This window comes from Andrographis paniculata, unplaced genomic scaffold (assembly GCF_009805555.1).
Source record: "Andrographis paniculata isolate CXL003 unplaced genomic scaffold, ASM980555v1 Contig74END, whole genome shotgun sequence".
NCBI classification, from domain to species: domain Eukaryota; kingdom Viridiplantae; phylum Streptophyta; class Magnoliopsida; order Lamiales; family Acanthaceae; genus Andrographis; species Andrographis paniculata.
In genome coordinates, this window is record NW_026137611.1 from 1,272,256 (window position 1) to 1,342,417 (window position 70,162).

The 70,162-nt window shown below is 32.3% G+C and overlaps 10 protein-coding genes across 16 annotated transcripts in view; 6 read left to right on the plus strand and 4 right to left on the minus strand.

Moving 5' to 3' along the window:
* Positions 1-1,729: 1,729 nt before the first annotated feature.
* On the minus strand, positions 1,730-6,215 carry LOC127266071 (zinc finger BED domain-containing protein RICESLEEPER 1-like). Of its 3 annotated transcripts, none has more exons than XR_007842076.1 (5): positions 6,012-6,215; positions 3,574-5,563; positions 3,433-3,501; positions 3,183-3,342; positions 1,730-2,052 (listed from the first exon to the last, which is right to left on the minus strand). XR_007842076.1 is itself a non-coding variant. In XM_051296177.1 (4 exons), exons 2-3 carry the CDS (start codon positions 5,525-5,527, stop codon positions 3,446-3,448), a joined length of 2,010 nt encoding a protein of 669 aa, XP_051152134.1. In that variant the 5' UTR covers positions 5,528-5,563; positions 6,012-6,215; the 3' UTR covers positions 2,980-3,342; positions 3,433-3,445. The 3 variants fall into 3 exon arrangements, 1 of the variants encoding a protein (XP_051152134.1); XR_007842075.1 differs by having other exon boundaries at positions 1,730-2,071; XM_051296177.1 differs by lacking the exon at positions 1,730-2,052 and having other exon boundaries at positions 2,980-3,342.
* A 2,125-nt stretch (positions 6,216-8,340) lies between these two features.
* LOC127266192 (uncharacterized) lies at positions 8,341-14,428 on the plus strand. 4 transcript variants are annotated; one of them, XM_051296359.1, is made up of 16 exons: positions 8,341-8,508; positions 8,581-8,719; positions 8,825-8,968; positions 9,353-9,423; positions 9,494-9,623; positions 9,717-9,805; positions 9,898-10,048; positions 10,124-10,317; positions 10,730-10,932; positions 11,034-11,132; positions 11,521-11,636; positions 11,846-11,947; positions 12,376-12,485; positions 12,634-12,721; positions 13,084-13,262; positions 13,742-14,428. In XM_051296359.1, exons 3-16 carry the CDS (start codon positions 8,840-8,842, stop codon positions 13,926-13,928), a joined length of 1,848 nt encoding a protein of 615 aa, XP_051152316.1. In that variant the 5' UTR covers positions 8,341-8,508; positions 8,581-8,719; positions 8,825-8,839; the 3' UTR covers positions 13,929-14,428. The 4 variants fall into 4 exon arrangements, with proteins under 4 accessions (XP_051152316.1, XP_051152315.1, XP_051152314.1 ...); XM_051296358.1 differs by having other exon boundaries at positions 8,581-8,713; XM_051296357.1 differs by having other exon boundaries at positions 8,581-8,692; positions 13,742-14,425.
* Positions 14,429-15,286: 858 nt separating this feature from the next.
* On the plus strand, positions 15,287-17,719 carry LOC127266062 (uncharacterized). The gene is made up of 2 exons (XM_051296154.1): positions 15,287-15,569; positions 16,191-17,719. The coding sequence occupies exon 2, from the start codon at positions 16,193-16,195 to the stop codon at positions 17,252-17,254; it is 1,062 nt and encodes a 353-aa protein (XP_051152111.1). The 5' UTR covers positions 15,287-15,569; positions 16,191-16,192; the 3' UTR covers positions 17,255-17,719.
* Positions 17,720-19,427: 1,708 nt separating this feature from the next.
* On the minus strand, positions 19,428-20,765 carry LOC127266063 (protodermal factor 1). Its single transcript, XM_051296155.1, has 3 exons — positions 20,510-20,765; positions 20,081-20,426; positions 19,428-19,976 (listed from the first exon to the last, which is right to left on the minus strand). The coding sequence occupies exons 1-3, from the start codon at positions 20,679-20,681 to the stop codon at positions 19,640-19,642; spliced, it is 855 nt and encodes a 284-aa protein (XP_051152112.1). The 5' UTR covers positions 20,682-20,765; the 3' UTR covers positions 19,428-19,639.
* Positions 20,766-23,916: 3,151 nt separating this feature from the next.
* LOC127266057 (agamous-like MADS-box protein MADS1) lies at positions 23,917-30,111 on the minus strand. Its single transcript, XM_051296150.1, has 9 exons — positions 30,026-30,111; positions 29,552-29,777; positions 26,483-26,564; positions 26,191-26,252; positions 25,991-26,090; positions 25,845-25,886; positions 25,664-25,705; positions 25,244-25,431; positions 23,917-24,155 (listed from the first exon to the last, which is right to left on the minus strand). The coding sequence occupies exons 2-9, from the start codon at positions 29,773-29,775 to the stop codon at positions 24,152-24,154; spliced, it is 744 nt and encodes a 247-aa protein (XP_051152107.1). The 5' UTR covers positions 29,776-29,777; positions 30,026-30,111; the 3' UTR covers positions 23,917-24,151.
* Positions 30,112-36,474: 6,363 nt separating this feature from the next.
* Positions 36,475-44,303, plus strand: LOC127265905 (aconitate hydratase, cytoplasmic-like). Its single transcript, XM_051295924.1, has 20 exons — positions 36,475-36,776; positions 37,880-37,984; positions 38,233-38,393; positions 38,494-38,586; positions 38,874-39,059; positions 39,211-39,372; positions 39,917-40,061; positions 40,161-40,303; positions 40,400-40,456; positions 40,552-40,631; positions 40,744-40,819; positions 40,984-41,169; positions 41,317-41,384; positions 41,505-41,623; positions 42,346-42,467; positions 42,652-42,750; positions 42,835-43,314; positions 43,425-43,523; positions 43,632-43,874; positions 44,052-44,303. The coding sequence occupies exons 1-20, from the start codon at positions 36,518-36,520 to the stop codon at positions 44,118-44,120; spliced, it is 2,952 nt and encodes a 983-aa protein (XP_051151881.1). The 5' UTR covers positions 36,475-36,517; the 3' UTR covers positions 44,121-44,303.
* Positions 44,304-45,624: 1,321 nt separating this feature from the next.
* LOC127265906 (HVA22-like protein f) lies at positions 45,625-48,682 on the plus strand. Its single transcript, XM_051295925.1, has 5 exons — positions 45,625-45,750; positions 46,515-46,541; positions 46,621-46,743; positions 48,117-48,363; positions 48,456-48,682. Exons 1-5 carry the CDS (start codon positions 45,704-45,706, stop codon positions 48,483-48,485), a joined length of 474 nt encoding a protein of 157 aa, XP_051151882.1. The 5' UTR covers positions 45,625-45,703; the 3' UTR covers positions 48,486-48,682.
* A 1,996-nt stretch (positions 48,683-50,678) lies between these two features.
* LOC127266029 (xyloglucan endotransglucosylase/hydrolase protein 24-like) lies at positions 50,679-54,732 on the plus strand. Its single transcript, XM_051296104.1, has 3 exons — positions 50,679-51,066; positions 51,602-51,795; positions 54,112-54,732. Exons 1-3 carry the CDS (start codon positions 50,803-50,805, stop codon positions 54,503-54,505), a joined length of 852 nt encoding a protein of 283 aa, XP_051152061.1. The 5' UTR covers positions 50,679-50,802; the 3' UTR covers positions 54,506-54,732.
* A 6,552-nt stretch (positions 54,733-61,284) lies between these two features.
* On the plus strand, positions 61,285-63,254 carry LOC127266008 (glycerol-3-phosphate acyltransferase 1). Its single transcript, XM_051296072.1, has 2 exons — positions 61,285-62,147; positions 62,214-63,254. Exons 1-2 carry the CDS (start codon positions 61,368-61,370, stop codon positions 63,105-63,107), a joined length of 1,674 nt encoding a protein of 557 aa, XP_051152029.1. The 5' UTR covers positions 61,285-61,367; the 3' UTR covers positions 63,108-63,254.
* A 4,466-nt stretch (positions 63,255-67,720) lies between these two features.
* Positions 67,721-70,162, minus strand: part of LOC127266138 (putative polyol transporter 1) — a 7,874-nt gene continuing 5,432 nt past the window's right edge. For both annotated transcript variants that reach the window (XM_051296284.1, XM_051296285.1), the window contains exons 4-5: positions 69,172-69,621; positions 67,721-68,479 (exon numbers count right to left, since the gene is read on the minus strand). In XM_051296284.1, the coding sequence (XP_051152241.1) occupies positions 67,878-68,479; positions 69,172-69,621 (1,052 nt within the window). In that variant the 3' untranslated portion in view covers positions 67,721-67,877. The remainder of the gene's footprint in view (positions 68,480-69,171; positions 69,622-70,162) is intronic.

The following is a 70,162-nucleotide window of genomic DNA, read 5'->3' on the forward strand; positions in this document are numbered from 1 at the left end:
TGAATTGCTAAAACCTCAGCATGGTTTGAAGAAGTTATTATCGTCTGTTTAGCAGATCTTCAAGAGATTGCGGTTCCACCACAAGTAAATAAATAGCCAATTTGAGATTTTGCTTTGTGTGGAATCAGACAGTTAACCAACATCAGCATAACAAATTAATTTATTTCGAGATTCACTCGAATAAAATAGACCGAGGTCATGAGTCCTTTGAAGATAATGAAAAATATGTTTGATACCATTCCAATGGCGTTTTGTGGGGGATGCGCTAAACCTGGCCAGTAGATTTACTAAAAAATATATATTTGGCTTGGTATAATTTGTAAGGTACATTAATGCGCCAATTGCGCTGAGATATGGTATCTTGGGGCCAAATATTTCTTCATTTTATTCCCTTGGCCTAAATGGATCTTTACTGGGATCAAGGGATCTGACCGCTATTCATGTACTCAGAAAATGAGATTTATCCATATAAAATTGCTTTAATACCTTTTGAGTATATGCGGATTGATGAATAAATAGTCTATTATTAACATGATCCACTTGTAATCCCAGAAAATATTGTCTTTTCAAAATCTTTGATCTCAAATTCTTTCTTTACATATTAAACTGCAATTTCAATCTCTTCAGGAGTTCCAATTAAATTGAGATCATCAACATATATTGCAATAATGACAAAATTTGATCCATTTTTCTTATAAAGACGCATGGGCATATTGGATCATTAGTATAACTTTCTTTTATTAAACATTCACTAAGACGGTTATACCACATTCGCTCTGATTGTTTAAGTTCATACAATGACTTTTCCAATTTGATGGAATATGATTCCCTTGGATTTATTTTGTATGCTTTCACTCAGGAACTTTCATATAAATATCAATTTCGATTTTGATTATCTGTTGATGAAATCAATAAATTTACCTGAATTGTAAAAACAAACAGAAGAAGACAAGCAACAATCCGATAAAAATGTGAGGAAAAAAAAAAACAAAAAACTTTTGAGTTGATTTAGAAGGAAATCACAAACAAACATAGAAAAAGAGAAAGAAGAAAAATAATAAGATTTTTGTGATTTATCGAAACTTTGTTTTAAAATAAAGAAAATGAGTTACTAAAACACCCATACGTTGGCCCCTTAAATAAGATGGAACTATAACGTGGTTTATATAGAAATAGATTGTTGAGAAGTGATGTATCGAACAAATCTCCTTCGAACACCAACAAATGGCCAATTTCCGAAACGCGGACGATTCACAATTAAAACAATGTTCTAACAACAAATAACAAAGAAGAATACAAAACAACATATGAGATTATGTTTTGTTGACCCAGTTCGATTATCAACGAATCTACATTCGGGGATTCCAATTCATGAGAGATTCTACTAGTCACAACTCCTTCAACCCCAAACTCCTATCATGATTTACCTTGGAAAACACTTCACAAATTTACGTTGTCACAAACGCGTACTAACAACAACCATATAGGAGAGACGTTCAGAGTCTGATCATCCTCTCCGGTTGGAACTCCTTTAACTCCGATCACCGTCAAACTCTCCGGCGGATTTTAGTATCAAACACTCATTCAAACATAGGTGAATCTATATGGATAAATGATAAGAACTTCACTCAATATTCTTTTTTCTAAAATATGCTCTTAAATTCACTCACCACTAATTTTCAACCATATCCAATTGAGTAAATCACTCACCTTTCTTAAAATAAAAAATCCCTCATTAAATTCTCTTTGTACTGAAATGGAAAGAGTGAGTTTCCTTGGTTTGATTTTTCCTCAAATATAACTTTTGTCTTTTGTTAAATCTTTGGTGCAAGAATTAAGGCACCATTTGTACTTAACTACTACATTTGCTCTAAGGCGAAGGCTTCAACAACAACAAATAATAATAATAACTAAAAAATAAAAACCTTCAAAGCCGGCTCCTGATCCATCTGCCACACCTGATTCACCTAGTGTGATTTGCTTTTTTCGGACGAACACCTCCCGATTCACCTGCCACACGTGGTTCGCCTAGTATAATTTGTCTTGTCGAACCTATTATGCAGGGTATTAACTGAAAAATAAGATAGATAGAAACTCATATTATCTAAACTAATAGTTGAACACTTTAGAATTATTGCTTTCATGATAATTATGTGGAGGGTGAAAATCAAATACAATATTGACCAATTGGCAGGATTAATGAATTGATGTGAATCTAAATTAAAGTTAAGTGCACTATGTTAGCTTTAATTATCTTAGGATAAGTAGCCAATATAATTTAAAATTTATTACTTATAGGTTGAATTTAAATCGTAATTTGTAAACCGGAATCTTTAAAACAGGGACCAGCAAAAATAGGTGAGAAAAAATCGAACTGCTGGAGCCCAAACTCGTCAAATAAGAGCCATTTTTCCCGGGTATCTCCGGCGAACTTGTAACTATCCTATTTATTTATTATATATAAAAAATTTATTTTTTCGATAAAAATACACACACACACAAACCATTTCAGAGTTTGTGTATATATATATATATGATAAATTGAATGTAATAATTTATAAAACGAAAAAAAATGACAACTGATAAAAAAAAAAAAAAAAAAAAAAAAAAACAGAGAACTCCACACAAACAGATGCAATAATTTGGCAATTCAATTTCAATATGGCACTTGAACAAATTTTAACATCAGCAGCTTTGAGATGGAAAGTAGTCACTTCAATAATTATTTGAACAAATCCAACTGGATGTGATGTTTTTCAGAAATAAATATCTTTGCATATAACTTTTGCAAGTATTGCCACACTTTATCAAACAAATTAAACATCAACATTAACACTTCAGCACAATTATTCAATTTTATTTTTTAAAAATGTACATTTTTTCATACAAAACATCTTATCATATACTAAGATACTTTTGCAATAAAGATGTATAAAGAGACTTGCAAGTATGAAGAGTAGAAAAACAGAAGGTATATAATGATAGAGCAGAGCAACATATGCTTTCAACCATGAAGTTTCAATACATAACAACATATTTGCAATTCAGAGTTCCGTTCCGTTGTCGCTCGAAAGTTAGCACAAAACAAATATCTGACGCAACAATGGCATGTATTGCTAATGGATTGTATCACCAAGAAAGAAAATGTCAGTAAGTTCATTTACACACACACTCTCTCTAACCTTCATCGCCCAAAACTTGCCGAAAACATATTCTCCAAAGGTATGTATGTATGTCAGATTCATATCGACATGGTCCAGACCAGATTGAAAATGCCGAAATTTCACCAAGATTAAGCAATATATCAAAACCAGGCTCTACAGCTTTGCAAGGAAGAACTTACTGCATATCCAGAATAATAAAATTATAAAAATCATACAATCTCTGCAACATATTCATTCAGACAAAGTTAGTTACAGTGCCATGCCATACCGGGAAATGGAGTTTACGAATTTGTGTCATAACACAAGGCGGGAACCTCAGAATGCTTGGAATCTATTACTGCAGGGCATATAGGAACTTCTGTTAGCAACTCGTCGAAATGGTGTCCATAAATCAATGGAAAAGATGTACCTTCTAATTCGCTGCGCAACCAATCTTGTGAGCACATCAAAGCTTGCACTGTATCTGGCTTCAACGAGCGCCAGCAATCCTCAAGAGTTCTATCTCCGGTGTCGTACAGGGATTCCAGCGCCATTTTAGATATTGGAATCCCGAGTATATTCCGGGCCATCATTGAGAGCACAGGATACCGAGGCTCGTGAACTTTCCACCAGTTGAGTATGTCGAAATCAACACTGCGTGGAAAGAGGGGTTCTTCCAAATACTTGTCTAAGTCTGACTTTGTGTTTTGGCTAATCGAACTTTCATGGAGGAATTTGTCAAATCCGGTAAGTCTATCCTTCACTGCACCTCTACCTTCAGAGGAGAAGCTCTGCCCATGATCAGCTAACGGTGAATATATGGCATGACCATTGTAAAGAACTTTCATACAATTCGAAACAATTTCTATGCACCCGGGGGCACTGTCTCCATAAATCTGAGGGTAGTAATACTCCACCAATTTCATCTTGAATCGTGGATCCAAAATGGCAGCAATTGCCATAATCAAGCCGCACTTTTTCCAGTACTCATCGAACTTTCCTTTCAACTCTAACGCCAAACCCTTTATGAAGTCATCCGACTTTTGACACCACTCAATCAGTTGCAAATGAATATCACATATTTCAGCAAAGTACGAATTTGCAGTGATATGCTTGCGGCCGAGAAAGGCATTAGAAACTTCATAAAAGAACTTCAAGATTCCCGTAATGGCTCTCAGTCTGTCCCACTCTATATTAGAGGGACATATTGTGCACCCAGCAGGGTCATGTTCTTGCAGTTGAGGAAATGCTTCTTTGTGCTCTAAAGCAGCTTCAAGCATCATGTATGTTGAGTTCCATCGAAAGGGATTATCAACCAACAAACATTTCTGCCCGTTGATGCCGGCTAACTGCACTATCTCGCTGAACTTCTCTTGTATCTCTCGAGAGCCTCTCACATACCGGATGGTCTCACGGACTTTATTAATTATCTCGCGGGATGTTTCAAGGACAATTTGGACAAACAATCTGACTGTACTCGCTGCACATCGTACATCAAATAAACTGCCTTCACACATGAGAAACCTGTGCTGGCAGAGCTGTTGGTTCACTCTAACGGTGATTTTGTCATAGGTCGAACAATTATCAACTGTCAATGAGAACAACTTTCGATCAATATCCCAACTCCTAAGACTTGCTATGATTAATTCTGAAAGTGAGTCTTCCGCTTGAGAAGGATCAACAGCCAAAAAGTTTAAAATCTTCTTTTTCAATTCCCAAGAATCATCAATATAGTGTGCTATCAGGCATAAATACTCTGTACCATCACAAGTACCCCACCGATCGGCACTAAGACTGACCTTTCCAGGTAACTTATCCAACCCCTCGTACACTTTTTGCTTCTCCTTTCTATAGATTTCCATACAGTCAGCCTCAATTCCAGTAATCGTCACGAGATCAAACAAAGGTTGAAGGTTCCGAACAAATGACTTGAACCCGATATCCTCAACCATACCTAGCGGATACCTGTGCAATATGATCATTCGTGCAAGATCCAGCTGACTCCTCCTCTGATCAAAATTGTAAATTCCAGCATTCATACTTCCAAATTTTAGCCCCTGATCCGAATTAGTGCTAGCAACTGTGACCAACTCATTCTTTATCGAAGCTTGATTGTAACTGAAACTAGCAACAGAAAGAGTGCTCTGCTTCTTCTTCCCTCTTGTTAACAACTGCGCTACGTCGTGGTTCGATCTCCTCCTACACCTGATCAAGTGATTCCTCAAATGAGATGTCCCACTGGTACTCGACCCACTAAGGATTCTTTTACAGTGCCGACAGACAGCAGAAAACGATTCACCCCTTTTAATTCTGTCGAAATCATTCCACACAACCGATTTTAATCTACTAGAATTCACTATCACCGCTTCTTCCGATATCTCCATCAGCTCATCAACAAATATTATACATACACGCCAAATCTGTCAAAACAGGTTCCAACTATGTAAGGATATGAAGAAAGAACCCAATCAAGTGCAATCTAACATTTCATTAGCAGATAGAAGATGCAAGTTTTGTAAGCAAATACCACATTAGACGAACAACCAGAATTTAAATTTGATGCAAGCCAAACAAACATATAACAAAACCGGAAACCCGAACCCTCCAGCCTGTGAAACCCGAAACATCGACACATCAAGAAACCGACCCGAAATGGTAGGGATTATCGGGGCAAATCGTGACTACTTAAAAAACCCTAACGTGGTATCCGATCTGACCCAATACACTACTCCCGCATTCTCTCCAAACACAAAAGCGTAAAAAATCCGTTCGAACTTCGGGTTTAACCATTTACAGCACTCAAAACACATGAACGACGACACCGCGCCCAATAATCCGGCGTATTCACTAAGCATAAAAGCGACTGACCTATAACGGAGCATGCGTTGGAAATCTCCCAATATCTCAGCAATTTAGGGTTTCTTCAGGAGGAGGACCAGCTGCGATCCATGGAAGAGGCGAAAAAATCATTTTAATTTTACTTTTGATATATATGTCGGGGAAAATAGATTGGATGGTTGTATGTATGTACTCAGGGAAGGAAGGCGCCATTCCAAACGGAGGAACAAATCATTGTGGGCTTTGTGATTTCTCTGCATTGGGCTTTGGCCGCGCCTTAAGCTTATTGGAGTATTTCTTTTGCATCTGTTTTTTGGGCGTGATTTCTTTTTTTTTTTTACCCCTTTTTCATAACAAATACTTGCATTGTCCATGTAAAAATGAAGTCATTTGATTGGACACAAAAATGTAGGCAATATAAATTTGTTCCTTTCTAAGTCCAATAATTAAAAATATATTAGTGAAAATAATTATGATAAAATAAAAATAATTATAAATTAAAATTAAAATAATTAATTAGTATAATTAGAATTAAAAAATATATATATTAAATTTTTTAAAATAAAATTAAAATGTATAATTATTTTTCAAAAATTAAAAGTGACAAAATAAATTGGACGAATGAAAATGAAAATGTGGACATGAAAAGTGGGAATGAGGGAGTATTTAAATAATAGAGATCACTTATTTAATAATTAAAAAATTAAAATATATGTTTAAATATTTGTAATATTATATTAAAAACATATATACAATACGTATATTATTTTATAGAGAATAAAATTTTATATAATACAAATAAATAAAAAATATACTGTATTTATTGTTATAAATTTAATAAAATTAAATTACATTTGTTAAATTTGTTTAAAATAGATAAATTTATTAAAAATATAAACTAGTTTAGACGGACAAAAAAAGAAAAAAAAGTTATATGTGTCTAGACATAAGTACAAAAATGATATATTTTATATTTGATAAAATTTATTAATTCAAAATATACTTAACAAATTTAAATCAATTTAATTAGGTTATGTTAATTATAAATAAATAAATATTTTTTTATTTACCTGTATTATATAAAATTTTATTAAATTAAAAAATAATATCTATATTATATATATTTTATTTAAAATATTTAAATATATATCCTATTTTTTTCATATATATATATTAATTTTTATTTTAGAATAACTAATAATATCACTTATATTTTATTATTAATTAATTAATTATATATTATCATCATAAATACTAGTCTCAATACAATAGTCATATTTACTATTTTTGTCCGTCTCAATACAATAGTCTTGTTTACTATTTTTGTCCGTTTCAAAACAATAGTCTCATTTTCATAAATAACCATCGCTACTTTTTACACTAATTCATTCACAAGTACAACTTTTATCTATACTTTTTATCCCTACCAATATAATATCAATATTTTTTAAATCTCGTATCGAATACAATTCAAACTATAGTTTTGAGACGGAGAGATATATCACAAATCAAATTTATTATTTGAAATGAGATAAAGGAGTATTTAATGTATTATTAGTAAAATTATACTCCATCTCTTCTAGCTGCATTTGACTTCCGAATTTACACGAGTAATATTAAATAAAATAAATTGACAACTAGGCGATGCAATGAGTATATATATTTATTTGAGTAATATGATAAGATATAATGTGGTTAATTATTTTTTATTTTAGAAACATTATATTTTAAATTTTAATATAAATATTTTAAGTTAAAACAAAAATCAAATAATATTTGTGGAATTTTGATTTTCAACTTTATTTTGAATACTACAATTTTAAATTAAATAATTATTTGATGTAAAATAAATTCGTATTAACACGATATTTTAAATAATAAATAGATTTTATTATAATATAATGAATAAAAAATATATATAAAAATATAAAATACCAATATTTCTTAATTTATTTTTAAATGAATAGAGAAAGTACAATATAAATACTCTCAATTCATTCAAAATACAAATTTTCTATTTTAGTAATAATTATATATTAATAACAAAATACTTTTAAATTTTTACTTAAATTATAATAATATCATTACACTACAATTAGTTTATACATAAAATCAAAAGGAAAAAAAATGAGTAAGCACATAATCCAGAGTTTTTTTTTTTTTTTGGTAAGCCAAGTAAGGTCCTATATTTTTGTTCATTTTATATTCTTAAAAATAGATGCTGAACCGTCGGTTTAACAAGAACTGCCGGTTCGAAACCGGTCGGGCGAGCTGAACCGTGGTCGTCGTCTTCCCTTCAATAATTTTTTTTTACAGAATTCAATATTAATTGAAAATTTTCAAATGGTCGCGAATCACAAACCAAACAAACCGCGCTTCCGCACTTCTTCTTTAAATTGTCGTCGTCGCCTACTCGCCTTCGTCCTCGATTCTTCTTGTACTGTTTATTGTTCGTTCTCAGACCGAGGATCTGGGCGGGAGTTGGAGGTCTTCCTCCGGCATAGCTTCTGGCGAAGTCAGCGGGCTGGTAGGCGGGAGAATTTAATTTTAAAACCATATATTTTTATTTTTTTTAATTCTCCCTTTTAATCTGATTCAGCGTGCGGTCGCTTTCCTCTCTCTTCCCATCCCGATTCCATTCGCCATCTTCACCTCTTGGATCGGAAATGGCTTTCTTGTAAAACCCTAGCCTGCATTCGATTCTCTAGTTGGTTTGTTACGCTTCCTCTTGGGTGACAGTACTCCTTTGTTATCGCTTTTATCGATTTCAGTTCGAGTCTATGCATTTGCTTTGTATATCTCTCTAGTATCTTTACATGTTTGTGTTATGTGTTGTGATGCAGTTTCGCTCAAAGAGGATGACTAAGGTTGCTGCAGCTGGTCAATTGCCCATGTCCAGTGCTCTTCATTTTGGCCTTGGGCCAGACGGTGGCGATTCAAAGATTTCTGCCACCAATTTGAAGCGGAAAACACCTTCGGAGCTGCGGGTGAGTTTTCATCCTCAGGTCTTGGGGTTCCGTGTACTTCTATTATGGCGATACTTTCTAGTCATTCTGCAAACACATCTGTTCTTTTATGTGCTTGTGCATAGCTCCAAATGCACCCTTGTATATTTTTAAGCTATAATTTCAATTAATTTTGATGCAAAATTATCAGCATAAACTCTATAATAGTCTAATGTGACCTGATTGCATGATTCAAACTTATGGTGTATGTAGTTCATCCAATAGTTGTTTTCATAAAATACCGCTTACACATGGCCTCGCAGTATTTATGAACTGATACATTTTTATCACAATTTTGATGAAAACAAAGCATCCAACATCTGATGTCACTGGCAAAGCGTTAAAACTTTATTCTTTATTTGACAGGTAGAACTACTGCAACAAAAGAATCTAATGGAGTTTTTACATGAATCTCCACCTGTTTCTGGTTTCATGAGGTATTTTAGAAAAAACTTCTCTCCTTGCACTACAATGGGTTTACTTCACTGAAAATTTCTTGTCTTTCAGAAAGGCGGATGGAATGGTTTCTGAACCCAAAAAGTCTGATTCATCAAAAGAACCTCGATTCACACGAATAGACGAGCATTATCCTGTTACGAAGACCGGTCGGCTGCCTTCTAGAAAGAAAATTCCTAAGGTTGTAAAGCTATCTTTTACATGAATCCTTTATAACATCCATGTCTTGTGCCCCTTCCTATAGATTTTGTGATATGTATTGGACAAATGTTAGGGAGTTGTTCCTAGTAAATGCCCTGACAATCTGGATATCTCTGGCCTTTGCTCGGATTCAAATGCAAAACATCAACTGCAAAATTCCTGGTACTATTTATTTTGTAGTTTGTACATATCTTGGTTCAACTATACCTCCAGTATTTTGATTGTGGCTATTAATTTCCCATGAGTGCTTGAAGCCTGGATGAAACTGTTGCTTCCAAAGGTTGCTACGACACTTCTGACCAAACTAACGACACAAGTGAAAAATGCACTTACAGTACATTCAAGAGTGTTAGAGATTTATCATTGGGTGGTGCAAAGTTGAATGGCTCCACACTCATGGATATGGTATTCTTTTTCTTTAACTTTCACATTGATGAGGTTTGTGTTGAGTTCTAAATGTTTTATTCTTCATTCCTGCAGGGTAAAGCTTTAAAGGGTCTTGTTTCATGTGAACCGCATACTACTTCAGCTCCTAATGCTGACGACGTTACTAAAGCAGGAAATACAGTGCCTCAAAGTTTTTGTCCGGAACTCCAAATACCTGGCCAAAATGTTCCTCTGGACTTGACTCTAAAAACTAACATGAGGTTGCTGTGTTCATCCTCTGTGGATTGGTATGTCTGCTTATCTGATGTTTCTCTTGTTCAAGTGATAGCATTGTCTAGATGGTTTAAGTTGTTAAAGACATAGTAAAGTATAATCTTCTATTCTTCTGAGTGATGGCATTGAAGGTTGGTGGTTTGTAATATGATTATATTATGCTTATCTGGTATTTTGATTGGGCCTTGACTTAACATTGGTTATCCAAGGTTGTATTTACCTTCTTTCCGTAGTCATTTTAGTTGAAAGTTTCCTCTCCTTTTTCTTATTTTGCAACAAGGTGATGCTCTTATAAGTCTCTATTTAATCATTGTGATTTGTGCCACTCATAGTCACAAATATTATAGTGCCTAATTCTATCTCTGGTTAACTGCTGCACTCAGGTTCTTGGATATCATTGTATTTATTATGTTTATGATTTTATAGGCTTCATAGGCGGACAAATTGTGCTACCTCAAATATCTTGGGCCTATCTTCTCTAGTTGGTTGTGCAAATGAAGCTGTGGCCTGCTCATCAGAACCCACCTCCACTACTCAAGTAACAAAGTCTGCGACTTTCCATTCTTGGGTGCATCCTCAATCTAGTTTACCCACTGCAGTTATATCAGCACTGATCTCTGCACCAGGAGGTGTTACTATAATTCTTTTGTTGCATCCTTTTATTTTATTTTATGTAATGTTATTTTTTTACCTCTAGTTTTTCTCCTGCTAATGTTTAGCATCTCTTAAGGGCAAGGGGACTTCCTAAGTAAGCGGCAACAAGCTTGGGAGGATTCATTTAGAAGTCTCTATTACATGCTGCGCAAGAAACATTGTAAAATATTTTATGGTAATGATCTTTTTTCATAAAACTTTGGTGTATAACTGCATGTCATCCCAGTACTGATCTCAGTTTCCATGTTATCATACACAGCTATTGTTCAAAACTTGTACCGTAGATCCCTGTTTTTCAGCATTTAACATATGGTAGTCATAGTTGATTGAGTAGTCATGCATTAGACATTGATACAGCTTCAGTCCAACTGTAAACATTTTTTGTACTATAAGTTTATAATAACTAGAATGATTACAATCTGTTATTGTAGACAATGGTTTGACAGTGCTATCAATTTTTCTTTGTATTTTTCTCTTGCACAATGCTTTAATATTTCTTAGCCTTTGTAATAATCATACAAGGTTGATTTGCTTTATCTGTACTTTTTGTGGAATTTTGGCAGTGTGCACCATGCAATTTGTAGCTATGTTCACTGCATCAAATGGACCACAAAAAATCAGGTGCAATGCGTATATATCTCAGTCAACAAGGAATTTAAGGTCACATCTCAAAGAGCATGTAAGCCTTACTTGTTTTTTAATATGGTAATTTTTGTAGAAACAACTGTGCAATCAGTGACAATGCACAAGTTAATCAATATGTTCATTTCTACGTTAATGTATTTTAGATGTCCTTTTTTGTGAATTTATGTGGTCGATCATTGTACAATACCTTTGTTGTTGGTTGACAAGACAATTTCCTTTCTTGATTTTTAACATTTATCACAGGATATTCCTTTCTCAATGCCTCTTTGCAACTCTAAATTTGAAGATATTACTGCAGAAGACCTTGCTGAGCTTTCAGAAATTGAAAAATGCAATCTTGGCCAGGTTTGAAATTTATCAAATCCTTGCATCTTGAAAGCAGGTTAAGCCCATGGGGCTTATATTTGTTGTAAAGAAAAAAGGTTTTGGATAAGACATTTACAGTTCCATCCTGCAAGAAGGTTTTTCCTTTTTGCTCATCTTTTCATGTATCTTACATTATTGGATGTTGTGGGGTACCCAAAGAAATGATTATATTATTTCATATTTCACAAGATTATGGAGTTCACTGAAAATGTGGAATATCTTGTGTGTTATGTTCTGAGGATGATTCTTTCTTCTTAACTAGCGGAACATTTAGCTGAATTCATTTTCTTTGTTTTTTTAAAAATTATATGGGGCATATTAAGTCATAAGACTCTGGTTCTTTTAAATTGATTGTTTGTTATCATTTCTGCATTTATTTCACTTTATCTTTCAACTAATTGATGCAGGCTCGAGCTTTGGAGTCCTTGTTTGGAATTGACAGCACACCTCAATCTTTATTGATGTTTAGTGGGAACAAAAGTGTACACGCATTGTACGATTTTCTGTTAAATTATAGGTTGGTATCTGTCACTTGTTTCTCAAACTACAAATGTTTTTGCTAATGTTATGAAAGAAGGTTGCGATATGGATATTTACTACCTTCTATATGATATTATCCTTCTGATAATATTCCCTGTTTCATTTGTATTTTCCTTTCCTTCCAGATCCTTTTTTACCTCGTTAACTAGTGATGATGTTCCTGTGCTGTATTCACCGGTCCCTTTTGAAAATGCTGCTCTTACTTCTCCTGAGGTAGGCCCTCGAAAAGTTTATATTTAAACTAATGCACATTGATTGTGTGACAAAAACAAACATGTTAAATTATGTGCTATATAATGCATTAGTTTGAAATGTTAGCTTTGGCTTGCTAAGCTGTAGAGAATCACAAGTTTTGAATTGTGGTGACCGCTGGGGATTTTAGTCATATTACCACTGGTCACCATGTCTTACCTGACCTTTCAGCTTACTGAGTAGAGAGTATTACAATTGAAAATGGTAGACTGAAGCTGTGAATAAAGATAAGAATTTCTGTAGGATATTCACGGCATCACATGATTAATTAGATATGTGCCATGTATACTTCATTATAATTTTTTTATATATATCATTTCCAGGTCAGATGCAAACAGGTTTTGAGAGTTGACAGCATGGCTTCCCAATTGAAGGGCTCAAATACAGATGTCAACTCTGGCATCTGTTATAGTGTTGAAATCAAAGATGCCTATCTTCCACCATGGATAATTTCTGGCATTTGCAATGCTGTGTGTTCTAAAGGGAGTGAGTTTCAAGCCAGGTATCCCAGTTTCCCACACATCACTTATTCTTGATTTCTGCTGATAATACTATCTTTGTACAATTTTTGTAATCCTGTTTCTGTTAACTTGTCTCCAGTCTTGTCATTTCTTGGACTCAGCTGATAATTATTATCTTATATTATTATTTTCTTTCCCATTATATCCCAAGAGTTGTCATGTGCATGTCTTAGAACTGGTCTGGAGAGTTGTTATTTTCATTCTTCCCTACTCATGCAGATGCATAGTAGTTTTGTAAAGCCGTGGTTTCAGTCCTGTGAGAAGTTTGATCCAAGCATGCAGGGGATTAGATTTGATATGTGATGAAAATGTGTTGTAGGAGCAATACCAAACCATGTAGCTAGAGATGCATCTTGTATATAAACTTATATTAGTAATAATAATAATAGTAGTAGCCTTGGAATATTTGTTCACCAGTTAACTAACTGCATATCGCTTCTTTATTTACATTGCATTGCAGCTTTGCAACAGAGCCCACATCAATGGGGTTGAATTTGGGTCTAGATAAGAATGGCTATTGTTTTGACATTTCAAACACAGCAAGTCTTGATTCCCTCCAACAACACCCTGCCTTTCTGAGAGGATTGAAGTATGGAGATAGTTCTTACACAGGCTTTCTATCAGAGATAGGAAGGTCTGGTAGGTAAGTGTTGTTGTCTCCATTCCAGATGAGATGCTTGCTTGGCCTGCCTGGGAGGGGGGAGGGACGATTTTGGCTTTCTTATTAACAACTGTCACTGTCACTGTCACTGTGACGGGTGGTGTGGTGAGATGATGGTATGTAATATAAGTATAATATAATACACGGTGAAATGTTGAATTTGAATCTGAATTTGAATGTTGGGACTTTTATTACTGAACATGAGAAGAAGGTATCCACCACCACACCACACCACACCATTCCACTTGTGTGAAATTTTGCTTCAAATGTGGACTGGGGCCACATCAATGAATTGATGTTGTGTCAAGTTTGGTGGATCCAGAAATTATAGTGTAAAGGATTTTTGCATTAAATGGAGTGGCCTGCCATCTCTGTTCTGAATTGATGTGATGTAATTTTTGCTCATTGGTGGTTGATTTTGGAATTATGGTGAGAAGTGGCTGTCACTTTGTCTCGTTGCTTTGCTGCTTCTATTGATCTCTCTCAGGTGGAGGGAGGTATGTTATGTTTTCTTTCGATCTTAGGGAATTCTTCCCCCTTCATTCTTTTGATTGAATTTTAGAGGTTTTAATTTAATAATCTGCTGGCTGAGTTATGCTGTGATGGTTGGCTATATTGAGTGTTGGGGTGTGGTATTCTATTAATTTTGTTTTTATTTTGGGTTTTCTATGTTGGGCTGCTTGGTGTGGTGTGGATTTAGTTGGGTTTAGGGTTGTCTATTTATGGGCTCTTGATCGAGCCCATCTCGGGATTGGGTTTTGAGATAGATCATTGGTTGGGCCTTGTTCGTTGGACCTTACTGTTGAGCTTGAGGTGATTGACTGATTTTTTAATTGCAAAAGATCCTCACTGGGCCCATTCTGTTTGGGCTAATTTAATTTTTGGCACATTGTATTTGGGCCTCTTAATTTTGTTTTATATCCGGATGAGGCCTTGGAAGGGGAGGGCTATCAACTACTACCAATATAGGCTCTAATTTTAATATGTACACAGCCGGCCATGTAATTTGATATTTTGATTCAATATGGACATATTTTATAGAGTAATTTTTTGTTTATTTATTTATATCAAGAAAAAAATTGATATATTTTGATTATATTATAATTAATATTGATTTTTTTTCCTTTTTTAATTATATAAATATATATTAATTTTAATAATTATTCCTTAATATATCTTTGAATTCATTTGAGTTTAAAATTTAAAATTCAGGAATACTTCTTTATTTTATGGTCATAAAAAAAAAAAAAAAAAAAAAATTTCTCGTGAATACAACGAGTTTGATGTATTTATTTGTATGTTTGTGTTAATTTGAGTGTAGTGGTACGCTGCAGACAAGCTTGATTTAGAAAATAGTGGGATAATAATGCATACTTTACAAACATGGTGATAAGTAATTTTGACCCAGGAAATGATTTGAAAAGAGTACAAAAGGATTTGTAGGAAGAAATACGAGATTGATCATTGATTCGCATTGCTTTCTTTAACTATTTTACCCACAATCTATTTAATCTAACCCAGATCAATATTCTAAACTCAAGGTCCTAATTTGATTCAGGTCCGCGGAAATTCTGATCTAGATCGCTGAGTTCCTCCGGCGTAACCTATAATCTAACTCTGCCTCCAGGTACAAGTAATAATCAGTTCAGTATCTTTGCTTGAATTCATTACCTTTATAGCACCAGTAGATTTGAATTTGATCATCCTCACCGGGCATTATTACCAACGGTGCAAAGTGAATCGATTTTGACCCTTACTTTCATTCCCGCTATTATTCGAGGTTGAGTCTCTCGCCCCTTTGTGAATTGAATTGTTGACGTAGAAATGTCACGAATCTTAAAATGCTGTCTGAATCACGAATTTCTCCTTAAATTAGTGTAACTAAACTTTCTTAGATATGTGGTATCAGTTGGTTCTGTAATTCTGTTTGTTCTGTGTTTTCTTTCTGTATCCCCATGATTTGCTCTTCATTAGTTCAAGAATTAGGTTTTTCTGTTGTTGCCCGTTGGAGGTTTGGTAACTATTTGTTTAAGAGATGAAGAACTGAAATTGAGCTTGGAACTGTATTAGTTGAAGCTTATAAATAGAGAAGAAAATAAAAGTGAATCCTGTATATGTTGGATCCTGGAAGGCTGTCTTTGACAAAGGCTTTGACATTATTTCACGCTATCAATTCTTGGGCGGGTAACAATTGTACGACATTGTGGTTGTTTATTGTGTTTTACAAAATGTGTTTCGTGCTGTCCAGGCATGTCTTGGGGCAGAACCAGTTTAATGAAGCAGTCCAACTCCAGGAGTAAAAGACATGTTCAATTTCGAGCTATCTTGACAACTCTGGTTCTGATAATGATTGTACTGGTGCTATGGTTTGGAAGGAAGGGCAAGAAATACAGTCCGATGTCTGATCTGGCGAACCAAAAATGGAATAGCTTGAACCCTTTGGTTAGCTTTGATCCATTTGTGGAGCACCGGAACGGGACTGATGTGATCTGGCAGATACCGGACTCACCAAAGGCTGTTCTCTTCTTGGCACATGGCTGCAATGGTAGAGCAGCCAATTTTTGGGATAAGTCTCCTAAATGCCTCCATTGTGTTGGTTTGCCTGAGGAAAGGCTCATCGTGCTTCATGCACTAGCTAGGAATTTTGCTGTAGTTGTAGTGTCAAGCAGAAAGACATGCTGGTCACTTGGGGAGGAGAGATGGATTGTTAAAGACATAATCCAGTGGTGGATTACCGAGAGAAAACTAGACAAGCTGCCTGTATTTGCATTGGGTGCCTCATCTGGTGGATACTTTGTCTCCGTCCTCGCTACAGAGCTTCAGTTCCAAGCCATTGTTGTCATGATTGCTGAAGGAGTTTATAGTCACTTGAATATAAGTGGAGATTATCCACCTACACTATTTGTCCACATGCCAAAAGATGAAACCCGGAAACAGAAAATAGAACGGTATCTTGTTGTTATGCGGGAGAGAGGAATCGATGCTGCAGAAATTAGATGCATGGAATTCCCATTGACACCTGAACTATTTGCCAACAGAATCCCAGGTCTTGATCTAACCTTGTCGGTAAAGTTGTTCAATCTTTTCAAGGAAAAGGGCTTTATTGATCAGAATGGTTACATGAGGGATGATGGACGTGCAATTCCATGGAAGACAGCCCTTGAAGAAAAGGGTATTCATCTGCCAGATAAATCGCTGGTGAATCATATTCAAGAGGAAATGAATCTTGCATTTGCTTATCATGAAATGACCAGCTTGCAATCTCAACAAATTTTTGACTGGTTTGAATCTCATATGACCTCAATCCATTGACCAGCTTTTATTTTTGATTCTTCATTCTTCGAAACAAATTTGTCCTTGATGAACTGAAACTGAGAATTTATTAAAGCACAATGGTAACAGCTCAAATTTGCAGTACCGTAATCTTAACAATTCCATTGGCCTGTCTAATATGGCTTGTTAAGAACATAGAAGTTCAGCCAGTTAGGCGATACAAGTTGATGAGTACATCTATACAGCATCAGGCTTGAGGAGCTTCTTGTTTCATTTCTCATTCAACCGAGTTTGGTGAAAGCTCCAAGATTGTGCTTTTATGCTCAGATGGATTTATATTCTTATTGACAACGAGAGAAATTTGATCAAGTACCGACAATTTTCTTAGCAGTTAGCTGTATCCTGTGTAATTTCTCTGGTAGTAAATGTGGTGTGTTGGTGTGCATACATGGTGGCATGTTTTTCTATTATCTCTTGAAATTGAAGATGTATCCAATTTATTGACTTGTGATACTTGTTTTCCTGTTTCATTTTGATGTTCAACTCATTAGAACGATAATTATTTTTTCAACTTGTCTTCTCAATTAGTGTGGTGCAAAAGCTCTTGAGTTATGCTCAGAAACTGCATCTAGGATGCAAGCCTGAATATTAGCTAATTGTACCGAGCACTGCAGACTATTAATCTGTTATGAAATATATAAATCCGTTTCTTCTGTTTGTGATGTGGATCTGTATGGAAGTTTTGAGTACTGCTCCATATTTGTTCTTGGTTCAATTAATGCGTTGAAATTTACTGATGACTACTGGTGAAATGAGCAGAATATTGTCTTGCCATATTCCTACATCTTTAGTCTATAGATTGCATGCCCCTGCAATTTGAAACCTTTCTTTCTACTTTGAGCATGCTGAACCAATCAATGTGATGAGAAGCTAGATTCCAAACTCGTGTGTTGTACAACTCCCCTCCCCCACCCCACCCCTTGGAGTATACTAACTTCTTTGTTCACGCTTCTGATCCAGGATTGAGCACTACATTTAGTATGAGCTTCTAAGATTTTAGAAGCTGGTGACCTTCTGAATGTACTGCACAGATGCTTATCAAAGTTTGACTACAGTGAGTTTATTCAATTTTACATTATGGTGTCACCATGATGAATTGGAGTCCAAGTAAAATTTCAGTTATATATTAGTTTCAATCCTAGGTTGGTGCTTATAACTAACCCTTAAACATTAGGAAATCAGTATGTGTATAATCACATTATCCTTTATTTTGCAGTTATAATTGCCTTGATGGTGTCGATGCGATAATATCTTTTTATTCTTGCTTCTAATATTAGCCAAGTCATCACTGATGCATGAGGGTAACCATTGCTAAGCCTCCTCTTATGACATCTTTCATATATGTGTTCATTTTGTTAAAATAAGCATGCAGGCAAGCAAAAGCTTTGCATTTTGAGCTACAACAAAATCTTCCATTAGTGCATGTGGTTGGTGAAGCAATTAAAAGGATTTTATTTTTTATTTTTTATAGAAGTATTAGCATATTTACTGCCTTATCTAGATCATGGTGTTGGTGTGCTTAGTTGTTGTTGTGTCCACTGCAAAGAATCCAAAGAGGTATAGTGCCATTGAATATTGATGCTGGGGTCTTGAATGTTTGGTAGTTGTAGGTAATAAATGTGTTATTGCACACATTGTATTCTAATTATTTCAAGGGCACATAAAAGAAGTAATATATCTTTTATTTTTAATTCGTCTGATGAAAATTTAATATCCCAACTGGCTGGTAAGTAGGAGCACTTGCTGTCAATTAATATTTGCCACATGACATGTATAGTAAATAGTCTCACTTCTGACCCTAGCTTCCCACTTTATGACTACTTACAATATCCACCCATCATACTGCTGCTGGTTAAGTCCATACTTGAATGCACTGAACAATATGTTACCCTTAGCAATTGCAGTGGTTGCAGTGTGTCTTCTTGCAATGCTGTATTGACTGAAGTTTCTCTTCTTGGACTTAAATTTAAGGGAACTCAAAATGGTTTAGGGAAACAGGTTAATCTAAAATTTTATAATATGTGCCTGTGCACTTTTGGCTATAGTTTGTGTACTGTCCTTTCATTAAACCACTTAATTTTTTTTGTGTTTACCTTGATCTTGATTAGTGAATACAGGAATCAAGAATGTGAGTTGGTGGAAGGGCAGGGAATAGCGCAAACAAATCACAAATATTATTAAAAATGACAGAAACAAAAGGTTGCTGCTATCCTTCTGAATATGTAACATTACAGTGAAATGAACATATAATGTCATCCTGAAAGACCTCACACAAGTTGAAGAAGAAGAGAACTGAAAGCAGGGCAAACTTGATATGAAACATTAGTGATTTTTTTTTTGATAAAGAATACAGGTGGTGATGTTTCAAGCCCTAGGCAGGGCTCTGCCCTCATTAGCCAGCTTGAAGAGCTGTGCCTGAGCTGCTGCAGCATTGTTCGAGCTAAGCGCCGCGACGAACCTGTCGCGAACTTGGCTGGTCGAGTAAGGGAACTTGTTGTACGCCATGGAGTTTAGCAGAGCAGCTGTGCCTTCCCTGTAGAGCTGTCCAAGCCCATCTGCTCTAGAATTCGAAAGCGCCTGTAATAAGTTCATGTTGGCCCCTAACCCCGGGGGTGCATTGTTAGGCACGCCAAGCGCATTGCCGACCGTTCCCCACCAACCAATCAGCCCCCATATCAATGTCGGATGATTTCTCCAGAAGCTGCAAATAACCAGTAAGAAGTAGCAAAGGTTAGCTTTTTAATTTTATTGCATTCATTCTCTAGCCATTGACATTGTTCATCTTGATATGAATCTCCTACTCACATGCAAGTGAAAGGTGGAGTGACAGGAACCGGCGGCGTAGGAATCGTGCCGCCGGGTGGAGTGATCGGAGTTCCGGGATCAACCGGAGTGGTCGGCGGACTTACAACGGTTGGCGGAGTTGGAGTAGGGACCGACGGAGTTGGCGGCACGGTTGGTGTAGTCGGCGGGGAATGGTAATAGCCACCTCCAGGGGAGGAGGGTGTATGGTGGTGATGGCCTCCTCCATGGCCACTTGGGGGGGTCCCACAGTTGGCAGGGGGGCTACCTCCTCCATGCGAGGGCGTCGGAGTCGGTGTCACAGAGCCACCTCCAGAACCAGACGGCGGAGGATTGTAAGAACCACCACCTGCCACAATAAAAACTACATTACACTGTGAGTAACTCTTTTCTTGTGCAATTAATTCAAGAAGTGAAAATGAGTGAGGTGACCTGTGGGGGGTGTTCCGGCATGAGGGTCTGGGGGGTAGTAGTTCTTCTGCTGCTCGAAATCTAGATGTTGTGCAGAAACTACTAGGACAGGAACATACAACAGGCTGTGGTGCAGGAGCAATGCTGCCCACAGCAGGAGCCATAGCTGGTTGCTACTTGTGGTAGTTGTCATCTGAAAACCAAAGCCAGAAATGGAGTTTTTGTTGAGAGATGAGGATGAAGATGAAGATGGTGGATTGAGAGGTTAAGGTTAAGGCTGTTTATATAATAAGAGGAGGAGGGGAGAGAGATGGAGGATGAAATAGTAATTAATAGAAACAGGTGGAGTATTGAGGTTAGTTGTGTGTGCATTTAAATCTCACAATGCATGCTTTTTTTCTTCTATGCTCAGAATTTACACTTTAAAATTTCATGCATTCTCTCTCTCTCTCTCTCTCTCTCTCTCTCTCTAAAAAGATTGTGTACAACACAACAAAACACTGTTTGGTATGTGTTTTGGGATAGAGTAAAATGTGTAATTTTTGTAGTCATTTTTAGCTAACTACTGTCATACCACCTTAATTTGATCAAAATTTTGCATGCCTTTAATGGTATTTGTTATTGCCACGTGGTGTTTGTGCTGGGTCGTTTTGCTGGCACTCTTTTATGTAATGATGATACTTTTTTCAGAGGTGGGCTTTGGATTGGACACAACGACTCTAATGGCAAAGGGTAATGTCGTAATTTTATTGCTGCCATGGTAATTGACTGTCCTTAAATAAAATAAAATAATTTATTCATTTGAATTGGATATGAAATTTATTATATGTAACATTAATAAGATAGATGAGGCCAATATTAATAATTTCAATATGGGATACTGAACATATTGATGTAGACACATCCACCTGTGATTCATTCATTCATTTTACATTTTTACTTCACCATTATGGCTTTAATTTTAGATGCTTGGGTATTATTCTTAAGGGCATAGATATATATATATATATATATGTGCAATTTCACATTTGGGAGACGGAGATTGGTATGCACTCGCAATTACAGAAAATATTTAGAGATCAGGTAATAGACAAAGAATCGATAGGGATATCTTTCTCACAACGTAACTATTTCAAACCCAAAGTAGCTTTTCTTAACAAAGGTTATGTTTAGGGATGCGGCAATTAAGTATTACTCCCACCGTCCCATATAATATAATATGGGTGTATTATTGTAGACACAGAAATTTAGGTAAAGTATAATTAGTAAGTAATTAAGAAGTGTATCAGTAAAAATAATTATTATTTAGTAAAAATAATTATAGATTAAGATTAAGATAAGTAAATAGTTTAATTAAAATTAAGAAAATTATAAAATTTAAAATTTAAAATGCGATTAAAGTGTATAATTATATTTCCAAAAATAGAAAGGACAAGTTACGTGGACGGACGAAAATAGAAAATAGAGACAAATTATATGGGACGGAGGGAGTATTATCTTTTCCCATGGCACTTAAAAGTAAGAATTCATAAAACTTTTTCAAAGTTATATACTCTTTTTGTTTCACATAAAACATCTATTTTTGAAAATTTTATTTACTCTTAATTAAACTATTTAATTATCTTAATCTTAATTTTTATACACCTTTTAATTACTTACCAATTATATTTTACTAAATTTCTGTATAATTTAGCCGGGACTACCGGAGCTCCCCCTCATATATTATAGAGTTATTACTGTAGATACGAGAATTTAGGTAAAGTATAATTAGTAAGTAATTAAGAGGTGTATTAGTAAAAATAATTATGATATAGTAAAAATAATTATAGATTAAGATAACTAAATAGTTTAATTAAGATTAAAAAATTATAAAATTTAAAATATAATTAAAGTGTATAATTATATTTCCAAAAAAGAAAATGACAAATTACGTGGGACGGACGAAAATAGATTATATGGACAAATTATGTGGAACGGAGGGAATGTGTTCTATAATTTTGTTACACAACAATAAGGAGTGATGTTCACACATTTCCTAATTGGATCTGTTTGAAAAACTTCCATTTGCATGCACTATAAGAAATTATCAATTTTGTAACAAAATTTTTTCGTTCCTAAATTCACTTTTTCTGTTACTAATGATATTCGAGACGAAATTAGAGATGAAATTACGTTAGCTACGTGAACTTTAGGAACAGAATTCTGTTACAAATATACTATTTTTTTTTGTAGTGATGTGTGTTTGTTCGAGGGATTGAATTTTGAGTTGAGATTTGAATAGTAAAAATTTTGAATTGTAATAGTTGTATGATGTGATATAAATAGGTGTTTATGTGATAATGTTTTGATTTTTGAATGTAAAATTAATTTTTAGTATAATATAAAAAATAAAAAATAGTTGTTTGATTTAATGTTTTTGGGAAAAAAGAATGGATAAATAGGAAAATTTGGAACAAATCCTTTAAACGAACACACCCAGACTCCCTAAATATTTCTTAGATTAATATTTTTGGTCAAATGATTGAATTTTGATAAAGTTTTTAATATAATTTTGTCTTGCAAAAGTTTTAGGTACAAAGTTAAAAAAATAAAGTTTGAAAAAAAAAAAGATTTTCGATTTGGGTTGGTGTATGTTGATTTGGATTAAAAGTATAAGTAGGGACAATTAGAATGCCACTTCTTGGAGCTGCTACGACGGATATTTTCTAAGATTTAGGAGTTATACACATGCGCGGGACATTTGGGGTAAAATTACGGTTGTTTGTCTATTTTTCATGGACATATTTGTTTCGGCTACAAAACTTTTTATTTTTATCTTTTTTTTTAAAATTACTAATTTTGTCTCCAATATATATATATATATGTGTTCAACTATCATGTATGTTCTGTGGTGGCGGTGGTGAATTTTAAAATAATATTGTGATTCTATTATTACGTAGTATACACACCTTATAAATATGAACATTTTTATTTCACATAGAATACATAACATATGTTGTTTAAGACAAAGATATGTGCCGTTTATATACACAAGTCAAATCAGCACCTTGTGTATATATATTGCCAAATAATTCAATATCGTAATTTCAATTGTATCCAACTTTGTGATAAGTCCTAATCACATAATGATACAATAACACAGTTGATATTCACATGGTCAATGAACAAAAACTAGGAATAGTTGAAACTTATATATATATATGACCAGATTACAAGTGTAAAAACTATATAAAACATGATCAATTTGTCTCAGGTTCCACTCGAAATGTAATAAAACAACACAAATTCTCCTCCCAAACATGAAAAATTATCCCTATATATTTTACTGATTGTTCGATTTTTCTAGAGATCGACGTGGCAGAAAACAATTCGAAATTAACAAACAGAAAGATCAAGTTTTTAGGACAGCAGGAAATCAAACAGCTCTCTATTACAAATATTGTCCATAGGCAGCAGCACAAGTTGAACACATAATTAGTTAGAGCTGCTTTTACAATGAAAATCCAAAGTAAGTGCAGTTACCTTTTACATTGAAAATTGCTCAAAATAACTCCTGAAACTTCACACAAGATTCAATAAAGAAGATACTGTTTTTCATTATATTTTTGCATCTCAGACGTTCGATCCGTCGATGAAGCGCCATTGGTATGGTCTTTGAAGTTGTTAGCTGCAGAAAAAAGAATTGCAATTTAACCCATTTATAATAAACCATATTTTACTTTCGAATGACATTCATTTAAACAAATAAGGTAGTAAATTAGAAGCTACACCTGTATGATAAAAATGTCCAAAACTTCCTTATGTTGAAATAAATAAACAATTCATCAATATTGTGTAAAATTTTGAGAACCCACAAAAAGACCCTTATAATATCATTTACACTTATTCCAGAACTGGTCATCAATATTGTATTGTATTTCTTGAGTTATCATCATCATTTACTCAAAAATTAGACTTAAAAGGGCCTTATTGTTTAGATTCAAAGGCATTGTAAATAGCATGCATGTTCATTACCCCTAGTTAGTTTATGCATATTCTGGTGTGTACTATTATAATAAAGATTAAATTTTGCATGTTATTATTTAGAAAACTAATAGATTTTAGCAATAGAAAAAAATAGGGTATATATAGAGACTGAAAAAATAATATCTATAGAGAGGAGCAGAGAATTAGTTTTAGGGTATCTATAAGTGCTCCAAGGCCAATAGGTGATTGATCAATATATATTCAATCCTACAGCTACAATTAATATAATACACTTCCCTAAAGATGTACAATGAAACTATATACTCCCTCCGACCCATATTTATATATCCATTTGTTTTTTGTACGGAGTTTTTAAAGTACAAATAAAGATAAAAAGACTAAATTACCCTATTAGTATTGTATGATATAAAGATAATGATATTTGTGCAATATATTGTAAATTGGAAAGGTATTTGTAATGTTAAGTAGATGGTACAATTACTTAAAAAAAATAAAAATGGATACTTTATTATAGGATGGACCAAAATGGAAAAATGAATAAATTGTTAAGGAACAGAGGGACTATATATTTGAAAACTACATTTTACTCTCCTACATTTATTCAATTTTTGTTGGAGCTGGAAGATCAATAATTATATATGATGGTTCTTCTTTCTTTCTTTCTTTCTTTTTTTTTTTTTTTTTTTTTTTTTTTTTAATGTGGAGTAATCGAAGACTACGCAAGAATGGATGAGTAAATAAAGAGACATTGATAATATATATTCTTACACTAGTTGGAGAGGAGTGTGGTCATGGCTGCGGGGGTAGTCGTGCTCGTTGGTTTCCATAAGTGTCATCGGGAGGAAATTCCGGACGTCGTTGTAGGACTGCGAAGTAGTCATCGGCTGGTATTGTTCAGACGATCCTGCCGATGGCATCAAGTTCATTTGCTGCTGTGCTCTTTCACTCTCAGCTATCTGCTTCATATCATATGTATGATTAATAAATGCATCTTTATTAGCGGATTCCTACTGATTGGATCAAATCAATATCATGATCGGTCAACATACATATAATAAAAAAATATATATAGCACATGTTTCGGGAATTATAAATATGACACTCTACTGATTTGACTCAATCAATAGATATCCACGTCATTCTACATATGAAGGTTGAAATAGATTTGTTAAGTGGTTTTCGGACAACCTTTGCTCGTAGAAACATGTTAGCGTTGTGTAGCTCCACCTCCTGATCATCAGCCATATTGATCCATCAGATTCATTTGCTTAAGTGCATTGGTTATTATTATTATTAAGAAAATACATATCGAACAAACAAATTAAATTAAATTGCTTGAGCTTATATATATGCATAATTAGTTACGTACCCTCTTTTGCATGAGCTCTATCTCGGCAAACAACAACTCATTCTGGGAAAAAACAAAACAAAAAATTCCAACGTATATATTATTAAAAAATAAGTCAGGAACCTAATTAACAAACTCTCTCCCTTAGGGTTTTTTATTAAAATTACCTTCTTACAACGGATTCTGCTGATTGCTTTCTCTATTTTTCCTTCCATGCTCTTGAGATCCTTCAAAGCCATGCTGCCTACTCCCTCTCCAAGAATTTGCCTGCACCATCATCGCCAATTAATTTTTCTCTCTCTCTCTCTCTCTCTCTCTCTCTCTCTCTATATATATATATATGTATGTATATGTATATATGTAATACCTGTTAGTAGTCTGGATCTCACGTATTTGCCTGCGCAGCTTGTTTGCTTCTTGCTGGTAAAACTGATAAAGTTGATCGTGTAAAGATTTTTACTAAGGATTTTTACAGTAGTATAGTTTTCATCAATTCAATTTCATATAATTAAACTCATGAATTGCCAACATATATGCAAGTCTTATGGTATTTCCTAGCTATTGATTGGACTTGTCATGAGTCAAGCAGCTAGCTGTGTTTTCCAAAGGTGAAATCAAATATATATTCCAAAGATAAATTAATAAAATAAAATAATTACCTGAGTGTTAGCTTCAGATGTGGAGACAGAAGTAGAGGAATCAGCACTTGCTTTCTTGTACCTGTCTATAGTTGCCCTAACACTACACCCACAAGTCAACTTTAGTCCCATCAAATTATATATATGTACACACATTAAGACCACAACTGAGAAACTTATATTCAATTTTCTTACTCTAACTCTGGTTATTTCTTGAATGTAATACTTTTAATTGAAAATATATATTCAAAATATCATACCAATCAATATAGTTTAACTTTAACTAACTAACCATCAATCAATATATTATTATTGCAAAAACTAACTTACAACTAAACATCAACAACATCCCAGTTAAAAAAAATTCAAATCCTCCAAACAAAAAAACCTAACCTAATTCAAAAATTCCAATTTACAACCAAAGCCACACATAGTGTAAAATAAACAATATAAAAAATGCAAACAAATGATTGTGTTCTTTAGTGTTCTAGGAATAGTAAAATTTTGTTGTCAATTATTGGAAAGTGCTAGTCTTTTGGAGAATGAATGTTTATTTGTGAGATTTTGATTTTGAATTTTGGTTTTGAATAGTAAAATTTTGAATTGAAATAGTTGTTTGATGTTATATAAATATGTATTAATGTGATGTTTTGAATGTAAAATTAAATTTTAGAGTTTAGGTGTTTGATTTCATGTTTTTTTTAGAGAAAAAAAATATTATAAATAATAAAATCAAAATCAAAGTTGCACAAGTAAACAAACCCCCGTCATGATTTTTATTATTAAAAAATATGATTATTCAATATCTAAAAAGAACAAAGTAGTTGTCCTAGAGATTTCTTGATCTTGCAAATTAAAAATCAATAACAAGGATATATAGTAATGGTAAATTCAACTTCAAAGTTGATATGTTATTACTTTGTAAAAATGTTAAATATGTGCATTTATGTAAAATTTTAGATTATATTTTGAATGGATTCCATTTGAAGAAGTGAATACCATTCATAGTCTTGTGTTTTAGAACTTTTATATGTATCACTGTATATCCTTAAAAAACTGAAGAAAATAAATTCTATGAATTTCACTTTTCGAAAACATATACAATTAAATATGAAGAATAATTTCTTAAAGAGATTTTTAAGTTTCTACTACTTTTAGACAATGAAGCATAAGCAATTATCAGTATTCACATTTAAATTCTACTGTAATTAGGGTTTCTCTACTTTAATATATATATATGTATATATTTTCACGAAAAACTGTAGACAGATAAAATAAATACATAAATAAATGTAGTGGAATATTGCTTTTCCAGCCTCAAAGCAAATAATCACAGTGAAAACACACACATCCACTTTCAGATAGAGATACACACAGGACAAGCTAAATATGAAACCTTAATTTCGTCGACACACTGATTGGTTGCCTTCTGCCACGCTGGCACAAGATCCCACAACATGATTGGTTTAACTGTCCCTGTTCTGGGTCCGTGCCACGTGTCCCTATCCCACACCCTTTTCACCAAGGGTTAATACCCCAAAACTTACAGCACCCCTCTTTACCCCACCCCTCGATTCTTTCAAAATCCCGATAATGCTCTCCATACTCTCAGCATTTGATTCGTGGGTTATTACAAACCAGTAAAGATTAATTTTTTACTTTATTTTATTATAATCTTTGCAGAATGTGTGTATAAAAATAGAAAGTCTTGTTTGTCTGTGAAGTTGAGTGTATCAGTGAAACAGTTTGCTCAGAGCAGCCATTTTCGTCATTGACATCGCTTTTTTCCTATGCATATTTTCTTATTCAGACTCAGAAAAATGCTACCCTATTGGCTCTACTATTACAGATTGTATTGAAACTATAAATTGATTAATTAGGTAATAAATTAACATTTTCATGGGTAGGGTTTTGGTCGAACTAAGAGAAATTTTCAAAACGGCTATAGAAAATGAGGAACTAAAAACTAAAACTTTTATGATCAAAATAGTGACAAATGAAATTATACAGAAGTAATAGGTAAGCATATATATAATTTATCTGACAAAAATAGCAAAATAATGCATATATGGTTGGCAAGGTCTTCTGGAAAAATAATAATTGTAGTATTAAAATTGCATCCAAACACATTGAAGGCTTTTACTACATTTTGTAGTTTTTTGGGAACCTTTATTGTTTTTATTTCTTCACACCCTTTTTAAGAGAAAAACCAAACTGGAGAAAATAGTGAGCCTAGCTAGTACTTTTAGCTATGATATATTTCCTTGCTTTAGCCCTTTCTCCAATTTGATTTACAAAAGCACTTTTTTTTATTTTTCTTTATTTTATTTTATTTTTTCAGGTTAAAAAGAAAAGAAAAGATAATTTTTTATCTACTGTATGTTAAAGGGTAGTAATATATAAACTTTTAGATTGTAGGAAAAGGTAATTTGGCCAAAAGGGAGTTTGAATAAGAGATATAAATTTGATTTTGAAACCCTAACCTAACCTTACTGGCCTTGATTTTACTACAGTAGATCTACAGAGGGGTAAAAAGGTAATTAGGAGTAATTTGACAAGTTCCTACCCTAAGTTAACCTAATCATGTATTACGAATTTACACTTAGATTTGTTCATGATTTAGCCATGGAGTATGGAGTATTCCTTGAGGTACAATAATCAGTTGTGCTAATGGAAGCATGACAGCTATCAGAAGAGTTTTCTTGAGCTGACAGATGACATGTGAAGAATGGAGAGAGAGAGAGAGAGAGAGAAAGAGAGAGAGGACTGGAAAGGTAAGAAAAACTGTAGATTCCAAGAGAGGAGAACAGATGTTTCATGACCTTCAAATATTTTTTTATTTCTCAACCCTATTGATTCCTTGACAAAATTAACTAGATCTTATATATATATATATATGTATATATACATATATATATTATCACATCAAATTAGGAGTTAAGGTTAAAGCAATCTTATGCAAGGGAATCCATGGAAGTCTTCCTTGATAAAAACCCTCAAAACGAATCACTATTCTATATCCACGACGAGATTTGGTTTTCAAAACAGTAGATTCAAGGAATTTGAGAAACCAAAGCAGATAAATCTGACCTGTTGTTTGCATATTCGTAGAGCCTTCCACGGCTGGAAAACACAATTAGGGCAACCTCGGCATCGCAGAGGACGGAGAGTTCATAGGCTTTCTTAAGGAGACCGTTGCGGCGCTTGCAGAAGGTGACCTGGCGATTTGTGGTGTTCTCGATCCTCTTGATCTCAATCTTCCCCCTTCCATTCCTCCTCATCGACTCCGAGTCTTGATTGTTAGGAAACCCCATGTCTGAAAAACGAACAAACAAACCAAGAACAACCTAAATCGGACGGCTCCGATCGAAAGTTGAGCCAGACAGTTCCCTGATTTAGGGATTCGGTACCAAAAGCAGATAAAAGAGATGGAAGCAGATATTGTAGAAGCCCAAAATAAGCTAAACAAACTTGGAGTAATTTTTATTTTTCAGTTTTTTATTTGTCAAGATTTGGAGTTGAAATAAATTTGTAATTTGGTGACGACGACTAACCTTAACCTACCTGGTAACGAAACTGTGGAAGGATTGGGGATGGGGATGGGGTTGGGGAGAAGATAAAAAGGAAAACAGAAGAAAGAAACAAGAAAATCTCTTAGAGAGAATAGGAGAGAGTATTGCAGAAAATGGTAGTATTGTGCAGTCTTGCTTGACCAGAGGCTCACTGTATTTATACATATATCATAGATGATGATGATGATGATACATCCTTGTACTAAATCCAACAATCAAGAAAATCTTCTACTTATAACAACACATTTATATTTTGCATTCATAATATGATTAATGTTCTTTATTATTTGCAAAACTCCCTCCATCCCAACCCAATGAAAGGTTATTATTTTATATTTTCGTCGTTCTAAATTAAGGTTATCATTTTTTAGTTTACTAATTGTACTACCTACTAACATAATAAATACCCTTTCAACTTACAATATATTACACAAATGATATTACTTTTATATTACACCAAACTAATTGGGATATTTTTGTCTTTTTTATTTCAATCAATATAATACTAATATTAAAAAATTTATGTTAAAAAACAAATGTCACCCTTCCAATGGGATGGAGGAAGTATTTTTAAAAAATAATTCTTAACTGTACAATAATATATTTATACATCTATATATATAGGCAACAACTACAATGTTCAATATTGCATTCAACACTGTGCTGAACAACATACACATAGCTAACAAATAACACACAATAATGTTAGTGACAACACATCATTTATATTAATATAATACAAATACAACATATGAACTAACAACACATACATAGCTAGCAAACAAACACACAGTAATGTTAGTGACAACACATCGTTTATATTCCTATAATTAATACAAACACAATATATGAATTAACAGCACATGATATAGTCTCACAGAACATTTGCGACAGTTCATTTTAGTACATGACGTACACTTGTACAATATACGTGTAATTATAAATAAATAGCACATATCATTATTACAAACAACACATATTGTTTTTAATATAGATTTATGCTGTTTTTGTGTTTTATGGTGCTAATTTGGAAAATTGGTGTATTATTGATTTTTTCAAATAAGAGCAGTAACCTTCCCCATATATATATATATATATATATATAATATAGTATAGGTGAATTGAAGTAAAATGTCCATCGAGTAATTTTCGTTTGCAAACTGATATTTCTTATCACCCATTCCTACTTTTATTCAATTCGTTACATTCATTTCACACCCCATACTTCTTAGAAAGAAAATTAATGGGTTTGTTCACTTGAGTTTATGGATGAACTTTTCTATCATCGTTAAATATAAAAAATTGTATCAGTAATATAAAAATAATATTTTATATTAAAAAATTATTTATTTGAAAGTGAATAATTTATATATATATTATATTATGTTTATGTATATATATTGTATCTTTTAAAATAATATTTATAAAAAATTATGTCACTTATAAATGCAATGTGAACAAATCCAATAATAATAATAATAATAATAATAAGAATAGGGCCGTTTGAATTTAAATACATGTGAGCTAAATATTATATGGACCTCTCTAAAATTTCTATCATACGGTAGGATAGCTCCTTTATGATAATTTTATCTCTCATGTAATGAAAAAGTGTAAGTATTATACTTCGTTTGGCTTTAAAGATCTCATATAAATTAAGAAAAAATTACAAAATATTTTTATTAGTGTCTTATAATAATAATAGAAGGATATTTATACAAAAACATATACAAACATAATGATATTTTTAATATTAAGTACAATGACTCAAAACGTAAATGTGACCGCTAAAGGCGGACGGATGAAGTATTATTTACTCTTGTTGGTATTATATATACCTTTTTTTAACAATTTATATACTCTCTTAAGCTCTGGCTTACATTAGTTATTTGTAAGTGATATACTTCAATATATTTATTTGTGTACTGTAAAAGTAAAAATAAATAACCAATAACATCCGGCTTTTGCGACTACTGCATCGGCCCTCTATAAGTGAATCTATTTTTCAATATCAATCTTATATTCACTCTTTCAATGACATTTTTTAAATTTAAGATATTGTGACAATGCAATTAAATAGATCATTTGTTTGTGTATTTACTAATGATCAATGAAGTAGGGGGTATACATTCATGTTATATTAGGCGTAATGTATTAATACTAATGTCGCTAAAAGTATATACTTTTATTTATGTATAATAGAAGTATTTACCCATAATATATATGTCGTAAATCCTCTAAAATCTAAACCCTAAAGCACTCAACAAATATGTATATAAGATTGCCGTATTTGGGTTGTGCAAAGAGTATTCATTGGATAAACTAGAGAGTCCACAACTGTTATTCTTCGAGTGCGTTCTTGATAAACTCTTGGCCGAGAGAAACTCAAAAATATCGAGGATCTGAACTTATGATCTCACGGTCACGGGTCCACCTCTACACTATAGGTCATTTTTTACGAGACTATATCAACATATGTTGTATACAAACCTAATGTAATTTTACATATACCTCCCCTAATAGTAAAAAAATAAAAATAAAAAAGTAAAAAGTAGAAAATAAAATACACCTTATTAATATAGTACATTCCCTTTAATATGATTGATATAGCTACAAAAGTATGTAAATAAACACGGTTAGATACATATACTATTCTAGATGAACATGTTGTTCGTATAATATAATCACGTATCTTTAAACCTAATGTGGCCGTATCATATTAGTTTAATTTGATCTGAGATTGTTAATATAAGGGAAATTCATCCATGTCGAACAATGGAGTTAATCAAATTGAACATAAGAGTAAAAAACTTATTGAGTTTAACTTCGAAAAAAATCAATTCAAGTTATTATCGTTTTTGACACTCATCGTCACAATACAATTAAATATAGTATTTTTTAAACAATGAAAGCAAATGAAAATAACAAGGGTGTTTATTAAGCTGCGGGTAGTATTAAGCTGCAATCACGAACCACAATATTCATCTTCATAATTTTTTGCATTATTTGTTTAATGTCGAAAACAGAAATATACAATGAAGAAAAATAAATTATCCCAATCAAAAATTGTTGGAAGAAGTTAAAAGTTAAAGTAAATACAAAATAGAGTAAACATAAATGATATAAACATATACAGAAGCGGGCAAGGACAATATATGTGCACACTAGCAAGAAGTAAAGTCATTACTCAAAAATAGACTTTTAAAAAAAAAATTATTACTCCCTCCGTCTCACTTATTTTGTCTCATTTAGCGTAGACAATGTTTTAGGTATTATATAATTAGTAAATAATTAAGAAGTATATTAGTGAAAATAATTATGATTTAATAAAAATAATTATAGGTTAAAATTAAAATGACTAAATAATATAATTATAATAAAAAACTCATAAATTATGAAATTTAAAATATAAATAAAATATATAATTATATTTTCAAAAAAGAAAAAAACAAATCATGTAGGACGGATGAAAATAAAAAAAATAGACAAATTAAGTGAGACGTATAAAATATTTTTTTTATTTTTTTTTTACACTAGTGTGTCTAATGGGGTTAAACCCCAACCTTCAAGGATGTGAGGAAGGTAACTCAATTTGAGCTACAATCTCTTTACATTACACAAAAATAAACTTATATACTTTTTATTCAAATGAAAAAACAAAGGAGAAGACGATTTTTTTTTTTTTTTTTAAAAGAAGTAAAGAGTGAAATATCAAAACATTAGAATTTAGATAAAATGAAAACAATAATATTTGAATTTTATTACGATTCTAAAAACTCATATTTGTTTTCATCTTACATAAATCCAAATGAATTTCCGGCAAGATCCATTGAAGGAGAGTTGGTCGTCAAATGGAGAGGATTAACTTTAGCGCGAGGAAGATAAAATCCGGAGAAACAAATATAAGTAGTAGTGGGAATGACGATAAAATTACATTTTACATATATTAAAGATAGAAATGAAAAAATATATATAGATAAAGAGTAAAGTCTAAAGTGTAAATTTATATATATATATATATAAATTGTTTTATATAGTTAATAAAGTAATACTCTCTAAGTCAGCGCCAGCGGTGCTTATGTCGATCACTTTGCAAATAATAATATTTTAATATAAAAGTAAGATATGAAAAAAAAAAGTTTTATAGAAAATTTATTGAAAAAATTGTAATGTGATAAGTAAAAAAAAATAGTAAAAAAATGATTATTATGTATTAAAATAGACATAATAAAATTGTGAATAAATAAGATTGTTTTCTATAAATGAATTGCGTATAAATTTAACGGACAAAAAATAATCTAACATAATTATACAGAATAGAGAGAGTGGTATTTTATTTTATTTTATTTTATTATGCAAAATTTTATTTTCTAAAATATAGTATACATATTTATTATATTTGCATTAATATTTTTAAAAAATTTAAAAAATATTTCTACAAATATATAATATTAATATTTTAGTTTCACATTGTTAATTATATCATTTATTGTATAAAAATATTACAACCCAAAAAATATACCAAAAAACTTTTATCTAAACATATTTCAAAATCTAATATTATTTTTCAATTTTACAAAAAATGAAATTCAAAACTCTCTAAATAAAATAAATCCCAAAACTCTTGTCTAAACAGCTTAATATTGGTATGATAAAAAATTGTTTGGATTTGAATGAACCTTCTATTGTATGAAATATATGGATTGGTAACCTAATATATATGATGACGAAACTAGCATCTAAATTTCGGGGGATAAAATGTTATAATTTATTTAATATTCAACTAATAAATTTAAATAAATAATTTTGACAGAATTATATATGAATTTAGATAATTTTGGAAGGACAAATTGTATATAAATAAATAAAAATGAATATTTTTAATACTACAAAAATTATAACAAATTTGGCTTGGAAGTTTAGGGTTGACCCCAAACTTCTAGTGTAGTTCCGTCTATATAAAAGCAACAAAACTGTGGTAATCGATTGAGTTAGTTTTCTATACTAGTATAATTAGTACCTACACTTATTGTTCATTAAATATTTTTAGGAGTCAATTAATACATTAAACAATAAGTTCTATCTTATAATGTGCTTAAAACATTCGGACATAAAAATTAAGAAAAATAGTATTCCCTCCGTTCCAAAAAGAAGTATCCATTTGCTTTTTGCACATAGTTTTAGAAATATTAATATTATATTCAGATATAGTATAAATAAAGTAGAAATAACTAAAATAACCTTGTTAGTATATGTGATATAAAGGTAATAATGACATTTGTGTAATATACTGTAAATTGTAAGGGTATTTGTAATACTAGGTAGATAGTACAGTTACTGAAAAACAAGAAATATGACAAATTAAAATGGAAAAATGAATACTTTGTCGTATGATAGATGAAGTATTTATTTTTGTATTTTTTATGAAGGTAGATTTAAAATTTGTATAGTGTTAATAATATTTGTTAATAAATTTGATAAATTTGTTAATAATACATTTACATAAAAAACAATATAATAAAGTAATACTTTTTCAACTAATTTGTCCATTTTAACTAAAACACATCATATCATAATTACTAAGTAATTGTATATTATTAAAAATAATTATAATATAATATAAATTATAGATTAATATAAGATGCTTAAATAATTTAATTAAAAATTTTTTATAAATAATAAATCTTAAAATATGATTAAATGATAAAATTATAATTCATTATTATTAATTACTCAATTAAATCTAAAGTATAAAAAATCAAGATATTTTATTCCGGGAAGTATATTCAATTGAGTACATGGTCGGAACGCGTGGACGCCACACGATTCCTAATACGAATCAGCATATTCCATTTCCATATCAATATTTACCGAGACAAGAAGCAAATGGATGCTTTTGAAAAGTTTGTTATAATTTTTAAAATAATAAAAAAATAAAAAATTCAATATAGTCTAAAATAGTTGAAATCAAAATACGTTAAAAAAAAAAAATAAAAATAGAAATAAAAAATAGTTGAAATCAAAATCCGTTAAAATAAATCGCAGCCTCATTTTTACGACTTCGAATTCCTACCGTCCGATCTTCCAAGTTCTTAATCAACCTTCTAGAACTGTAGCACAATCCATATCAATATTATCTTCTAGAACCTCATTTTTAACGAAGGTTATCTCTATATCATACTTGGAAGATTTTATTTTATTGAATTTTTTTTAAAAATATTATATTAAATGTTTTTTTTAATTTTTTTATGAAGTGAAAATCTGCTGCCGCAGTCCGAAAATCCGAACCTAATATATTTTGTGAAATAAAACAAACTCCATAATATTAAATATTTAATTTTTATTATTTTAAAAATTTAATAGATTGTGAAGATGGAGCTCCCCCACCCGGGGTAGGGTAGGGTAGGGTTTTGGGGTGCGTTTGGATTGGGCTGAAAATTTCATTTCAGACACGCACTGAAATATCTTTATAATTTTGATCGTCATGTGCATATCCACCTACCTTTCTTCCTCGTCTGCGCTGCTGTCCTCGTCAAAATCAATTTTGAGAAATACCCGGGGAGGAGGAACTTTTGCTTCCACTTTCTCTTCTTCTTCCGTGAGTTTCATCCGCCATTCGCGTAATTTCTCGCTGGTTTCTGCTCCTCGGTGGAGATACGGAGTTGACTGGCGATCTCCGGTTAGTCTTAGAGCTCAGATCAGAATAGCATCTCCCGTTCCAGAGCGCAAGATCGCTACCATGGGTAGGATGAGATTCGTTTTTCGTTGATCTTTTGACTTTATTATTTTTTACTGTGTTTTGATTCGTGTGTTTTTCTGTTTTTGAGCCTGGATGCTGTTTTCTGTTTGTGATTCGGTTTTATGGATCATTTTTGTATGATTTTAGAAGTCTAGCTGGAAAGTGTGATTCTGTTCTTAGGTATATTGTAGTAATGCTGTTATGTTAATTGATGGTGAGTGGCATCGTAAAGTGACAGAAGTGTCATTGTGACGATGCGTATTTCTTTTTGTGATTTATTGAGAATCTTGGGATTCTTTTTGAGAATCAATGCCTATTTGCTTATTAATATATTTACTGGTGAATAATTGATAATGCTCTGTGTTAATGGATCAATGTAACATCTACTTGTGTTACAAATTATATTTGCCGTGGGAATTGTTGATAGATATAACGAGGGGTGAGTATTTTTGCTTTGATAGATTGATGACCAAAACGAGAAGACTTTTTGTGTTGAAATGAAATTAATTGCAATATAAGTTACTTTGTTTTTATTTTAATTTTAAACAATTCAAATATTCAATATGACATTAGTCACAATCTTGATAATTATTTTTGAAAATCAAGTGCCACAACTGCTTGGCAAATTTAGTTATGGCTCTTGCCAGGTTGATGACACAAATCTCAAAACTGATTTAAGTTATGGGGAATTGGTGATATCATGTTCAACTCATGTTTTAATTGTTTTTTCTTTCAGACGAATGCAGCAAACGCTGAACAAGATATGTGTCTAGCACATCTTCATCTTAAAAATGCAGATCTTCATTGAGTTTCTTCTACTTAGTATATTAATTTTGGGATGACATTCCAGAGTTTTAATGAGTGAAGGGCCTTCTGCCATTCACGTCTGTAGTGTTCCATTTTATGGGGAAACTTGTTTTGAGAAATAAATTGTATGTACCTTGAAATGCTTAATTTTCTTTTCATTTATTTGCTGCATTGTTGATCTTTAGTTGACTGACTTATTTTTCTGCTGCTTCTGCAGCTATTTGAATACTCAATGTAAGATCACAGCTTTCTTTAATTGTTTTATTGTCATGTTTTTAATGAGCTTACCATTTTATGCAGCTTCTGAAAATCCATTCAACGGAATTTTATCTGGTCTCCCCAAGCCTGGAGGTGGTGAATATGGAAAGTTCTATAGCATGCCTTCCCTGAATGATCCCAGAATCGGTATGTATTTTTCTTTTGTGAAATTTTCGGAGACTAAAAATACACTTGGTAATTTACTGATGTTATGATAAGATGATGCCTGAACAATATTTGTATCTTGTATTTTTGTTTATAGTACAACGAATAGATGGTTTGAGATTGTTCATTTGGCATATTGGAATATGGATGGTAGTAGACCTTTAGGATGGAAGATATTTACTTCTAAACGAATACCTCACTTTCCTTCTACTTATTATGATTTTCCGCAGATGAGCTTCCATATTCTATTAGAATACTCTTGGAATCAGCTATACGGAATTGTGACAACTTTCAAGTGACGAAGGAGGATGTAGAAAAGATTATTGATTGGAAAAATTCTGCACCTAAGCAAGTAGAGATACCTTTTAAGCCCGCTCGTGTGCTGCTACAGGTGAGACAAGTGATGAATGCTTCTGTTGAATGCTATACTTTTAACTTCCACTTTCTTGTAAAATTCTATTATATGATATTTTTATATCATTTATAAATAGGATTTTACTGGAGTTCCAGCTGTTGTTGACCTTGCTTCTATGCGCGAGGCTATCAAGGACCTTGGCAGTAACCCAGACAAAATCAACCCTTTGGTATACAACTTTTTTTTTTTTATCTGATTGGTATACAACTTTTTCCTTGTTGAATAAGGTGTTGATGTTGTAGTTGCTTTTGTGCATTGGGATTTTCACAATAAAATGTGATTATAATAAGTTTTCTCTGATTTATGGTTAAGAGAAACAATAAATATACGAGAGGTTAACTTATTTAAATTTGTTTTCCATGTGAGATATTAGTTGGCTGGTTAAGCATTGGCACTGTCAAAGATTCTACTTCTGGTGTTACTCTAACATTTACTCTTGTTTTCAATTGTGTCCAGGTTCCTGTTGACCTTGTCATTGACCACTCTGTTCAGGTTGATGTAACTAGATCAGAAAATGCTGTACAGGCCAACATGGACCTTGAATTCAAGAGAAACAAAGAGAGATTTGCTTTTCTTAAATGGGGGTCCAGTGCCTTCGACAATATGCTTGTTGTTCCTCCGGGTTCTGGTATTGTTCATCAGGTATGATTTTGGAGGTTTTATGTTGTTTTTCCGAGTGAAAATGCATAATCGGTAGTTCGGTACAGTGTGTGATTGTCCAAAATGTATATGGGAACAATGTTGTGAAAAATATCTGCAGACTCATATTGAATGCCATTCACAAAATTTTCAGGTGAATTTGGAATATCTTGGGCGAGTTGTTTTTAACACCAAGGGCATTTTGTATCCTGATAGTGTTGTTGGAACTGATTCTCATACAACCATGATTGATGGATTGGGTGTTGCTGGATGGGGTGTTGGGGGAATTGAAGCAGAGGCAACGATGCTTGGCCAGGTATCCTATGACTTGTGAGACTTTATAGATATAGCTTTTATATTTGTAATTTCTATTAGTTAATCCATAAAGATATTGTTTAATAATTTTAATGAGCATGATTACTAAAAATGGTTGTTGATGTATCTGATGTTTAATGGTGTGCTAACTTGTGCTTTGGATTGGATTGGGTACTTTGAGAACTCAATGAAAAATAGCTGATGTATGTAATAGTTTGATAGGTTTTGGATGTAATATCTTTGGGTGGGAAAAATGTATTTTACTTTAGATGGCATAATGTAAAAATGAGGATAAAACACAAGGAAATACACCCTTAGATATCCGTAAAGTGATATTTGTGTAACTTTTCCCCTTAGAAGAGCTATTTGTTATCCATGTGTGTGAATTACATGATTTAACTGGATTGTTGTTGTGGAACTAATTGGATTCCTTCTAGCTTACTTCTTGTGAACCTTTTGTTGCAAATGTCTCTTTTCCTCTCTCCCCCTTTCAGCAATCCTTGTGTTTAATTTCTCTTCTTTTTTCTTGCCCTGCAAATGTGTAGCCAATGAGCATGGTTCTCCCTGGTGTTGTTGGTTTTAAGCTGTCTGGGAAGTTGCGTGATGGGGTGACAGCAACTGATTTGGTTTTAACTGTAACCCAAATGTTGAGAAAACATGGTGTGGTTGGCAAGTTTGTTGAATTTTACGGTAATTCAGATTTTAATTTAAATGCTCAATAAGGTCTATATATTTCTCTTATGGATTGAATGATCTCTCAAGCTATTTGCCTATTTCTATCATGCACAGGTGAGGGTATGGGTCAATTATCCCTGGCAGATAGAGCAACTATTGCAAATATGTCTCCTGAGTATGGTGCTACCATGGGATTCTTCCCTGTAGATCATGTTACTCTGCAATACCTGAAATTGACTGGAAGGAGTGATGAGACGGTTGATTACTCATTTCATAACTTCTCAATTGGTTTGTTAGTAATTTCTCCACTGATTGACAGCAAGGTTCATGTACTAATTTACTTCAAATTATAGGTGGCAATGATTGAAGCGTACTTGAGGGCCAACAAAATGTTTGTTGATTACAGTGAGGTATGTAGTTTAATCTTTCTGTTTGTTATTTTGTATCTTATTTGTAAGGATGTCAAATCATATGAACATGGACTCACTAGAATGCCATCATACAGCCTCAACAAGAGAGAGCTTACTCATCTTATCTGGAGTTGGATCTTGCTGATGTTGAACCTTGTATTTCAGGGCCTAAAAGGTAGAACCTTTCTTGGCGTTTAACCATCAGCGTCATAATTGTTTCATTTTGTCTCATCATATAATCATATATATGAAATCTTGAATCAATGAGGTCTTGTTATGTGATATAGGCCTCATGATCGAGTCCCATTAAAGGAAATGAAGGTTGATTGGCATTCATGTCTTGACAATAAAGTTGGGTTCAAGGTATACTGCGAAGTTCTTAGTTAATAATGTGCAATTAGTAAAATGTGGAAAGTGCAGTAGTTCTATTTAAGTTTATCCACCTTATCTTGGTTTCTATGTTATTTCATGGTCTTTGAATTTAACTTGAACTTGTCCTTTTTTATTTTAATATCTTTAAAATACAGGGCTTTGCGGTACCAAAAGAGCAACAAGATAAAGTAGTTAAATTTTCATTCCACGGGCAGCCTGCAGAACTCAAGCATGGAAGTGTCGTCATAGCAGCCATTACAAGTTGCACAAACACATCAAACCCAAGTGTGATGCTTGGTGCTGGACTTGTTGCAAAGAAAGCATGTGAACTTGGGTTAGAGGTTTGTGTCGCACTATCAGCTGGTTCTTTTAATTTGTTGGGCCTTTGCATGCCTTTCTCTTCTTTTCTTTTTTTAATCTCTCAATATTCAGTAGTTATGTATCATCTTTATGCGATTCTGAAATCTTCTTTGATGTTTGTCAAACAGGTAAAACCATGGGTAAAGACTAGTCTTGCTCCTGGATCTGGGGTTGTAACAAAATACTTGCTCCAGAGGTATTGTAGGATTCTAGCAAGAGTTTGATTAAATTTCTTTTTCTCCTCCTCTGGCTTTGGAGGCATGCTGCAAAAGATACCTAAGTTGTGGTGTTGAGTTTGTTTTTTCAATTGTTGTAGTGGGCTACAAAAGTACTTGAACCAGCAAGGCTTTAGTATTGTCGGATATGGTTGCACAACTTGTATCGGCAATTCTGGAGATCTCGATGAATCAGTTGCTTCTGCTATTTCTGATAATGGTATTTTTTCCTTTAAAAACTTTCATTCTGGTCTATTAATTCATGGCATATGGGTTTTTTTAGAGCCCCTTTCATCCAATTTAAGCTATGGATATCAAAATCCTATATTTTAGTTTAAAGGGGACCTAAATATTTTTTTGATTGACTTTGCTCTGCTGCGGATATATAAATCCGGTTCTGAGAGAGGTGTAAACTAATAAAAATTTTGGCTGGATAGAAGAAAATGCAAATTATATACTCCCTCCGTCCCGGAACTAAATATCCATTTGCTTTTTGCACGTAGTTTTAAAAATATTAGTATTATATTGGGATATAGTAGGAATAAAGTAGAAATGACTAAAATAACCTTATTAGTATGTGTGATATAAATGTAATGGCATTTGTATAATATATTGTAAGTTGTAAGGGTATTTGTAATGTTAGGTAGATAGTACATTTACTTAAAAAAAGAAACGGATACTTTGTTATGGGACGGACTAAAATGGAAAAATAGATACTTTGTTATGGGATGGAGGGAGTATATTATTTGGCATATTTTTATTTTTATTTGAAATTTTGGTTTAAGATAAAAAGCATTTCTTTCTTATATAATTTTGAAATGAGTAAAGAACATTCTCTTAGCATCAGTATTTCATAGTATTTCAGTTCAATATGTAGAAGTTATTCTTCCTTACCCATTGCTTTTGTACTACTGAAGTCATTTGTTTGGATACACACTTCAGATCTTGTTGCTGCTGCTGTTCTCTCTGGAAATAGGAACTTTGAAGGTCGTGTTCATCCATTGACAAGAGCTAACTATCTTGCTTCACCTCCCTTAGTTGTAGCTTATGCACTTGCTGGCACGGTATGCCTTAGATACAATACAATACATATTTCACTCTAAAATTATAAATGGTGGCGCAAATTAATTTGACTCATTCTATTTAAAACATGGATTTGGCAATCTGACTACACTTATGGGCAAGTATTTCATCAGGAGTCCCTTTATTCTACTTTGGTTAAATTTTCTCAGTGGTGCTGTATTCTAGGTTGATATTGACTTTGAGAAAGAGCCGATCGGGACTGGGAAAGATGGAAAAAGTGTTTACTTCAAGGATATTTGGCCTACCAGTGAAGAGATTGCACAGGCAACTTTTATTCCTTCACTTATTTTCTCTAGAAACAAAGCTGGATTATGTTATGCTCAAATCAAATTCGCACAATCCTTGTAGGTTGTTCAATCTAGTGTTCTCCCTGATATGTTCAAGAGTACTTATGAAGCAATTACAAAAGGTAACGAATTCTGGAATCAGTTGTCTGTGCCCTCATCTAGCCTTTACCAGTGGGACTCAAACTCAACATATATCCACAAGCCTCCATATTTTGATGGCATGACAATGGACCCACCCGGTTCCCGTGGAGTGAAGGATGCCTATTGCTTGCTGTTGTTTGGAGACAGTATCACTACCGATCATATCTCCCCTGCCGGAAGCATCCACAAAGACAGTCCTGCTGCAAAGTACTTGATGGATCATGGAGTGGAGAGGAAAGATTTTAATTCTTATGGTAGTCGTCGTGGCAATGATGAGGTGATGGCTAGGGGTACCTTCGCTAATATCCGTATTGTAAACAAGCTGCTGAATGGTGAAGTAGGCCCAAAAACTGTTCACATTCCTTCAGGGGAGAAACTCTATGTGTATGATGCTGCAATGGTAAGATTTTACGTATCTAGGTTTACTCTCTCAAGAGCACACACAAAGAAACATTTATAGCCTACGCTGTCTGCAGTTCTTGTACTGACTTAAAATATGTATTATATCAGAGATACAAATCAGCAGGGCAAGATACTATTGTTATTGCTGGAGCAGAATATGGGAGTGGCAGTTCTCGGGACTGGGCTGCCAAGGGACCAATGTTACAGGTTAGTGGCTTTCTTCTTCTGATTATGTCGATATGTGATGTCAAGCTACACATCGGGCTGCCTGTGTTTTGTGTTCTTAAGTTTGGCTATCTTTTCGTGATTAATTAGGGAGTGAAAGCAGTGATTTCCAAAAGTTTTGAGAGGATTCATCGTAGTAACTTAGTTGGAATGGGTATCATCCCACTTTGCTTCAAGGCTGGAGAGGATGCAGAAACACTTGGCTTGACAGGTCACGAACGCTATACCATAGACCTCCCAACAAAGACAAGTGATATCAGGCCCGGACAGAATATTGTTGTGACTACAGACAGTGGAAAATCTTTTACATGTACCTTACGATTTGATACAGAGGTATGCGGTTGGCACCTTGTCCCTAAAAGTTGAGATTTCAATTGCACCAAATATTAGGGGTTTACGTAATATGACAAGTATATATTCTACAACATATATTTCCAAAGGCATATAGAAAAAAATTGATGTTACAGCTTGTATGGCGTTTAATCATGTTTTTCTATTGCTTCGTCTCAGGTGGAGTTGGAATACTTCAACCATGGAGGCATCCTTCAGTATGTCATTAGGAATTTGGCCAAAAAATGAGGTCAGTACAGACAGACAATAAGCATCTTATCTTGGTGGTGTTGTTTCAATCTGCGCAAGTGTTGTTTGTTTGTTTATCCCTTCTGGATGCTGTTTTTCGACTTGATGAATAATTGTTGTTTCCTTGACAAATCACAAGAAACCAAACCAAACCAAATCAAAGCTTTGTTATCGATTCATAAATGCACCTCCGCACGTACCTGTTATCTACTATCGTTTTGCCCAGATGAATTTGCTGTGCTGCGCTGCGCAGTATTTAACACTTTATGTGTTGTTGGCAGTTATCTGTATTAAGTAAAGGGTAGCAGATATCTATATTTACTGTCACATGAATTGCTGAATAAAAACACCTACCTATGCTTTATGAATGCATGTTATAGGCTGAAATCAAAGGTAGGTTATTTTGTCTTTGAGTATGACATGTGTTGTCAATTTTGTGTTAGTATAATAAAAATACAACACATAAACGACCAATATATGTAATAATCAAAGACAACATAATTTACCGTTGATTTCAGCGTGTTAAAGTGCATTCATACAACACAATTACATGTTTATTTAACACAACTCGTGATGTGTTATATAAAAGCTTATGTTGTTTTTATTGTTCGAATGTGCTAAATTGGGCAAATCAAACATGGTGTTTATAAAAGCATTGTAATTATAGGTTTCTGCACACCCTTACTGGCTTTGAAGTTTATAAAAGCAGATATACATTTGATGATGACGATGACCAGTTGAATTGAATTGAATGTTTTTTTTTTTTTTTTAGCAGTTCTTTATTTTATTTTATTTTTTATTTTTCATTGTGATGCAATTTCTCAGTTTTCAAAATTTCCTCCAATGTATAACTCAGATAACCAAAAACTCATAATCTAAGTAAAAAAAAAAAAAGAAATCAACAAAACTTCCAAGAGCAAAACAAAATTCAATTGACAGTGCCTCACTATGCAATATTATTATTCCAAATCAACAAGGGTATAACACCAAAAGGGTTTTTTTCTTTACCAAAAAATAAAAAATAAAAAATAAAAAATAAAAATTATAATATATATTTATTATTTTTATATTATTTATACAATTTTTTATATTTCATATAAAATTTTATTTTCAAACCCAATTGCAAAACAAACACACAATTACAGTTGAAGCAGTCATATGTAGAAATAATACCAAAAAAAAGACACTGGAAGAGGTATGGCTGAAGGAGGCAGCCATTGTGAGGGTAATTATTATGATTAATAATTTTTTTACTTTTTACTTTTCATTGTTTAAAAAATATCAAATATTTATTTTCTACTTCATCTAAATAAAATAAATCACATAGTAAAAATAAATAGACAATCCACACATGTTCATGTTACTTTCAGTTCCCTCTAACCTTTTTTTTTTTTTTTTTTAATAATTGTTTCCTAGTGTTAGTTCGTGAATCAATTCCTTGCCAACATTTGCAGTTCACATCCATATGGATATATACTTTTCTTGCATGAAATGCTAAACCCTACGTACATTTAAATACACACAGAGACACGAACAGAGAAAGTATTTGGAGAACAGAGGAAGAATTGAAGAGGGAGGCAACCATGGGATTTCTTGCAACCATCGCCAGACATTTGGACACACTTGTTGGGTACGTACGTAAACTTGCCGCTGGGGAGATCAAATGTTTAGATGTGTTTTGAATGTGATATTATAATTCATTAATATATTTGTTTGTTTGTTTGTTTATTAATTATATTACTTTTGGATGTTTTCTTTTTATTATGTATTAGGATCTATTAAATTCCAAACACGAATGGTTGTTTAACTTCTTTGTACATTAACTATGCACCTTTATATTTCACATATATAATGTCCTTTTCGTTTTATAATTTTATTTTTTAATATAATATTTTTAAAAAAGAAAATTAGAAAATTGAAGAAAAATTGTAAAAATAATAAACTCACACAATAATATATGTTGAGGAATATACTGTGAAAATAAGATAAATCTTTAATACTAAAATAATATAGAAAATTAAAAACATACTATTTACGTAATTCGAAATAAATTTCTATGTTCACCGAAAAAGCTGTTAGAATTTTACTAACTAAAATAGTCCCGAGTACAATATTCAACACCTAAGGAATCCATAAGTACTAAACCACTAACCAAACGGCAAGATTTATGTATACGGCTGAGTTGATGTGAAAATTGATAGATATTTAATTTGATGTTTTTGAAAAAAATATTTATGAATAATAGAAATAAAAACAAACACACCCTTATATGCGATCACTGTTGTTATTTATTTATCTACTTATTATTACTTGATGAAATTAATTGATATATATTTCTTGTTCTTCTATTGCTTGGGGAAACTGCCAAATGATTCCTTACTTGTTATTGAACAGGCCTGGAGTAATGCTTCTGTATCCCCTGTAAGAACATCATCATCATGCTTTAATTCTTTAATCGAATATACATATGAATATATATATATATATATAATACATACAGATATGCATCGATGAGAGCGATAGAGAGCCCTTCAACACTAGACGACCAACAATGGCTGACCTATTGGGTCCTCTATTCTTTCATTACACTATTTGAGCTTTCTTTTTGGAAGATCCTTCAATGGTACGTAATTCCTTCTCTTCCTACTATTATTATTATTATTATTATTATTATTAAATGTTTTTTCTTTTTTTGGTTATTAATATGTGGATTATAAGTGTGTAATGATATATTTGTAATTTAAGTAAAAGTTAAAAGACAGGGAAAAAATCATTTTTGTCCCAATATAACCAAAATTCATTAATTTTGGTCTCAATATAAAAATCTTATCAATTTTGCTCCAAATATAACCAAAACTCATCATTTTTGTCCCAATATAACCAAAACTCATCATTTTTGTCCCAATATAACCAAAACTCATCATTTTTATCCCAATATAACCAAAACTCATCAATTTTGATTCCAATATAAAATTTTTATCAATTTTAGTCCCAATATAACCAAAACTCATCATTTTTGGTCCAAATATAATCAAACCCTATCTTTTTTGGTCTCACTGTCAACAAACCGACGGAAAATGCTAACGTAAAAAGAAATCAAACCTTATATTTATATTTGAAGAAATTACACAATCTTGCAAGTTCAAGTCAGCATTTTTCATCAGTTTGTTGACGGTGGGACCAAAAAAGGATAAAACTTGATTATATTGAGACCAAAAGTGATGAGTTTTGGTTATATTTGGACTAAAATTGATAAAATTTTTATATTGAGACAAAAACTGATGAGTTTTGGTTATATTGGAATCAAAATTAATAAAATTTTTATATTGGAATCAAAATTGATAAATTTTGATTATATTGAGACCAAAAATGATTTTTTTAGTATTAGTGTATGATTATTTTACTAAAGTAGGAAAAAATAAACCAACGAAAATAGTAAAAAAAATATTTTGAATTGAGATCAAGAGAGAGTACTATTTTGTCCATAATAAAAGTATGACGGTAGTTACTAGAGCTAGCAATGAATCGATTTGGGTTGAATTTTTAAATGAATGAAATTATTCAATCTTAACTCAAACGGTTTAGTATCGTGTTATATTTGTGTTGATCGATCCATATATATATAATTGAGTTGAAATATTTTATCCAAACTCAATTATTTCATGTGAGATTATGGCGTCATATTAAGCTATAATGTAATATGTAGCTAATTAGTTTAGATTATTTAAATTTTGCTGAATTTAAATTAATCTATGGCTCTTTTTTTTTTAAATAAAAAATAAAAATTATTAGTTTAAAATTATTTTATATATAAAATTAATATATTATAATCAGGTGTCAGTGTTGTGGTCGAGTTAATGACCTCAATCTTAACCTGATCCATTGGATTCCTGTTGATCCGTAAATATAATTGAGTTAAAATTCTTGATTCAAACACAACTATTTCGATCAAATTCGTGTCAGGTTGTCATATGATATTTAATTTTTGCAATGCAGGCTTCCGTTTTGGGCTTACGTGAAGCTGTTATTTTGCGTTTGGTTAGTGTTGCCGAGCTTCAACGGGGCAGCTTACATATACGAAAACTTTGTAAGGAAATATGTAAAGATTGGCAGTTATGTGAGCACAGATCATCCTCAAGGCCAGAGGAAAGTTCTTCAGATGATGAGCCTCGACGCAAGGAAGTCGGTCGAGAGGTACATCGAAAAGTACGGTCCAGAAGCCTTCGACCGAGTTGTCAAAGCGGTAATATATATATTAATTTTTTCGATTCGATTATATATATAGAACAAGTTAGTAATTGTGATGAGGAAGTAATTTGTGTGTTTAATTTGCAGGCAGAGAAAGAAGCAAGAAAGCAATCATAAAACCATGGTAGCTTAGTGAAAGATGCATGGGGCATATGAAGAAGTTCTTTCATTACAATATATATATATATATATATATATATATATTTGATTGAATTTCTTAATTATTTCTAAAATTAATGGCTGGCTTGTAAGACCGTATTGTTATTTCATGCCTTGAATTTTTATTTGGCTATTCCATCTTATAATATAAAGCATGCTCGTCTTTAATTTATGTGGGCTCGATTATTCGAGAATAATAGTATATAGGGTAAACTAGTCCCATAAGTGAAAATTTTTTGCTGTTTTAGTCCTCCGGCGTCGGAGACGCCCGCGTGGCTCGCCAGAGGTGACGTGTCCGCCAGGTCAGCGACACCTGGCGGACACGTGGATTTTTATTTTTTTTTTTTCATTTTTTTATTTTGTTAATTTTATTTTTTTAATTAGACAAAATAAAAAAATACACAAAAATTTAAAAAAAAAATTAAAAATAAGTTTTAAAAAAAATAAAAAAAATTAAAAAATACACGTGTCCGCCAGATCAGCGACACTTGGCGGACACGTCATCTCCGGCGAGCCACGTAGGCGTCTCTGGCGCCGGAGCACTAAAACAGTGAAAATCTTTCACTTATGAGACTAGTTTGCGACATGCTCCACTTACAGGACTAAAGTAATAAGAGGGTCCAGTTACGGGACTAAAAAAACAGTTTACCTATTATATATTAAGCACGTTCACAATCAGGCAACAAGCTTATCAAAAATTTATTTTATTTTGGATTAACTTGGAGAAAATGACTTGCATCAAAAAATTACTCTCCTCGTCTCGCAAATAAGACAACATTTGCTTTTTGCACAAAAATAAAGAATTAATAATATTGATATAATAAGTGTAAATTTAAGGATATTTATAATATCTAGTATGATTAAATTAATTTAATAAAAAAATGTATAACTAACGTAGGACAATCGAAAATGATAAAATGTAGATGTAGTTGCAGGTTAGAGGGAGCATCTTTTTATTACGACTAGCTAAATATGGAATTTTGGACAGAACTATCAAGCCATATTCCCCTATGTATACATTAAAACTAAATAATTTGTATATATAAATATATTATATTACTTCCTCTATTCCAATACAATAGTCCAGTTTACTATTTTTGTCCGTCATAAAACAATAGTCGTATTTTCATAAATAATCATATCACTATAAAACTGTCCTACTACAAAGGGCAAAAAAGTCTTTTACCCACTACCAATATAATATCAATATTTCTTAAATTTCGTGTCAAACCCAACCCAGACTATAGTTCTAAGATGGAGGGAGTATATAATATAAATAAATAATAGGCACCTATTTAAATTAAGTTTTGGGTGAGCTTTTGTTTCGCCCGATCCAGGGCCGGCCTGCGTTGATGGCTTTATTAACCTAACCTTGTTTTCTTATAATACTTTCAACAATTTGGTGTTGGGTAAATTTCCGGCCGAACCTAAAACTCATGATCTCACCGTCACAAGTTCAACCCCTACACCACCGGGCCATCCCTTAGGGGACTAGAACATGATATTCTTCATCTACCGAAGTGTATAAAAGAAAGTTGAGAAATGAATAATATATAAGTGTACAAGACTGGGGTAAGTTGGAACTTTTGTGGGCATTTTCCTTGTTAAATTGTTATAATTTATAATTTAGACCTTTAACAAAATTGAAAACAACATTTACATATAGACATATATTAAACATACAAACATGACCACCAAACTAAATATAATATAATATATTATATATATTATATATATATATATATATATATATAAAAGAATTAGTGAAACAAGTGTCAATAAGAATCGACGTGCCTCAATAAACACTGGCTGCTGCCATACGTGATCTCATATAAATAAAAACGCGTTTTCCAGTCTGAATCAATCAATAATTCCAATTGGCAGCTACCTGAAAACACGTTTATTTATATACATACTTCACCAACCATGGTTTTGACAAAACTGAAAAATAAAAAAGTTTCCACTGATACATAAATACATTCTACCTAGAACTAAAAAATCTTCCATTCTCCCAGCTGTTTGCAGTTGTAATGATAATAATAAAACATACATAGTTTAATGTAAAGTGTCAACCATGACCAACTCCATATGCTTTCCTCTCTCCTCTCTCTCTCTCTCTCTCTCTAATATATGTATATATATCGACAAACATTCCCTCCCACCATCAAATTAATGTTGAAGATCCCATCAAAATTTAGATATTCCCCACCAAGCCAATCATACTTAAATTTTTTTTTTTCTTGATAGATAGGGCAAGATCGATCTAAAATTAAGAATGATGCACAAGATTTTAATTCTAGTGACCTTGATCATGGCTGTTGTTACATCACCAGCTGTAGCCGATTTCAATACGGATGTATCCATATCGTGGGGTGGAGGGCGAGCCAAGATCGAGCCGGGTGGCCAAGTCCTTACCCTCACTCTAGATCAATTCTCGGGCTCCGGCTTTGAGTCGAAGAACTCCTATTTGTACGCCAGGTTCGACATGCAACTTAAGCTCGTGCCGGGTAACTCTGCTGGCACCGTTACAACATTCTTTGTAAGCAAAACATGCACCAATACTATATATATAAACAATTAATCAATATATATATATAGATGGGGATGGATTCTTTGTTGATCAGGTCAAATCAACACTATTCTCATTTAATTACAACATATGTTTCTAACGTAGAACTGCATATATATATATATATTATAGACATGGATTCTTTGCTTATTAGGTCAAATCAGCACGATGTTCATTTGATTACAACATATGTTTCTAATGTAGAACGGTAGATTTTTTGCTGATTAAGTCAAATCAACATTATGTTCATTTGATTACAAAATATATTTCTATCATAGAACTATATATACATATATATATATATAGATTTTTTACTGATTAGATCAAATAAGTACTATGCTCATTTGACTACAATATATGTTTCTAACATAGAACTGTCCGGATCAAATCAGTATGGTGCTGATCACTAATCTAATAATTCAGAGGATCCTCTCCATACATAAATATATTTGATTTGATCATGTAATTCTTTGATGATTAAGAATATTGTTTAATTTGTTTGTAGTTAACATCTCAAGGCCCCGGGCACGATGAGATTGATTTCGAGTTCTTGGGGAATTCGTCGGGGCAACCTTACACGGTGCACACGAACATATATGTGCAAGGAGTTGGCAATAGAGAACAACAGTTTCGGCTGTGGTTCAATCCGACCGAGTCTTTCCATACTTACACCATTCTTTGGAACCCTCAACGGATAATGTACGTAAACAAACTCGTCGATATCTTCGATATAATATTATTAATTAGTTAGCTATACAAGACAATACAATATAATTAAATGCATTTACTTATATCCATCCTATTAATCATAAAAATTAATGAAGTATATTTTATATTCCTTCATTAATTTTTATCACTTTTACCTTCCTAGTTGAAATTATATGTGTAAACTAACGCCTCAAGATTTTAAAAAATTCTCAAACTTTTGATCCATAACATATTTCAATTTGATCAAGTATCAAATTGATATTGGAATTTTTTTACTTGCTTTTATTTTAATAAATGAAAATTGCATAAAACTTTTTGAATCATGACACCAAATTTTTTGATCAATGTTTGAATATAGTCGCCATTGTGTGTGTATAAATATGAATGCATATACTGGTTTCACATACAGATCTTGATCATAATTCTTTTCTCAAAATCTTAACATTTTAGGCTTAATTTGTTGATTTGACAATTTTTTATTTTTTTATTTTTAAAATATTAGCAGTATATTTTATATATAGCAAAATAGAAAAGATTGATAAAAAAATATATTATTTTTCCATAGTTTTTCTTTTTTTTATAAAAAATTATTTTTTCATAGTTAATTTCTATATAAAATATTGCATTCAAACACTACTTTTAAATTTATAAAATTTATATATTAAGGAACCAGAACCAAAAGCAATACATATTTCCTATTTAAAACAATATTTTATATAATATTTTGTGAAAAAATAATATTTTTACTAGGTTTTGATTTGAATTTTATTTTGAATAATATTTTATAAAAATTAATTACTTTTATTGAAAATCATATAAATTAAATAGTGATAATTTTGATTTCAAATATAAATTGAACACATTTACTATTTACTCTTATGAAGCATCTTGTTAAAATACTGTTTAAAATTAAAATAAAAAATTCAAATTCAAATTTAAATTAAAGTATTGACCAAACAAATTCCACTCAACTTTTGTTGTCACTATTTTCAAGCCTAACCTAAACCAAAGCATAGGCTATTCTAAAAATTAAATGTTTTTATAGATAACAATGTAGTAAATTGATTAAAATTATGATACACTTTGTAGTATACTTTTCAATATTGAATTAATGAACAGTACTATGGGATACTAAGGTTCGTAAATATTAACTAGTCTATGTCGACAATGTTACAAATTAACAGCAGACATTTACTATATGCACATAAATTATTAAATTAACCAAGTACCAATATTTAAGCTGTGTATTAAAAATATGAAATTAGGATGAAGAAATAACTATCATTCTATTCAAAAATGAATTAAAATAGATTATGACATATTGCAAAAAAGATTGTAAACAAACATACATTGAATTAATTAAAATATTATTAACACTTTCATGTATTAATTTTTATCTTTGTTTTTTATGTTCCATTATATAAGCTTGTCCCTCCGTTTGACAAATTTATTCTCTTTCATTTTATTTTACTCGTTAAATTTATCTTATTACTAATTTTGACAAAATCATTATTCAACACTTATTTTGCAATTCACTACCTTAGTTACTTTCTTTTTCCTTATTTATTTAATTTCTAACTAAATGTTAAAAAATACCCACACTTTTTTTTCTTCTTTTTTTTTTTTACTTTTATCACATTGTAAATAAAATATTCATTTTCTCTTAATATCCGTGCCGGATACAAATATTCTAATATACCGGTAGGAGGGAGTATAAAAGCGAAATTAAATAAATATATTTACTAAAGTTGTTACTGATTGTGCTGATTAATTACTTAACATAAAATAAATTTTGGGTGTGTTTGTTTTGGGGATTGGATTTTAAATACACTTTTATCCCATTTTTTTTTCAAAAATATCAAATCAAACACCTATTTTTATTTTTTATATTATACTAAAAATCAATTTTATATTCAAAACATCATATCAACACCTATATATTTATATCACACCATGCCACTATTCAAATTCAAAATTTTTACTATTCAAATCTCAACTCAAAATCCAAATCCCCGAACAAACACACCTAAGAACAATTTTAACCTATTTGTTGAAAATAGAAGATACTATTATTAAACTAAATCTCACATTTATCTTTTGAGTCCTAAAATATTCTTATAGTTTATTTTTTTACAAATATCATTTTATTACTATTATAAGACATTAAAGTATTTTTCCAATTTTTATTACTTTTGATATAATAATTAATATTCAAAGATCAACATGCAAACTGTTAGATTGGATGGAGATACCGCTAATTAAAACAGTAAAAATAATATATATATATATATATATATATATGAGCAGGTACATGGTGGACAACATCCCAATTAGGGTTTTCAACAACAATGCAAACCAGGGCATCCCATTCCCGACGAAACAGCCGATGAAGATGCTGGCCAGCCTATGGAATGCTGACGATTGGGCAACCCAGGGCGGGCGGGTGAAGACTGACTGGACCATGGCGCCATTCACAGCCACCTACAGGAACTACAATGCCCAGGGCTGTGTCGTCAACGGGACCTGGAATTCCTGCGGGGGCAATATGAACAGCATGCCATGGCAGACGCAGGGATTGGACAGCAATGGCAGGAACCGTATCCGATGGGTGCAGGAGAAGTACATGATCTACAACTATTGCACTGACTACAAGAGGTTTCCCCAGGGGCTCCCTAAGGAGTGCAAGCTCCCCAGGTTTTGATTTTAATTTAATTTATATATGATCGATCCATGGATTCATGTGCAGCTGGTTTTGGAGCTAGCTGTATAGCTTCTGGTTTTTAATTTTTGATTCATTCATTTTTCTCTGCACCTTTCTTTCATGTTTTGTTTTTTGAATTTTATCATGTTGGGAAATAAATAAAACTGGATATGGTTTGATGGAAGGGAGATTGTGATTATTGTGTATTCTGGTCAAGTTGGTTTTATACAAATATTAAATCAAAAGTGTGCTTGTGTATTAGTTACTATATATGTATATTATTTGATGGAGGGCATTTACAATTCATTTCAATGTGATCAAGAAATTAAAAGCAATCAAGAAATTAAAAGCAACCTTTAGTGTCGTCTCAAGATCCTATGGTCAAATATGGGCATGGATCAACATATGATATACAGGTGACCAATATATATTTATATATATTTCAGCATATTTATAATACAATCTATATATTATAACTCAACATATGTTATTTTGTAATACAACTATGCTGGTCATCCATATGATATATCACTACAAGAAAATATCATTTTTGTAACGAGATTTTTTCGTTTTTAAATTCACTTTTTCCGTTACTAATGATATTAGAAATGAAATTAATGATGGAATTACGTTAGCTACGTGATCTTTAGAGACATAATTCCGTTACAAATATACTATTTTTTTGTAGTGTATGCTCTTCCAATCAAATTAGCACATGCTGACTTGACCGGACCAACACAGGATCTGAAATATAGTCTTAATGATTAATCAAAATTTTAGGAAAAAATAAGGTTAGTGGATTGCTACACAACCCACAATAGAAGATGTCCGAATGCGTTGCACAGGATTATTCGAAGATGCCAAAATTGGATCATAAATTTATCGAGCATAGACAACCCTCCATCAATACAGGGTGCAAACCTTCCAAACAAGTGCCTAGAAGGATCAACTAAAAGTTGATGCCACAAATTAAAGATTAAAAAGAAAATGTTAGATGCTAAATTTATCAGGCCTTGTAGATATAGGAAGACGAAGAGTGGGGGCTGCAAGAAGAAAAGGCCCATCATCTGTTAGGTGTACGCCGTTGCCAACAGCCTATATGACTTTGAATACCTAAATTGGGCTTGGACCTTAAATTACTTTCATTTTTATTGTTATTATTATTATTATTATTATTTTTTTTTTTTTGAGAGATATTTGGAAATGAGATAAGATTGGAAGTTAAAATAATATTGATGGTGAAATATTTGGGGGATTAGATGAGATTAGGAATTAATAATATTGATGGAGGAGAATTTTGGAGATTGGATATAATTAGGAATTAATATGGAGATTTTGGGAATTAGAGTATTGGATGTTAATATATATTTGAAAAAATTGACAGATCTTTGGTTTCGAAACTCTGTGTAATTTTTTATATGTTTTAAAAATTGCGTGACACCCTTTCACATTTTAAAAAAGATTGCATAAAATTATCGGTCATTTACACTTAACAGAGCATCATGATCACGTGCCAATAATACGAAATTATATGAGAAAGTAAGATAATAACCAACCGATTTCCCTATTCTACCCTTGTATGATGTGTGTTACAAATTTATCTCCTTAAATAAAAAAAATAAAAATAAAAAAAAAAATTCTCCACTCTTGATTGAACTGAATCGATAATTTCTCTATGACGAAGAATACCCATTATTAATCCAAGTTTGTACCCATTAAATTTCGATATTTCTAAACTCTTTCTAGGTGTGGATTTTGTATTTTTATTTCAAAATTTCGTTATTGGCCCCAGTTGGTCGGACTAGTAGGGTTCGATATTTTCGTCGTTTATAGGAGCCAATCGAAATCACTATATTTTTGGGTTGCCATATAACGAGTTTTGCTTTTTTTGTTTTAGGCTATTTCTTACTGCAGTAAGAAATAAACTTTGGTTTCTATATAAATATTGAATTAGAATATGTGTCATTGCTTACTCTACATCAGAACAATTGCGGTTACATTGGTTATTGATCTAGGTGTGCTTTAGTTGTCCACTGCACTTCATTGTGATAATCAAAGTGTTATAAAGATGACATATAATGATATATTTTATAAACGTAGTTGTTGAATATATTATACATTGAAAGAAATATTGAGACTTACCTAATTTACAAGTGTGAATTTATTACTCCACTTAATATAACCGTTAATTTTGAATTGAAATCTTGGATCATTTCTTAACATCATTAAACATATTGAATTTAACTGTCATTTCATTCATTAACATATTGCTCATAGAAATGTATAATTAATTCCAAACTCCTCCGCAAATTAAGCTGCAGATATATTCACTAAATTTCTTCTTTCTGACTGCAAATTTGAAGAGGTGTTAGTTATATTGTTATTTTATTGTTATTATTATTGTTACAAAAATATTATTTCTTGTTTTGACATATGTTACTAACTTTTTAGGGTATCGAAACTCGAAAACAACCTAAATATGGAATGCAGAAGACTGCCGTTGAAGACCTTTTGTATGGTCTATTCGTGCCCCTTTGCACATGTTTTTTTCTGGACATGGATTGTCAAACATAGAGAATGTCAAGGACAAGACAAAACAATGTTGCAGGTTTGTAGTGGCGCATTTAATATCCCAACGTTGGTTAGTCAAACACTAAAGCAGTGTATTTGTTTGTATACGCAGACTGTGAAACAGTCTTATAAGAAGAGTGAAAACAGATTGAAAAATGTGTTTGAATCTAGATAGAAAAAAAAAAAATGTATTTTCTCTCCATCTTTTCGTGTTTATTACTCGTTCATCTGAAAAAGAATCTAAAATGTTATGAAGATTTGAAGTTCATCTCAAGAAAGAGAAAATAGATTTTTAATAGGAGAAAAAAATCAACCTGTACCCCGCTTACTCTCAGTTAGACTATAGTCTTCTAGGATTAGAACTGTGGCTTAATCCCTAATTTCTTATACATTGCGATGTAAAGAAGAATGTAGGAGGGGATAACTTTGAGGGTCTGTGTTTGTTTGAGTCATTGGGTCTCTTGTATAGCTGATGATAAATTTAGTGGTAGTCTCCTGGATTGGAATCCTCTAAATGTAGGTAGTTACACCTAACTGGGTTAACAAATCTTGTGTGCTGTTTGTTTTATGTTTGATCTGTGACACGTACAAGAGTTATAACTACCACGTGTTTTTGATGTGCAAACTTTTTGTGATTTTCTATTTTCGCTGCCATTAAAGTCAGATGAGTTGGCTCTTACGTGTACGTGTTCCAGACCATGTCCCAATTATTTTAGGCCCAACCAATCAAGTTCCATTTTATATTTATATTTGTGTGTATACATATATATATATATATATATATTCATTTACAATTGATAGTTTTCACTCCAAAAATTCACTAGTACTAATACGTAAATTGAGTCCGAATGGAAACGTTTATAACGTGATAATATTGATATATAACAACGCATATGACATTGTGTTGGAATTAATTATGGAGATGCAGAAGCAGAGTTGGTGTGGTTGGACTATTCAAAGGTGGTGCGTTGCATGCAAAATTCATGCAGACATCTTTCATTTTTTTTAAAAATTTTGATTGGAATGATGAATGCATTATGAAAATTCATTCATGCATTCTGTTCTATATATCATTTATAAATCCATTCACCAAACTCCCTTAGACAACATTTGCATGATCCCAACATATCTAACGCATACAAATCTTGTTCACCAAATTGTTTGATTGTTGTTTGAAATTTATTTAAAATAATGTGTTGATTTAATATTTTATTTAAATAGTATATTTATGTGATATTTTGTAAAAAAAAAAATATTGTATTTTTTATTGAAATTTGTACATAATTAAATAATATTGATTTTAATTTGAAATCATAACGGAATTGTCTTCTAATTAATTACATTATTATAGTACTATATATTAATTAGTAGGGGATAGTTATTTTTTATTTTTATTTATGGTTTGTATGCGTATGTCACTATAAGAAAAAATTATTTTTGTAACAAAACTTTTTTTTTTTCTCTAAATCTACTTTTTCCGTTACTAATGACATTAGAGCCAGAATTAGGAATAGAATTACGTTAGCTACGTGGACTTTAGGGATGGAATTGTGTTACAAATATATTATTTTTTTTTATAATGGTCTTTTGAGTTTTGCTATTTTTTAAACACAATAGTTGTGTTATATAGATGCTATCACGGTGTCTTGTTTGAAAAATAAATATTGTATGATGTAATTTTGAAAAAAAAAAAAAAAAGAAGGAAAAACTCATTAATAAATTAAATAATAAAAAGTACTTGGTATGATCTATATTATGATTGAAAATCAGTATATTTTGACTGTTTTGGGATTAAAAAATCAGGTAAAAATAGTTTTTTTTTTTTTATAAAAAAATATGATATTTGAAGAATATTAAATTAAATATAATAAAATATATTTTAATTTAAAATTAAAACCATACATTTGAAATAAAAATATATATATATATATACAACGTAACAGACAAGCAGACCTTCATTTACTGCAGGCCATAAAAAGAAATTGTCGCGAATAACAATAAAGATATACTATTATGCATTGCATGCATGTTTGGTTTTCAGAGCATTTATTGATTTTAAACTAAGGAAAAAAAAGTCAACGGTTGAGCAGTAGCAGTAATTCTTTCGTTAAACCTGTGTCTTGGCTTGTCTGGCACACGTATATCCTCCCTCCTCCTCCGTCGTCCAAATTTATGCTCACTTTCTTTTTTGAATTGTCATAAAAAATAAAATTCTTATTTTTTTTAATAAAAAATCATTATACTTTTGTATTTTTTTACTATAAAAGAAAAAATAGCAATTATTATTTACTTTTATTAAAACTCGTGTCTGATGAAGTAAACACATATTTGCATGACGGATGGAGTATAATTTATCTATTAATTATTATTCCAAATAAGCCACATTTTATTTTTTATTTTTATTTTTGTTTTTCCTTTATAATAAAATAATAAAATTAATGGCAATTGCATATATATATATATATATATATATATATATAAGGGCATTGAATTTGATTTCGCGTTTCTGAGATGAACTGATCACACAATATCAGAGGTTCCCGAGATATATATGTAGTTGCCCTGCTGTCCACTCGCCTATCTAGAACTTTCTATTAATTTTATATTATGGAAAATTAACAATAATATTTATTTTAATTTAATCTCCACCAAAATCTATATATAATAATCATATTTCCACCAATCTATATATTATTTGGCGGCTGTTATTTGTTTGAATAAAATAAATCTAACACTATATTGACATTAGATAGTGTATTAATACAAATAACACATAACATATTAAACAAAAGTATATAATTGTTGTGGGATAGTTTGATGATGTAAGGATTGGACTTGTAACCATGAGGTTATGCATTCAATAAATATTTTAATTGAATATAATTGTAATTTTTAACCACACTCGATTTGAAGCCGAATTAAACTCATTCACTTTTATTATTCATGATTTTTTTTTTCTATAACCTAAAAATATTATTATTGTTATTTTTTTTCAGTAAAATATTATACTACTACTTTCTATATATATATACTCCCTCAATCCCAAAACTATAGTCTTATTGTGTTGGACACTAGATTTTTAAGAAATATTGATATTATATTGGTGGTCGGTAAAAAATATAGATAAATGATTTTTTTGCTCTTATGAGTATATTAGTGTAAAAAGTAGTGACAATTGTGTAATAATAATGAAAAAATAAGGATAATTTTATGGTGATATGGTTATTTAGAGAAATGAGACTATTGTTTTAGGACGGACAAAAATGGTAAATAAGACTATTGTATTGAGACGGATAGAGTAATATATATGAATAACAAAAAAATAACTAAAAGTACTCATAAAGAAAAATTCGAACACATTTTTAGGCTAAGGGGTGAGTATTAAAACTTAAAAAGGTGTCGGAGATGCTAACCTTAAATTCATCTATTTATTTGATTGTTTTGTGGGGCCTAACAAAGTTTGTCTGCAACGGATTGAGTTTGAACTTTCAGATGGAAAAATGAGGTTAGATAAAAAATATATCAACGACACACCAATTTGTTGAAAAGTAAAAAGAAAGAGAAAAAAAAAAAAAAAAAAAACAACTTACTTTGAATTTTTTAAAATAATATTAAATATATATATTATATCAAACACTTATGTTTTTAAATTAAAAATATTATATTTTGAATTTTGTCTTTGACTATTTACAAAAATCCATGAAACTCCAATCTTTGAAACTGTTAGTATAAAAAGAGCCTAAGTCAGTGAACAACATTTAACCTACCAACACTGCTCACCTATACATGGATCAGAAAGAAAAAGAATTACAATATATATAATTTTTTGGTTTATTCGTATAAATATGATCACACGCATCATATACGCGTGAATTAAATAAAATTAGTAAAAAAAAGACAAGAAAAAACAACAAATAATTTGAAAATATACATTAATTTACATATCTATACATGCTGTATTCATTTTGCACCTCATTTTATCTTCCTTTTCAAAAATATTATATCTTTTTATATATAATAAATAATCAAGAAACACACAAAACAAGAAACCCATGGATTTGAAATTAGTATCATATGTGGTGCAATTAATGCAAGCAGTGTCGCTAACCAAATGTGCACGGTCAACCTAGCCCCCACCCCACCCCCCAATGAACCCATCCCACCCCATCCCCCCCCTCCCCCCCCACTCACTTAATTGCTTCTGCTTCTCCCCATAAATCCATGTCCCCAACAGCTTCATTCCATCTTCCCCCCAATTTCAAGTAATTCCTGATCTATTCTATTCTATTGTATGTATGTAATAAGATCGATGATGACTGTAATGAAATCCATGGAGTTTCCCATGGTGCTGCTCAGGCTATCCCACTGGTTCCTCTACAACTTCGTCGCCAACTCGTGCTCCAGGATCAAGAACCATGGAGTCTTCTCCCTCAGAAACCCCCCCTGGATCAAGTCTTCTTCCTCGTCATCCCAACAGTGTCCGTACCCCAGCCTCACCAACTCCAACCTCCAGGACCTTAAAGCTCGTCCCCCAACAGCCCTTGTCTGCGACCTCCATGGCGGGCTTCTGAGGTCCCGGACCTTCTTCCCTTACTTCATGCTGGTCGCCTTCGAAGGCGGGAGCATGCTCCGGGCCCTCCTGCTCCTCCTCTCGTGCCCCCTCCTCTGGATTCTCCACTTCCATCTTCAACTGCGGATTATGATCTTCATCAGCTTCTGTGGGCTTAGGGTTAAGGACATGGACAGCGTGGCCAGAGCTGTCCTCCCAAAGTTCTACCTTGAGAACATCAATCTCTTCGCCTATGAAGCTTTGGAATCTGCTCAGCACAAAGTCGTCGTTACAAATCTCCCCAGGGTTATGGTCGAAGGGTTTCTTAAAGAGTATTTGGGAGTCCATCTGGTCCTCGGCACTGACCTCCATACTGTCGGAGGATTCTTCACTGGCTTCCTGTCTGAATCGGGCCTCCTCGTCAAGCACAGAGCTGTTAAGGAACTGTTTGGGGATAAAAAACCTGATGTCGGGATTTCCACTTGTTCCTTGCTCGACCATTTGTTCCTCTCCCTCTGCAAGGTCTGATTAATCAATCAATCAATTAATTAATTAATATCGTTTAATTAATGATTGGATTTGGTGCAGGAAGGGTTCGTGATCACCAAAGAAGAAATGAAATCCATTCCGGCGATGCCTAGGGATCGGTACCCGAAGCCACTGATATTCCACGACGGCCGTTTAGCGTTCTTCCCGACGCCGGCGGCGGTTCTCGCGATGTTCATCTGGATTCCGATCGGCGTAATTCTAGCTATCTTCCGGCTCCTCGTCGGAATCTGCCTGCCGTACAAGGTAGCCATCCCCATCGGAACTGCCAGCGGGGTGGAGCTAAAGTTACAGGGCTGTGCTCCGGCGAGGTCACAGACGGGGAAAGGCGTGCTCTACGTGTGCACCCACCGGACCCTCCTGGACCCGGTCTTCCTAAGCACCGCCCTCAACAAGCCCCTGACCGCCGTGACCTACAGCCTGAGCAAGATGTCGGAGATCATCGCGCCGATCAGGACCGTCCGGCTGAGCCGCGACCGGAGCCAGGACGCGGTGACGATGCAGCGGCTGCTGAGGGAGGGGGACCTGGTGGTGTGCCCGGAGGGGACGACCTGCCGGGAGCCGTACCTGCTCCGGTTCAGCTCGCTGTTCGCGGAGCTCGCCGACGAGATCGTGCCGGTGGCGATGGAGGCGAGCGTGTCGATGTTCTACGGGACAACGGCGAGCGGGCTGAAGTGGCTGGACCCGATCTTCTTCCTGATGAACCCGCGGCCGAGGTACAGCGTACGGGTGCTGGAGAAGGTGCCGAGGGAGCTAACGTGCGCGGGGGGGAGGTCGAGCATTGAAGTGGCGAATCACATACAGAGGCAGCTGGGGATGGCGTTGGGATTCGAGTGCACCAATTTCACGAGGAGGGATAAGTATCTGATGCTGGCGGGGAACGATGGGACTGTGGGGAGTAGGAAGACCAAGATTCGGACCAAATCCAAACCCTAATTATTCACTTGTTCTTTAATTGGTAATGAACTGGGGAAAGGGAATTATATATGTATTTTTGGGTTTTATTTTTATTTATTTATAAATTGTCAGTAAATATATATTTGTTATTTTTCTTTAGAAAATATATATATATTGATATTATTATTTTTTTATTTTTTAATAACCGAGTAAATCACGGCCGAACCTAATATCCTACAAATTAAATCTGACAAGATAACCCACACTAAGCGAACCAATGTGCGACAAGAGACCTATGTCGATGTCTTTTGAATGAGTAGGGTAGGTTTCTTTATCATTCAAATCTCAAATTTCTTTTAGATTTTGTATTTTCTTTTTGAAGAAAATATATATATAATTTTCTACTATAAAATATCTTATCATACATTAATTTTATACCAAATTTAAACAAATATTTTTCAAACCAAATCAAAATTTCCCAAACCTAATAAAAAGAAACACAAATTAGATACACTCAACATCCCTTCTCAAATCACCAAACATGCATGTTTTGCTTGCACACGTTTATATATGGTGTGTTTCTTTTGCCTCAACGTTCAAATTTTTACTAATTAAATTATATACTTTTCAAAAAATATATACTCCCTCCATCCACTTACAATATTTATATTTACTTTTGGCTTTGTGTAAAAGTAATGATGTGATGTAAAGTAAGAGTATTTGTGGAAAAAAAATAGGGTATTTCATGAAATGTTTACTTTGTAATTGAATATCCAAAAATAGAAATATGTAAATATTGTAAGTGGACGAAGGGAGTATATTTTTTCACAAAGTATCTCATAATATATTATTTTAATATAAAGTTCAAACCAAAATTTTTCATACAAATCAAAACAAACACATCTATAATCTCTCTCACAATTTCACATCTTTATCGTGCATATATATATATATTTAAATTTATTTGTTATATGTTAGAAAAAAAAAAATCAGCATAATGTAACATTGTAATTGAAATGAAACAAATCAATCAATAAATAAATACATTGATGGCACCGTATATAGCTTCAAGTTAAATATATAAATTGGGTGGAGTATTGGTACCACATTCTTTGATGACTCTGGCTAGAAGACAGCTCTCTTGGTCCATCCAATGTGTTACAAATTTTGGAGAAAAATAATGAGATTGTCTTATTGATCATTATCAAAATAAGGAGCCTATATATAGGCAATACAAAACAGACTCGATAGACTCAAATCTAAGTAATATAATCGATGAATAAGATCAAATCTAGATATAAATCTACTAAATCTAAAACTGAATATCTAAAATATCTCAACATCCCCCTCAAACTCAAGTGGTATAACAGAAACCAACTTGAGTTTGACGAGAAATTTGAATGTAACCGCAAAAAGAAAACATAAATAAAATTAGCAATTGACTCTCCACCCACCGGAGCAAAAAATGAGATGACTCTCCACCGGAGTAAAAAACAAGATGACTCTCCACCGGAGCAAAAAACGACAGGATTCCACCGGAGCCGAAAACGAGATGACTCCACCGGAGCCGAAAACGACAGGACTCCACCGGAGCCGAAAACGACATGACTCCACCGGAGCCGAAAACGAGATGACTCTCCACCGGAGCCGAAAACGACATGACTCCACCGGAGCCGTAAAAAAAGAGATGACTCTCCACCGGAGCCGAAAATGAGATGACTCCACCGGAACAAAAAACCACGTAACTCCACTGGAGGCGAAAACGAGATGACTCCACCGGAGCCGAAAACGACAGCACTCCACCGGAGCCGAAAGTGAGATGATTCCATCGGAACAAAAAACGAGATGACTCTCCACTAGAGTCAAATTCGAGATAACTCTCCACCATAGCCTAAAATGAGATGACTCCACCGGAGCCGAAAAAGAAGATGACTCCACCGGAGCCGAGAACTAGATGACTCCACCAGAGCCGAAAACTAGATAACTCCACCGGAGCCGAAAACGAAGTGAGGCCAAAAACAGATAGATCCCAACACCAAACATATCGCGCATGCAGACAACAGACAAGTAGAGGACATATGACATATCGTAGACATAATCAGGACTTAAGATAAAATCAAAATCAGAAAAAGAAAGGGCTAGAAATTATAGAAAAAATTTCAAAATTGAGAGATCTCCGGGTACATCCCATGCTGAATGTACCCGGAGAAACACAGGTTGGTTATATCTACGACATGAGAAAAGTAGACTCTGATACCATGTTAAAAATTTTGAAGGAAAATAACGAGATTGTCTTATTGATCATCATCAAAATAAGGAGCCTATATATAGGCAATACAAAACAGACTCGATAGACTCAAATTTAAGTAATATAATTTATGAATAAGATCAAATCTAGATATAAATCTACTAAATCTAAAACTGAATATCTAAAATATCTCAACACAATAGAAGAAAGGATTGAGACAAGTTTTCGGAATGGTATCGATATTTGAAGAAGGATCAAAAGAGAAAAGAATTTGAGATAAATGATCGATGAGAATGAAAGGTGAGATCTCACAAAAGGAGACGTCTTAAAGAAGACATTGTCATTATAGAAACACCTCAACTCATAAACCGGAAATTTGTAATGATTAATTCATTTGATTGCCGCTAAAGAGATTGTTGGTTTGAGGGGAGGGGACCTTTGTTATCACTTATAGCATTCAAATTTGATAATTAGATATGTTTTATGACCCGAAGTTGGATTCATTTATTGATGAGGTTCCGAATGACCTACCATTTTTCTTTTTCAAGTTGACTCATAGCTTAGGTTCAATCTCAAAGACAATAATTATTACAAAAGTATATTATTTATATCAATATAATATAAATACAGAAGAATACAAGAATTATAAGCATATGATATATTGCTGCATAGCATATATAACATATTCTTATAAAATAAATGATCTACTTTGATATGACACAGTATTTTAAATATGAACATATAAATATTTGTTCTTATTTTATAGAAAATGTGTCATCATAATTATGAACATATGATATACTTTTATAGAACATATGTAACATACTACTGTAAGATACATAAATATAAACATATACTTCTTCCGTCCCATATAATTTGTCCATATTTTTTATTTTCCTCCATCCCACATAATTTATCAATTTCTTTTTTAAAAATATAATTATACACTTTAATTTCATTTTACACTATTAGTAAATTTACTAATCACACTTTACACTTTGGTAATAGGCTAGGCATCCGGATTTTGTAGCAGTTGAAGCCCACATGTAAGATTACACGATTTTTGTAATGTAAAAGAAATACATACCTATTTCTCTAAGCAGCGGCCGACGTACGTGGGGCAAGGAGGGCTTGCAGCCCACCTTACCCCACCCCAGTTTTGTTCTGTTTTTTTATTTTATTTTATTTTATTTTATTTATTTAAAATATATATAAATATATATATTTATAAATATAATATACAAAAAATTTTAACAATTGCTAAAATTTTATATTGTATTTTTTTTGAAGATTTATTTTTGAATAATATAAATTTTAATTTTAAATAATTATTTAATATGAATATGATATTTTGAATACAAATTTAATTTTTAAAAGATAATAATTTGATTTTTTTTTTTCAGGAGAAAGTAAAAAATAGTATTAAAAAAAAACAACTTTCAAAAAACTTCTAACATAACACAGTAAATTTTTTTAAAAGTGAAATTTTTTTCTAGTAAATTTTTTTTATGGCTTATCAATTTAATAATACTAATAAAAGAATCCTGCAATATGTAGTTTTAATAGTTTATTATTTTGCAAAATTTTTAAAATATGAGGAATCAATTAATAAAATTATTTGACAATAAAAATATGTATTATTTTGACAATTTTAAAAATAATCTCTTAATAAAATTCTAATTCCGCCAGTGGCTTTAAGTTTAAGGTTGTGTTTGGTAATTAGCTATAATTCAATTAGATGGTTGTATTAAAGCGTTTGGTAAAATAACTGTTTGACATTAGCTGTTTATACATAAAATAACTATTAAGGATATTGATATGTTATTTTTTAAAATATTTAATTTTGTTCATCTTAATTTGAAATTTATGAGAATTTTTGTTATTAAATATTGAAAATTATAAAATATTTATTTTTATTTTTATTATTTAGATTTGAAAAAATTATTTTTAATGGAAATTTTATAAAATATAAAATAATAAAATTTTTGTATATATATTTTTTTTATGTTAATTATTGTTTTAATATATATAAATAAATTAATAACCTATTTTTTTTCTATTTGATTTAGTTTTAAAAATTTATATATTTTACAAATAAAATAATTTATATGTAATAATTAATAATAGTAATTATTTTAAATTTATACAAATAAAAATATAATTTAATAAATTAAATATATTAAAAATAAATAATAAATACTTCTATAAAAATATATTTATATGTATAAAATAAATAATTAAGTTTTAAGGGTAAATAAGGAATAACCAAAATTAAAATGAAAAAGTTCTTTCAAAACGTTGGGTAAATAAGCTTTTCAGAAATTAGATTTTTGGGTCCAAAAAGCTATTTCAAAAAACTAATTTACAAACACATTAATTAACTTTTTAACCGGTGAAACAGATGTTCTGTTAGCTAAAATTTCTTTAAAAAGTTGTTTCCCAAATTACTGAAGCTAAGTTTCATTGAAGATGTTAAGCATCACAACACACTAAATGCTAATCAATGCTTGAAAATGCAATATCAAGAACAACTTGAATCAAATTCCAAGTTCAAATATCAATCAACCCATTTGATCTTGGCTTGATGATCTCTTGATCTCCATAAGTTCCCTATCAACTGATCTCCACTTGAAAAACCTCCCAAACAACATCTCAATCTCCTCCAATGTCTTCCCCCGCGTCTCGGGGAACAACGTATAAAACATAACCCACGCCACCACGGCAAAGCCTCCGTACAAAAAGAAAGCTCCGCCAATCGTAATAGCTCGCGCAAGCGACAAAAATGTCATGGAAATCACGCCACTTGTAACACGGTTCACAATTATGCCTAAGCTCACGCCTTGCGCTCGAAGTCTTAGTGGAAAAATTTCCGAGCAATAAATGCCATTGATCGGGCCCAATCCAATTGAGAAAAAGGCAACAAAGGATAACACCGAGGTTATGCATAAGGCAATGGCCCATGTAAGCTTGTGATCGACGCTTTGGATCACGGTCAAACCAGCTCCAAGGCCGATCAAAGAAATAATCATTCCTGCGACGCTCGATAAAAGTAGGGGCCGTCGCCCGACCTTGTCCAGTTGCCACGTTGCTATAAGGATGAATATTGTCTTGGTGAATCCCACGGCTACTGTTGCTAGTAACATGTCTGTGTTGCTTGTTATACCTATATGTTGAGCCGTTAGATTGATCAAAATGGTGTATTTTGTAATAAAATTAATTGAACTTACATGCCCTTGATTGAGAAGAGAAAGTTTTGTACAAATTTTTAGTAAGTGTCCTAGACAACAGATCAACCTAAGATATATACATATATATACATAGTAAAACATGCCACATTATTGAATTTAATTAGTAACAAAAATTTGCTTAGAATATAAATTTTTTAGCAAGCGAGTTTCGAATATAGCAAATTCTTCATCGAGTGAATGGTAACAAAGAGGTCATCAACAATAATTCCAAAAAAAAAAAAGAAAAAGAAATTACTTATTTTCGATTTTAAGGGATATTTTGGTATATGTCTAGATTCACATACCTGAACATAGTATTTTGGAAGAAAATTTGAAAGATTGAATAATAATAATAAGTAAACATACTATGCAATTATCTTAATTTTTTCTTCAAAAACATCGAATTCTTCTTTTTCAGTTAATATATATTATTTTGAAATATTCCTTGTCATTAAAGTTTCTAATCGATAATATTTTTTAATATGGTGTTCTGGATGAAATATGTGTTAGGTAATAACGTTATATATGAAAGAATATTTTACTACAACCTACATATATAATATGAAATAATTGCAAAACTTAAAAGAGAAGTAGCTAGGATAGAACACAAGATAAAAATAGATGATACCTGCTTTCTTGAAGATTTCTGGACTATAAAGCACGACAGAGTCGATGCCGCTAGCCTGCTGGAAAAATTGTATCCCAAGAGCACAAAGTAGGATGTGTCGAACCGACAATGTGGGATGGAGAATAAATTCTCGCCAAACGCCTTCTCCATGTCGATTCTTGGTCACAACAACAACATCGTCATTGCAATGCTCGGGTATGCCTGCTGCTTCTTTTATCTCGGAGAGCCTACGTTGGGATTCTTCTAAAGAATCCGAGGTTTTGTCGAGGACTTTCTTGGCCTCACCTAGTCTGCCTTGCATCACCAACCACCGAGGCGACTCGGGCATTGCAAGAACAGCCATAGCAATGAAGAAAGAAGGGATGGCCCCAACCCCAAGCATAAATCGCCATCCCAAGTGTTTTGGAAGTTTTGAGAATCCATAGTTTGATACATAGCCAAGAAGTATGCCTATAAGACAAATCACACGTTACAAAGTGTCCATTACTGTTTTTTGTTACAGATCCTGTGCAGGTCCGACCAAGTGAGCATGTACTAATTTGACCGGGTCATCATTTGTTATACGAGTGACCAACATATATTTATATAGATATCTCAACATATAAAATAACATATGTTGAATTATAATATAATATATGTTGTATTATAATTATGTCGAAATATATATATATATGCTGATCACCTATGTAGCTAGAACTGTTAAATGAATCGAATAGCTCGCGAGCCCAGCACGACTCGGCTCGTTTATAGAGATAAACGAACCGAACTCGAGCTCGAATTTTTTTTTTTTTTTTATAAATGAGCCGAGCAAGCTCGAGCTCGCGAATAGTTCAATTGAATTCGTTAGTGATGATATATTTATATTATTTATATATTAATATAATTATATAATGTTTTATATCAAAATTTACATTCATTATTAAAATTTGAATATTTTATTATAAAGAATTATGAATAAATATAAATATATTTAATTTATATATTAAAAAAT

What these genes read in the sequence shown, in the direction of transcription:
- LOC127266071 (XM_051296177.1), bottom strand. Translation starts at nt 5,527, where the DNA reads ATGGAGATATCGGAAGAAGCGGTGATAGTGAATTCTAGTAGATTAAAA. An exon ending in GTTGCGCAGCGAATTAGAAG is followed by an intron (nt 3,502 to 3,573) that starts GTACATCTTTTC and finishes TATGCCCTGCAG; the next exon opens with TAATAGATTCCAAGCATTCT.
- LOC127266192 (XM_051296359.1), top strand. Translation starts at nt 8,840, where the DNA reads ATGACTAAGGTTGCTGCAGCTGGTCAATTGCCCATGTCCAGTGCTCTT. An exon ending in CATCAACTGCAAAATTCCTG is followed by an intron (nt 9,806 to 9,897) that starts GTACTATTTATT and finishes GAGTGCTTGAAG; the next exon opens with CCTGGATGAAACTGTTGCTT. An exon ending in ACTGATCTCTGCACCAGGAG is followed by an intron (nt 10,933 to 11,033) that starts GTGTTACTATAA and finishes GCATCTCTTAAG; the next exon opens with GGCAAGGGGACTTCCTAAGT.
- LOC127266062 (XM_051296154.1), top strand. Translation starts at nt 16,193, where the DNA reads ATGTCTTGGGGCAGAACCAGTTTAATGAAGCAGTCCAACTCCAGGAGT.
- LOC127266063 (XM_051296155.1), bottom strand. Translation starts at nt 20,681, where the DNA reads ATGACAACTACCACAAGTAGCAACCAGCTATGGCTCCTGCTGTGGGCA. An exon ending in TGCCGGAACACCCCCCACAG is followed by an intron (nt 20,427 to 20,509) that starts GTCACCTCACTC and finishes TTATTGTGGCAG; the next exon opens with GTGGTGGTTCTTACAATCCT. An exon ending in ACTCCACCTTTCACTTGCAT is followed by an intron (nt 19,977 to 20,080) that starts GTGAGTAGGAGA and finishes GGTTATTTGCAG; the next exon opens with CTTCTGGAGAAATCATCCGA.
- LOC127266057 (XM_051296150.1), bottom strand. Translation starts at nt 29,775, where the DNA reads ATGGGGTTTCCTAACAATCAAGACTCGGAGTCGATGAGGAGGAATGGA. An exon ending in GAGATCCAGACTACTAACAG is followed by an intron (nt 26,091 to 26,190) that starts GTATTACATATA and finishes ATGATGGTGCAG; the next exon opens with GCAAATTCTTGGAGAGGGAG. An exon ending in GCAGAATCCGTTGTAAGAAG is followed by an intron (nt 25,887 to 25,990) that starts GTAATTTTAATA and finishes GTTTTTTCCCAG; the next exon opens with AATGAGTTGTTGTTTGCCGA.
- LOC127265905 (XM_051295924.1), top strand. Translation starts at nt 36,518, where the DNA reads ATGTGCATATCCACCTACCTTTCTTCCTCGTCTGCGCTGCTGTCCTCG. An exon ending in CTGGAAGGAGTGATGAGACG is followed by an intron (nt 40,304 to 40,399) that starts GTTGATTACTCA and finishes TTCAAATTATAG; the next exon opens with GTGGCAATGATTGAAGCGTA. An exon ending in CCAAGGGACCAATGTTACAG is followed by an intron (nt 43,524 to 43,631) that starts GTTAGTGGCTTT and finishes GTGATTAATTAG; the next exon opens with GGAGTGAAAGCAGTGATTTC.
- LOC127265906 (XM_051295925.1), top strand. Translation starts at nt 45,704, where the DNA reads ATGGGATTTCTTGCAACCATCGCCAGACATTTGGACACACTTGTTGG. An exon ending in CATTTGGACACACTTGTTGG is followed by an intron (nt 45,751 to 46,514) that starts GTACGTACGTAA and finishes GTTATTGAACAG; the next exon opens with GCCTGGAGTAATGCTTCTGT. An exon ending in GTAATGCTTCTGTATCCCCT is followed by an intron (nt 46,542 to 46,620) that starts GTAAGAACATCA and finishes TAATACATACAG; the next exon opens with ATATGCATCGATGAGAGCGA.
- LOC127266029 (XM_051296104.1), top strand. Translation starts at nt 50,803, where the DNA reads ATGATGCACAAGATTTTAATTCTAGTGACCTTGATCATGGCTGTTGTT. An exon ending in GCACCGTTACAACATTCTTT is followed by an intron (nt 51,067 to 51,601) that starts GTAAGCAAAACA and finishes ATTTGTTTGTAG; the next exon opens with TTAACATCTCAAGGCCCCGG. An exon ending in TGGAACCCTCAACGGATAAT is followed by an intron (nt 51,796 to 54,111) that starts GTACGTAAACAA and finishes ATATATGAGCAG; the next exon opens with GTACATGGTGGACAACATCC.
- LOC127266008 (XM_051296072.1), top strand. Translation starts at nt 61,368, where the DNA reads ATGTATGTAATAAGATCGATGATGACTGTAATGAAATCCATGGAGTTT. An exon ending in TGTTCCTCTCCCTCTGCAAG is followed by an intron (nt 62,148 to 62,213) that starts GTCTGATTAATC and finishes GATTTGGTGCAG; the next exon opens with GAAGGGTTCGTGATCACCAA.